We start from the raw sequence: 72,089 nt of genomic DNA, 5'->3' as shown, positions 1-72,089 counted from the left end.
TTAAGAGTCGAAAGCCTAATAAGGCAAAGAAGAGATACATGATCCAAGAAAAGGAGATGACCACTGTGGTGCATTGCTTGCGCACATGGAGGCATTATTTACTGGGTTCCAGGTTGTGGTCCTTACCGATAACGTTGCCAATAGTTATATTCTAACCTAGAAAAAGTTGCCTCCCAAACAGGCTCGTTGGCAGGTTTTCCTAGCTAAGTTTGATTTCACGATGGAGTATAAGCCCGGGAGTGCCAACATTGTGGCTGATGCACTTAGCTGAAAGATGGAATTTGCAGCAATCCGCCAACCCGATGGTTCCTTATTGGAGCGTATTCGAGAGGGATTTTCCCATGATCCCACAGTAACAAGCTTGATTAAGCTTGCCAAGGAAGGGAAGGAAGGGAAAACGAGGAGATTTTGGCTTGATGGGGAATTGCTATACACTCATGGGCACCACCTCTATGTATTATGGGAAATTACGCAAGGAAGTCATGAAGGAATGTCATGACTCGAGATGGCTGGGCCATCCAGGAATGCACCGTACCTTGGGCCTTTTGGAGGATCGTTACTATTGGCCTCACATGGGTGATGATGTGGGGACCTATGTGAAAACTTGTCTAGTATGCGAACAAGACAAGGTTGAGTTAAAGACTCTGACCAGTTTGCTACAACCCTTGCCCATTCCATAAAAACCATGGGAAAGTGTATCTATAGATTTTATTGTTGGTTTGCCTAAGTCTGATGGATTTGAAAGTATTATTGTTGTGGTGAACAGGTTTTCAAAGTATGCAGCATTTATTCCAGCAACCAAGGACTGCCCTGCTGAGGAAGTAGCCCGTTTATTCCTTAGACATGTGGTGAAATATTGGGGAGTGCCACTGTCTATTATTAGTGATTGAGATGGGCGATTCACGGGCTGGTTCTGTACAAAGTTGTTAAAGCCAATGGGATCAGACTTGAACTTTTCCACGAGCATGCATTCACAAAATGATGGGCAAACCGAACGAGTGAATGCATTGTTGGAAACATATCTTTGGCACTCTGTAATTGCCACACAAAGGGATTGGCCAAAGTTGTTAAATGTGGCCCAATTTTCATACAACTTGCAGAGAAGTGGGGCTACGAAACAAAGTTCGTTCGAGGTAGTGATGAGCCAATAGCCACTCACACCCAATGCTATTATGACCCGTTATATAGGACCAAATCTGACAGCTTATCAATTTACGAAGGATTGGAAAGAGAAGAATGATTTGGCTAGAGCTTGTTTACACAAGGCAAGTAAGCGTAACAAGAAATGGGCCAATCAGAATCAATGAGATGTGTAATTTCAGGTGGGTGACTCAGTCCTTGCCAAACTACACTTGATTTTGCGATATACGGGTTAGCACAAAGGGCTTGTACGAGGGTATGAGGGGCCGTTTAGAGTTGTAAAGAGAGTAGGCAATGTGGCATACAAGCTTGAGTTGCCAGCAAAGCTCAAAGTCCACCCAATGTTTCATGTAAGCATGCTTAAGCCATTCTATGGGGATCAAGAATATTCGAATCGAAACAAGTCCGAACGAGCACAAATGGGGGTAAAGGTCTCTTACGACCGTGAAGTTGAAAACATTAGGGCAGATCGTGTGATTAGATGAAAGTACCATCAGCCGCGGCATGAATACTTAGTTCGATGGAAGGGATTTCCCGACAGTGAAGTAAGTTGGGAACCTACCGAGACATTATGGCAGTTCCAAGAAAAGATAGACCAGTTTCATGAGGAGGACGCGATGAGGGCGTCGCTAGAACAAGTGGGGGAGAATGTCATAGGTTGCGCATGGGAGCCCACAACCATGATGACCATGATGAACTTGTACGATCCATCATATTCGAAGGAGGTTATTTGGCCCAATCGGACTAGTTCGTTGCTTGGAGAGATTGAAAGCCCATCTCCGAAGCTTGGCAAATATGGAAGGTGATCTTCAAAGATATGTGATCCTAGACATTAAATGTAATCTTTAGAAGATACGATTTTGTAATCTTAGATATTTGATATCTAGAGAGCTTTTAATCTTAGCCATTGATGTACTTTGATCTATACCATTGATTTTGGAGAGGCTTAACTATAAATAGAGGCCTCTCCCCCTCATTGTAATTCATTCAGTTATTAATAGAATTTTGAGAGTATTCACTCAAACTTTTCTCTCAAGTGCTCTTACTTTTCTGTGGCTTTTGTTTAGCTTTTGAGTTCATTCTTATTCCGTTCTTCTACTGTTCTTCGTGGGTGCCTTAGAGGAATTCTGTTGAATCCTCAATTGTCTCAAGTTAGGCTGACTTAGGCATTTTTTAGCAAAGGAACTATCTAAGGTCGCACGGATTACATGGGAAAAATCTAAGTCCATGATACAAGAGCGTGGCTTAATGCTTTTCTATTGGGAATAGTGGCATCATGGAATGACTTGTGCCAGAGGATTTTGCTATGGTATAATCCTACAAACATGAATTCCAAGCTTAGAAATGACATCACATCTTTACAGAAATCAAAGGATGAAACGCTTTACGAAGCCTGGGAAAGATTTAAGGAATTACTTAGAAAATATCCTATGCATGGTTTCCAGCACTAGACTCAGACGAAGATGTTTAATAATGGTTTGAATGCACATACAAAGATGGTAGTCGATGCCTCTACTAATGGTACTTTGTTGGATAAATCCTATAATGAAGCATATAAGATTTTGGAACAGATTGTAAACAATGATTATCAATATCCTATCATGCGAGTTGGGACTGACAAGAGAGCTGTTGGCATCATTGAGCTTGATGCAATCACTTGATTGACAACCCAGGTATCATCTTTAGCTAATATGATCAAGACAATGAAGAGACCAACTGTAGTCTAGGAGATGAAATCAATCAAGCTATCTTCTGTTTATTGTGGTGAAAACCTTGTGTTTGATGAATGCCCATCAAACCCAGCATCTGTGTACTACATGGGTAATTTCAATCAGAATAACAATCCTTATTCTAACACCTACAATCCAGAGTGGAAGCAACATCCAAACTTTGCTTGGAATAATCAAGGTGCTAGGAATTCAAACAATGTTGTTCGACAGAATGCCAAGAGGGCACCACCTTATTATAATCAACCCATGCCATGGCAAAACATCCAAATAAGGTCAAGCATTAGTTTCACCATCATCATCTATTGAATCTTTTTTGAAAGAATATATGGCCAAGAATGATGTCATGATACAAAGTCAAGCTGCATCCCTTTGAGCTCTTGAGAATCAAGTGGGACAAATCGCAAATGCTTTGAATTTGAGACCACAAGGAGCTCTGCTACGTGATGCTGAGAATCTAAGATCACAAGGGAAAGAGCATTACAAGGCAATCACTCTAAGAAATGGGACTCAACTGAATGACATTTTTAAATATGCAACTGCAAAAGAGGAAAAATATGATTTCAACCATGGAAAGAATTCAAAACAATCTAAACAACACACTGCAATTGAAAAGGCTAAACAGAATACTATTGCAGCTGAATCAAATAATAAACCCAAGAAATCCTTAACAAAACTTCAAAGTTACTTTAGAAAGCTTCTAATTTGATTAAAAATAATTAAAAAACACTTTAAAACCAAGTTTTTATCCATAAACTTGAAATTCACCATTAAAGACCCGATTTTTGGCTTTTACCTAAAACATGCATTTTAATGGCTAAAAATTCAGTTTAAAGAACTAAATAGCTTTTAAATCTAACAGAGAAGCGATTGGTTACCTAGAATGCAAGAAAATTTAGCTTTGACTCAAACCTAGAAAAACTCACGTTTTGGAGAAGATGATGAAGATGGTGGAATTCTTGGGTGATTTTTTTGCTTTTATTGGAGATTTGAGGCTCAAGGGTGATAGGATTCAAAGAGAATTAGGAGTTGAAGATCAAAAGCAAGTGGGAGGGATTTGGGAAAGCAAGAAATGACACAAGCAAATGAGAAGAAAAGCTTCTATGAAATAAAAGTGGGAATGGGGGTTTATTAGGTTGATTTTGAAAAATTGGTTTAATTACTTCATAAAGACTCACAAATTTGACCCTTTTTACAAATTAATCCCTTTTCTAAAATTAATGACATTTAAAACTCGTTTACAAAAATTGACTTATGAAAACCATTGTCGAAAACATTATCAAGTATCAACCTTACGAAATTTCGAGCTCATATCAGCCAAAATTCCTAAAATACCCTAAAACTCTCAGGCCCCATTTTAGGGTGTGACAACTCTCCCCCATTAAAAAGAATTTTGTCCTTAAAATTTACCTGAGCTAAACAAATAGGGATACTGATGTCTCATCACTTTCTCGATTTCCCAAGTAGCCTCTTCCACTTTGTGGTTGCGCCATAAAATTTTCACCATGGTAATCTCTCTTTTTGCAACACTTTCACTTCATGGTCTAAAATCTCTATTGGTTCCTAATCAAAAGTGAGATGAGGTTGAATCTCCTCTATTGGCACAATATGTGACGGATCTGAATAATACCTTCGAAGCATAGACATATGGAAAACATCAAGGATTTGCTCAAGTTCTGGCGGTAACTTGTGTCGATACACTACCGGTCCAACCTTCTCGACAACCTGATATGGTCCAACATACCTTGGACTTAACTTGCCCTTCCTACAGAATCTGAAAACCTTTTTCCATGGGGAAACTTTCAAGAACACCTTATTGCCAAACTCGAAACTCTATATCTCGACATTTCAAATTTGCATAAGATTTCTGTCTATCTGATGCTGCTTTCAAATGATCACATATCAACTTCATCTTCTCTTCAGTCTCACGAACTAAATCTGGTCCAATGACCCTCTTTTCATCCATTTCCATCCAACACAAAGGAGTTCTACACTTTCTACCATACAATGCCTCAAACATTGCCATGCGAGTACTTGCTTGAAAACTGTTATTGTAAGAAAAATCTGCTAAGGGAAAATATTGCTCCCAACTACCACTGAACTCAACCACACAGCTTCGCAACATATCTTCTAACACTTGAATAACCCTCTCAGATTGGCCATCCATTTGGGGGTGATAAGCTGTACTGAAAGTAAGTTTCGACCCCAAAACCTCTTGAAAACTCTTCCAAAATACCATGAAGACATGCAATCTCCGCAAATGTATAACTCTGCCAACTTCTGTAACGAATAATTAGTACGCATCGCTAAGAAATACGTACTCTTCAAAAATAAATATACTATAACCCAAACTGAATCCTTCTTCAATGGCTTCAACAGCAAACTCGAAACAAAATCCATAGTAATCCTTTCCAACTTCCGTTCAGGAATCGCAATCAATTGCATCAAACCTGAAGGGAATTGATGTTTAGCATTCACCTTTTGACAAACTAAGCATTGAGCCACAAAATTCGTAACATCACACTTCAACCTAGGCCATTAATAAGTCCCACGAAAATCATGATACATCTTTCCACTACCAGGATGCATAGCATAAGGGCTACTATGTGCCTTGGTAAGGATCGCATGCCTTAAATCAACATCTTGCGGCACACACAACCTACCTCAGAAATTCAAGATACCATCACCGTCTACATGGAAATCCCCCTTAATTCCTTGCTCAACCTGTCAAATCCTCTTTAGCAAATCCCCATCTAACAGTTGTTTTTCCTTAATCTGTTGCTACAAAGTTGGCCTCACTTGAAGTTCAGTACACAAACCACCATCACTAGATAAACTCAAGCGCGCAAGCATAGCTCTCAACTCTATCATTGACTTCCTACTCAAAGCATCAGCAACAACATTCGCCTTGTCAGGATGATACTCAATCACACAGTCATAGTCCTTTAAAAGCTCAATCCAACACCTTTGCCTTGAATTCAACTCTTTTTGGGAGAAGAGATACTTAATGCTCTTATGATTAGTGCAAATCACACATTCTCTCTATAAAGATAACGACGCCAAATCTTAAGCGCAAACACCATAGCAGCTAACTCCAAATCATGAGTTGGGTAATTGCGCTCATGCGTCTTTAACTGCCTCAAAGCATAAGCCAAAACTTTCCCCTCTTGCATCAAAACACAACCAAGACCCGAATACGAAATGTCACTATAAACCAAAAAATCTTTACCAGGTTCCAGTTGAATCAACACAGGTGCCTTTGTCAACATTGTTTAAAGCTGATCAAAACTCTTCTGCCTTTCATCAATCTATTCGAACACCACAATTTTTTGAAGTAGTTTTGTTAAGGGTGCAGCAATGAGGGAGAACCCTTCAACGAATCTATGATAGTAACTAGCTAAGCCTAAGAAACTCTAAACTTCAGTAACACTCCTAGGAGGCTTCCATTCTACAATCACCTCAATCTTCTTAGGATCCACTCGAATCCCTTCTGCCGAAACCACATATCCCAAAACTGCCACTTCCTTAAGCCAAAAGTCACACTTACTTAACTTTGCATATAATTGCTTATCCTTTAAAATTTGCAAGACAACCCTTAGATGCTCGTCGTGATCCTCCTCAGAATGAGAATACACCAAAATATCATCTATGAAGACGACTACAAACTGATCCAAGTACGAATGAAGTACTCAATTTATCAAATCCATGAATGCAGCAGAGATATTAGCTAAACCAAATAGCATCACCAAAAACTCATAATGCCCATATTGGGTCCTGAAAGCAGTTTTCAACACATTAGGCTCCTTCACCTTTAACTAATAATACCCAAATCTTAAATCAATCTTCGAAAACACCAATGTACCTCGAAATTGATTAAATAAGTCATCAATCTGAGGCATAGGATACTTATTCTTAATAGTCATCTTATTTAACTGTCTATGATCAATATAGATCCACATCGTACCATCCTTCTTATTCATACATAAAATCAGTACACCCCACGAAGATACACTCGGCTTAATGAACCCTCTATTCAACAACTCTTGCAACTTAATCTTTAACTCCTTGAGCTATTTTGGTGCAATGCGATAGGGTGCAACGAACACTGGTGCAGTACCAGAATAAAGCTTAATTCCAGACTCCACTTCTCTTTCTGACGGTAAGCCAGGCAACTCTTCAGGAAACACGTCAGGAAAATCCCTAACGATTGGAATATCCTGAACTCTCAACTCCTTACTAATCGAATTCATCATATACAATCTTTACCCATCAACTTCTCAGCCTTTATAGCCAAAACCACATTAGACATAAAACCCAGTCTTTCGCCAACAACAATTTCCAACCCATCACTATTACTCAAAGTAATTCGCTTAGTCTCAAAATCTACCTTAGCCTTATGCTCAGTTAACTAGTCCATGCCCAAAATGACATCAAATCCATAAAATGGTACTTCTATTAGATCAACAGAGAAAACGTGCCCTTGTATCATAAAAAACACCTATGATAAACCTTATTCGCAACAACACTATCACCAAATGAACTAATTACAGTCATTCCCAAATCAATAGTCTATATAGGAATCCCTAACCTACAAGCTAATTCACTATAAATATATGAATGTGTAGAACCAGAATCAACCAAAGAAAATAATGGGATAGATTGTAGAGTGAAAGTACCTGCAAGAACATCGATTGGATCTTGACCTGTGACAGCCCAAAATTGACCCTAGTCGGGAAGTGGTTTCGGGACCACAAAATCGAGTCATAAAAATAATTGATTTCCATATTCTATGCTTATTATGTGTGTACATGAGTATGTGGAAGTTTCATTCTCCAATTTTGCCAATTGCATGAGAAATTATTAAATAGGGATCGATATGAGACATGGTGAAAATATGATAGGCTAATTTAAAATGGTCTATTAATGCATGTTGTGAAAATGATGGGTTTGCATGTCAAATTACCCAAAATTTGAGCTAGTGGTTGGCCATGCTATGGGTGGAAACATGTTGGGAACATGTTGGCCTAGTGAGGTATGTAGGAAAAAAATAAAATAAGGGGCATGGGCATAAAATAATGAAAAGGAGTATGATGAATACAAAAAAAAAATGTGTGTAGTTGTTTCCCCCCCCCCATTGCCGTGAGCTAAAGAAAAGAAAGGAGAAAATTTTTGTTCATCCTTTCTCATCTTCATTTAGCCGAAACTAGAAAGAAAAAAAAACAAAGAAAAAAAATGCTCATCCTTTGGTTCATCCTTGGCCAAAAATTTTAAAGAGGAAGGAAGAAGAAAGGTTGAAGAGGTTCGGCCATGCATGTAGCTAGGCTAAGGTATGTTTGATGATGTTCCATGAGATGCATGCATGTTTTAGTTGTTAGCTTGAGTTCTACCTAGCCCATGGTCTAAATCTTGCTATGTGATGGAAATGACACTCGGCCATGGATGCATCATTCTTGGTTGATGTTTGATGTTGTGGTGATGAGGCATGAGGATGAGTTAAGATTCGGCCTAGGTGGAGTTTGTGTTAATGCCATTGCATGCTAAATATGAAGCTTGTTAATGATGCATGTGATGGTGGCTTGATGATTCTTGAACCTCCTTTTTAGCATTTTTGAGTGAGCACATATGTGCATTGGTTGCTAAATAGAGAAGAATCGGCTAGCAAGTTGTGTGCTAAGGCCGAATATAACTTTTGCATGTTAATGAGCAATGCATGTGTTAAATTGATGGAAAGGGAGAGGATGCTTTACTAGTGTGTATATGTGTGTATTAGCCAAGTTTTGAACTTGAAACAAAAGGGTGTTTAGTCAATACAAGTGACCATACTTGTAGAATGTATTAAGTGTTGAAATCGGCCCCAAAATAGACATGCATATTCGGCCAAGGGGGAAAAATTAGCTAAAATGTTGAGTTTGATTCATGATTCCGTACATATGTGAGTTTAATGTCTAATGTATAAATATGGGCTAAGTGCCTTGTGTTCCTCTTTTCGATGCTCAAATGATTAAATCAATTTATTTGTTTAATTAAGCTCAAGAGCAAAGGGGAACTAAATCCGATAAAGGGAAGGAAAAAGTGGTCGAATAGCTATCGGAATCGTTCGACAACACCCGAGGTAAGTTCTTGAGTAAGAGAGCTTAAATTAAGATTTGATTACATCATGTTTTAAGCAAATCAAAATCATGCTCTTTGTGTGTGGCTATTGAGCCGAAATTACAAGAATGATAAGTGTCTTGTGTTCGAGTTTTGCTAACGAAAATGAAATACGAATGTGCCATGATTTATTGTTAAATGTGCATGGTTATTTGAATGATGTCCGGGCTAAGTCCCGAAGGCTTTGTGCTAAGTGACCATATCCGGACTAAGATCCGAAGGCATTTGTACGAGATACTAAATCCGGACTAAGATCCGAAGGCATTTGTGCGAGATACTAATTCCGGGCTAAGCCCGAAGGCATTTGTGCGAGTTACTAAATCCGGGTTAAGTCCCGAAGGCATTTGTGCGAATTACTATAACCGGGCTATGTCCCGAAGGCATTTGAACGAGGAGCTATATCCGGTTAAATTCCGAAGGTACGTGATTTGGGAATGAATGAACTTGCTGTAAAATTCCAGTTAATACTCTCGAAACATCCCAACATTGAGGTATGTTTCGTATGTGCTTGAATTTAGTTGAGCCCTTACAAATAAGTATTCGCTCAGTTGATAAACGAGCTACCGGCCTTTGGCTGAGTTGATCTTTTGTGTATGTACATAAGGGTTGATAATGTGAAGCAAGTACGATATCGTAAATTTGTGCATATGAAATTACCCGTTTAGCTATATGAATGCTATACTTTTGTTGTGCTGGAATTCCTTGCTCAAAACTTACTAAGCATAAATTGCTTACTCCGTTTCATTGCTCCTCTGTTTTATAGATTTGGTTCTCCAGCTATCGGACTCGGGATCTTGAGGTCAAAGTCGCCCACACTATCAAAGCCCCCTTTTGGTACAATTTTGGTTGAACTTCGAAATGGCATGTATAGGACTACCCGTTTGTTGTGGGTCGTGGACCCTTTGGACTTGTATAAATTTTGGATAGCCATGCGAAAATGGCTTATATGTGTTTGAGTATATTGTTATAATCATTTGGTGTGGATATGCTTGACAAGGATTGGCCATGGGGATGGTTAATCACTTTCATAAATTGTGCTATTTATGCAAAAAGGGCTAGTTGAATCATGGAAACCATGAAATAGGTAAAGTCTACCTTAAAGGCAGATGCTGACAGCAGCAGTGATGTAGATTTGGAAAATCACTAAAAATAGTAGGAATGGAATTAAATAGTGAATAAATTATTTAAACAAACCTTGATGAATGTACTTTCATAGGAAAGTAACGAAACAATCATACAGACAGTATGTTAAGAGATATTCAGGTTCTCGTGAGACAGGGCCAGAACGGTTTCTGGATTCCCTGTTCCGACTTTGGAAATTCATTATAAATTAACCAGAGATAATTAGGAGTCATACCATATATGTATAGATTCCTCTCTGAGTCTAGTTTCTATAGAAACAAACGACATCAGTATTGAAGCTCTGTGCAGGGAGATATCCAGGTCGTAATGCCCAAAGGTCAGTGTAGTCGATCCCTGTAACATGGGAGACTTTTACTAATAAACTGTACTAATTGGCCCGACCAAAAATTCTACAAAAAAATACGTAGATGGGCATATGAGTCTAGTTTCAGGGAAAAATCACGAAACTGATTTTCGAGTTGTGAAACTCAAGATATTATTTTTAAAGCAACTAGTACGCAGATTGGCAGTGTCTGGGAAATTTTTTATAAGGGGTTTAAAGTCTGTTAACACCTCGTGTTCGACTCCGGTGTCGGTCTCGGGTTCGGGGTGTTACATGACCCTCAGGTTCTCTAACACCATAAACCTGGGCTAGACCTCCATACTCAATCTATAAGGCTACAGTATGAGCAATAATCCACTGCCCAACTAGCCTCCCATTACCTCTGCCATGACCGTGACCCCTAGCAAGCGCAATAGTAGGTGTCAAACTTTGCGTCTGTGATACCTCTATTCTATTCGGACCACACTTATAACATCTACCTGTCAACTTACGACACTCTCCAGGATGCCTATGATCACAATGAGCACAACGAAGCCATCCAGAACCACCAGTGTTAATCACAACATTAGTTTGTTGTTTAGATCGCGATTGAGACCCACGTCTCACACCCCTACCAAAGTTGTAATTATCACACCCCCGCTTGAACGGACATCCGGAGGCACCATCGGAAGCCCTCTTACCAGACTTAGACACTATAGAATAAGCTACCTTAGCCAAAGTTACTCCACAGCCTTGGCTTTTTCCACAAGCTCATCAAATAACTGTGTATTTTAGGCCACTAAATAAATCGAATCTCTCGATTGAGCTTGAAACAGAACCTCTTACAATGATCCTTCTCAATTAACACCATCTTAGAAGCATACTGACTGAGGCACACATATTTCTGCCTCATAGTCAGCCACATACAACCCACCTTGCACAAGATCAAAAAATTCCCACTTACGAGCTTTCATATACTGCTCGGCTAAACTTCTTCCTAAACACCTCTAACAAATAATCCCAAGTTAAGCGATTAGTGGTTGTACCTCTCTTAACAGTATTCCACCAACGATGCTCCTCCCCATCAAGTAGGGACATAATACAATCCAATTTCTCCTCATCAGAACAAGAAATCTACTCGAGGATCCTTTTGACTTCTTCCAACCAGTACTCAACTATGGTCAAATCAGTCCCTTTAACTCTAAAAAATTCTTTACCACCCAACGACGAAGATGTTCAAGCAGTAACCCACAATTCATAGGTGGAGGAGTAGGGTTAGCACCGGCAATCCACTGAAACCCTCTAATTATTGCTTCCATTAGAGGGCCTACACTCTCATCGGGTATGTTCACTCTATGCGGAGGCACAAGAGGTACAGAGGATGTACCATTCTCTTGAGCACTAACTCTCACTTAGTGTTTAGGAGGCATATCTAGTAATCTACCATACACAAACACATAAACAAATAACAAACGGTGTAAGTGGTAGGGAAATGATCGGAGTCTCATTCCTGCAAGCAAACTACAAAATTAAAGGTAATGTGTTCCCATTCCTACCCCACATATATTAAAATCAAGAGATATCACATGAATTTCAAGTAGCTAAAATAATTTAATCTTTCGAGTCTCGCAACCCCACTACACACAATATTTTCCTAAGTCTAAGTGTTATTAAACCTAGGCTCTGATACCACCAAATGTAACACCCCATACCCAGCCTGGATGCCAAGCCGAATATCAAGATGCCACACTACCGTCTCACTACTTGTTCATCTAAAACGACATGTTATATCTCATACATATATTTTTATCAATAATAACATAGCATTGTCATGAAATACAAACCATACATTCACTTTTTGTTGATAAACCAAACCAAGAATTCATAAAATAGCATAACATAGGTATTAATAATGCATTAGGACCACTTATCAAATTTTCCCAAAAATATTACGTAGGTATCAGTACCACCTCTATGGTATCGATATTTCCTTTAAGTGGTAACGATACCACCTAGAAAATCGATACAAAACTAGCATTCTGATTCTCACCAAATTTTAAAATATCATAAAATATTGGTACCTTTCGTAAGATATCGATAATTATACCTTGAGGATCGATACTCGGGATAAAGTATCGATACCAAATTGGTATTCTGACTCTCTACACTTTTGAAAATACAGAGGTATCATTTATAAAGCCATAATATCAATACACTGGCTTCAGGTTACAAAAATTCAGCATACAAGAACATTTAAATCATTCAAACCTAGTCCCTAAATATCATGATTCATTCACCTAGTCACATAAGCACCAAAATGTCTATACAATAAACCAAACACCATGTCCAAGTTCACAAGCTTCCAAATATACTCAATATGCAAACAATCCCAAATACATCTTAACAAAATCGATATAAATGTCTACCTCATTGCCCTTTTATTCCCTAAAGCTAGAATAAGCAAAACACATACTATAATGAATAAACAATGGCTCGGATCAATCCCTCGACGACCACACCGCTTACACCGGGAACACATCTACTCTGCAAAGGATAAAATGGAATGGGTGAGCTTAACAAGCTTAGTGAATACCTAGAATAACCTCTACACAAACAATTCATCATGCATCAACCAAAAAACATACAACATATATCCAAAATGTCAATAACTTAGTGTCATAATTCACATATCTAGTCATATTCCATGCATTCTTTTAACATTACTTATACGAACATTTAGGCATATATATAATCTAACATGTATTACTCATATGTAAGCGTATATAATCACATATAATCATAATGTATGATAATTTAGCTCTCGAGATTATAAAACATAAATTGGACTCTATCATAACTCATCGAATACACGGATCTCCAACACACCACACATAGACTCGTAGAGTCAAACGTATCCCATAAGCGAAGCATATAGCTAACGCTCTCCAGCACACCATACATATCCCAGTGAATGGAGCTTGGCTCACATTCTCTTATCTCTCCAAAACTGTCCCTAGTCCTTAGCGCCCCATATATCACAACACATATAAGTGAGTGCTCACAATCCTATGGCATGCCAACTATTTCCAACGGTCTTATTAAGTGACAAGGCCAAAATATGCATGTAATATCACATATTTACTTATTGATTTTCCGTACATATTCACTACATTTTCACATTATTAACACAGTGTTATCTCTGACATATGGCATGAGAACATACTCTCATATTTATTGTCACACGGCTTGAATAACATACTCTCATATTCACTTTCACAACAGTTAACATAAGCTCATAGCATATATCATATCATATCATATCATATCATATATATTTATGATTTCACAAAGTTTCAAATTCACAAACATATTTCATATTTAATCATAGGTGCGAGAACACTTACACTCAAAATTTAGAGTAGAGGTGTAACAGCCCGTTTTAAGTGAAATCAAAACAGTGGTTTTGGGATAAGAAATTTGATGTGATAATATTTATTTTATTATCATTTTAATGTCTAAGTATGTTAGCAAGGTCGTATAAAAATTTCATTAAGAAATTTTGATGTTTGCATGTTTAATTTGGTGAAAAGGACTAAATCGTTAAAGGTGCAAAATTAGAGTTCTATAAGTTAAAGGTACTAAATGACTATGAAATTAATTAGTTAAGGGATTTATGTGGTAATAAGACCATTTTTATAATGATTGGACATTTATGGACATTATATGTGTGTTTTCAAAGGTTAATTAATAAGGTTAAAATTGTAAATTAACAAATAAAATATAGTAAAATATAGAAAACAAAAGAATCACCTTGTTTGTTCATCTTTTCTATCAAAAATAAGGGTGTAAAACTCCATTGAAGGAGCTTTAACTTTCAACTACACTAATCTCTTTCATGTAAGTACAATTTCATCTCGTTTTTAAAGATTTTTATGCTTTTGAAGTTGTAGCTTAATCTAGCTAGTCCAGGGACTAATTTGCAAAATTTTTAAAAATTTAGGGTTTTTCCATGAGTATATTCATGTGGTTTTTTATGTTTGATGGAAGAAAATGAATCTTTGTTGATAGATAAATAACTTTTTTAAAGTGAATTTTGTTGGAAATGTCAAATAGGGATTTAATTATAAAATGTGTAAAATACATGGTGAAAATTGAAAAATAATGAATTGTATGAGTTGATATGGACCTATATGAAATTCTGCTAGTTTGGGTAGGGATGAAATTGCATGAATTTTAAATTACGAGCTCAAGGACTAAATTATAATGAAATCAAAACAATAGGGGCAAAAGCATATAAAAATATGAATTCAGATTCAATTGAATAGAATGGTTATTAAATAGACTGAATTTATTTATTTAGATCAAGATAGACCTCGTACGGCTTTAGATCAAGGTAAAGATAAAGTTTTAGATTAGTTGATTCTATTTCTATGCCTTTATCGTCGAGGTAAGTTCGTGTAATTGCATAATGTTTTAATCTCATCTTTTGAGCTATATGTAAGTTGTGGATTGTTATGTAAATGATTGATACAAATCCAACATTGTTTCAACAACTATTGAGCCCTATTTGAACCTTAGGAATTCGTAGGATACAAATGACATGTCATCAGGGTTTCCATGTTTCGGGTGCTGGTCTTGAATGTCCTACCGATGGCTAAGGTCTGGCATGTGTTGTAGATACTCCACAGCTCGTGTGGCTTATATCCCGACCCACACCTCATGTGAGCAGGCACATTTTACAGCTCATGTGAGCAGATCCATTTCACAGCTCGTGTGAGCAACGATGTAAGAGAAAGGAAAGGCTATGATTATATGTTTAGCACACTTCGTGTGAGCTATCCTACGTATCCAATGATATTCTAAAAAGTTCAGAGGGCAGGAATTTAAAAGGATATGGTAAGTGTTCAATATGAACCAAAACATGTATGTATGAAATACATTGAAATGATGAGTTACAAGGAAAACATGTTATGTTATGATGGATGGTAAATCCAATTGAATTATGCTCAAGTATAATGGTTATCCATGTTAAATTCATATGAATTATGTTCAAGCATGCTAACATGTTTGTGTTGGTGCTTAGGCTTGTGCCAAGCTAAAGGTTGGATTATGCCATGTTAAATTCAAGTGTTATGAAATGAAATGGTAAGTTGTGTTTTATGTTATAAGAACTTACTAAGCATTTTATGCTTACATAGTCTCATTTCCCATGTTTTATTTGTGTTTTATGTTATAAGAACTTACTAAGCATTTTATGCTTACATAGTCTCATTTCCCATGTTTTATAGATAATCGAAAGCTCGTTCAGTTTGGAAGCTCGTCGGAGACCTATCACACTATCTAGTGGCTATATCGGTAGCTTTTGATGTGTTGGTTATGGTTATAATAGCATGTATAGGTGGACTTGTATTAATGATCTAGTGGTTAAGCTTGGCATGTATATATGTGGTAATATGGTTGTTAGACTTTTGGCATTTTGGTGCTTAAATGGTTGGTGTTGAAATACTCAAGTAAAAGTATATGTTGGATGATAAATTTGGTATGTTTGGTTGTGTTTTTGATACGAACCCGGTTACGGATGTGTCGAGCCGCACGTATTGCCCGATCGTGAATGGGAGTAAAGGATAAAGAAAAACGAATAAAATGGATAGTTAATTTTTGCGGTAATTTGTGGGAATGGAGAAAATGGACTTAACTCCAGAAATGATTCAACACTAGAGAGTATCACCCCGATTTCTATTTGGTTAAGGTGGATTTGCGGAAGTATAGAATGGAACCTTGACCCACTATCAAGTATGATAGGAACCTCGGTATAACTTGAACGCCACACTTTGGGTGCAAAGTGATAAGTTCGGATAAGAAGAATGGGTTGACGCTACAAGGGTTACTTGATAAGTCAAACGAGTTTTTGGAGAACAATGAGAGTTGTAAACAATCTCACAAAATGTAAAAACATTAATTCAAGGTTCTTAATCCTTTACAATGAAATTTAACACATATTTATAGGCAAAACAAAAGGGTAGCCGAATGGGCAAAATTGGAAGCCAAATTCGGCCATGGTGCTTCCTCAATTTGTTCCATAAATTATGCATGATGTTGGCCAAATGCTTCCTTAAATTCTTCCATGAATTATGCATGATGTTGGTCAAATGCTTCCTCAAATTCTTCCATGAATTATGCATGATGTTGGTCAAATGCCTCCTCAAATTTTTCCATGAATTATGCATGATGTTGGTCAAATGCTTCCTCAAATTCTCCCATGAATTATGCATGATGTTGGTCAAATGCTTCCTTAATTTCATGCCGTTCACCTCCACATCAATTCGGCTTTTATGCATGTTGCAGTCCACCTCTTCTTTGCCGTCCATGTACGTTGTCCTAGCAAATTCAACAAATTTACTTAGCTTAAATCTCACACATTAATTCGGCTGAACCAAGAAATATTTAACTAAGACTCAAATTAAACTCAAAAGCAACTAAGACAATTAATTATTTCAAAAAAAAATGAATAAGCTAAAAATGAGCTTGTTAAAAATTAAGCTAGAAGAGCTTGAAGTAAAGTGCACGGTTTGCTCATCTTGCTGGTCCATGAGTTTTCAAGTAGACTGGCCACGGATTCACCCCAAACCCGATCAACCAAAGCTGAAATTGTGTCTTTAAACTTCTTAGCCCTAGCTTTGGTAATAGGTCCTTTAGGCAACTCGAGGGAAACATCGTTCGCACTTGATAACTCATGGGGCTCGATTGCATTAGTTTTGGTACATGATAAATTATGCTATGACATGGTATGGAAATAGGTAGTTGTGTGTGGATGATTTATGCCAAATGTGTTTATGTTTTGGTTGATTTGATAATTTGTGATTGAGGAATCTTTTGGCATATTGGTTGTATGGATAGATACCATATTGAATTAGTCCTATCATGCATGTATTAGGTATGTTTTGAAGCTTGATTTTATGTGCAAATGACTTGTAGGTGTGAGCTTGATTTGGGTGAAAGAAATGGCTTGAAAATGGCCTATTTCTTGTCCACACAGCCTAAGACACGGGTGTGTGTCTCAGCTATATGTGACACACGACCGTGTGTCCCCTGTAGGTTTCAAAGGGTTACAAGTCAAGCAATTACATAGGCTAGGACATGACCGTGTGTCCCTACTTCAAATGTCCACACAGCCTGAGACATAGGAGTGTGTCTCAGCCGTATGAGTCACATGGCTTGGCCACACGGCCGTGTGACCCCTGCAAGATGAATTTTTCTATCTTTTTCCATGAAGTTCTAAATGTTTCTCATTTAGTCTCAAATCATTTCTAAAGTGTTTATAAGGCCTCGAGGGCTTGTATAAGGGACGATATGCATGTGTTTGAATGAATTTTGTATTGATTTATGAATTGTTTGGTAATTGAATGTTTTAAGCTACACTTTTTCGGTAATGTTCTGTAACCCTATTCCGGTAACGAATACGATTTTGGGGTGTTACAAGAGGTTTAGGCTACCTCTAAATTCCCAAATACACAATGAATCATCTATGAGTAGCGATTCTAAAACACTCACCGAAATATTCGCTATTGTCGAAAAACCGAAAGCTTAGACAAGCTTCCCTTTGCCCTTATATCTCTACTCGTTGAAGGTCCTATCGACTCTGACACTTCAACAAGACAAACCACACATATATTTAGTCAACAATCAGTCAATAAGTCACCTCAAACAACCACAAACACAAGCCTAAGCTACACTCTTTTCTAACCAAAACCTTTAGCACGACAAACTTAAAATTCAAATAACTCGATCTACGCTTAATCTTTTTGCACGAAATGACTTCTATTCATCTATATATTCATCTATGATTAATTCCCAACCTTTAAACTAATGATGATGGTGTTAAGGTTGAACAACCTTGTACTCGTGGAAATAATTCTAGGCGTGCCCCTCATGCAAATGATGAAACTTTGGTTAATAATGACTATGGGCAACCTTCTTTGGCTAAACCAAAGTTCTTAAACGAAAAATTGAACTTATGTTTCGTTACTATTAATGCCCAAAAGAGGAAAAAGTCCCATTGGAGATCCTTAACTTTTTGGATTATGCATTGAGTTGGTGGACTCAACTTGGAATTAATCATCAAAGAAACTACGAAAGGGAAATTGAAACATAGGACAAGTTGAAGCAAGTAATGCGAAAGCATTTCGTTCCTTCTCAGTACTATAGAGAGGTCAAAATGAAACTTTGACGCCATGTTCAAGTTAACCGATCAGCTGGTGAGTACTTCAAAAAGAGATGGCCAAATGAAAGGAGGAGTACAACTGATCTCTCAAAAGATCATGAGAGAAGACAGTAAGTATAACTTTGTCCCTTTTGTTGTAAAATATTATTGGTGTAGTTCAAAAGATCATGAGGGTTTCTGATGTCCAATTAAATATCCAACTAGAGAAGACAGTAAGTATGACTTTGTGCCTTCTGTTGACTCTTACTTTAGTGGAAAAAGATTTGGGATGGTGAACTTTGTGAACCAGAAAAGAATGATAATGAGAATTTTTTCCTTGAATCTATGGAGTTAGATGAGATAGATACGTCATGTTCTCCTACTGAAATACATGGTATTAAATTGAATATTCATAATACTTGTAAGGGGGATATGGGAAGTGAGGAAAAATCATATGAAAAGATCGAGAGAAAAGAGACCTTGAGTGATAAAAGTCTACTTAATGGTCCACTTTTGGTGAGTGAAAATACATATGAGGTAAAATTGGAGAGTTCTTGGGTGGAAAAAGAAAATGAAAAGCAAGAAAATACCCATACAAAAGTGATGAATGCTTATGTTTTAATTAACCATAACTCAAATTTGTTTAGTGGTGTTTCTTTGTTACAGGATTTCAAGGATCCATTGACGAGCTTCCAATTACATTACTCTACCATTGATAGAAGATTTTACTTGTAGGAGAGAGGTAAGTTACATTACTCTACCATTGATAGAAGATTTTACTTGTAGGAGAGAGGTAAGTTGAACATTTAAAATTCTTCACAAATGATAAAAGGTAAGAAAAGTAAAGACACATTGGACATTGCAATATGTAGGCATACCTTGAATGTTTTTTATAAGTATGCTACTGATTGTATTTTTCCTTACGACGTGCTTTCTCGTTGGTCAAGTTTCATTAAACCTTGGTTTAGAAGTTCAATTGATTTTATGTGTTTATCTAGGTTTGTAAAGTGTACTTTTGTTGCATTCAATAGGTTTATTACAAAATCTTACGCATTTGATCTTGCAACAACATTTTCTACCTTAGACTTTAACGATGAATTTTTACATAATAATCTTAACCTTCTTGACTTTTATTATTATGTGAAATTCTTGAATCATCGTTGAAAATTCTTATGGATGATCATGCATATTCAAAGAAAGTTACAGGTTATTTTTTACTTGAACACTCATGTGCCTAACATTTATTGTTTAGTGTTGGTCGTTTGTTTTTGAAGGATTTGGGGGATCATGTCTTTGATCCTTAAGATAGTTTTGGTGCACAAGAAAGCTTAGGTAAATATTTGTTTTCTTTTTCTATAGCTAAAGATCCGAGAACAAATCTTCTTAAGGAATGGGGGAATGATGCGAGTCTCAAATCCCAATTTTAGGCCCATGGATGTGATGGGCTTACACTACCTCAAGGCCCAACAACAAGGTCAAAGGCCAAGCAAATCAAATCAAGATTTGATCAAATACAATATTTGAGGATGAATCTTTTTTAGGAAACAAGGAATGATACGTGCACGGAATGGGTGAAAATTATTAAAATCAATTCAACCAAGCTGTCAATTTTCAAACTAAAAAAGATTAGTCAACTTGCGACGAATTTTTGGATGGAATCCAAACATTTATGGACCTAGATATCTACATAATGTTTGAAGATCTATCTCTTAGCTTCGAAACTCATTTTGAATCACTCAATTATGAGTTTGGGAGCTCAAGCTATAATCTTTTTAGTGAAGATCGCGTGAGCAAAATTTCTAAACGGGATTATTACAGAAACTACGAGTTTTGGGCTTTTTATTCGAGTTTAAATCATATTGGGTTCAAGTTTCAAGCATAATTTTTATGATATACAAGCCCAATATTTTATTTACTAAGTTTTATTATTTTATTATTTATTTATTCCAAATTTTGGATAATTTTTAATTATTTTAAGTTATTTAGGAGTTTTATGTCAATAAGAAAGTTTAGTTTAAAATTACTTCATGTTTAGGGTAATTAAAGTTTCAATGTACTTAACTTTTTATCTAGATGTACTTAGCTCGCCTATATAAAGGTCTCTTCATTGTACATAAATAAATTAATTATTATTCAACAACTTCTATTTTGAGTTAATAAATTCTCTTTGAGTTTTTCTGTTCAAGAATTTTTCTTGAGTTTTCTTTTAGAAGAGTTTTAACAATCTTTTTAGATTGTGGGGATCATCTTCAAACTTTTTCTTGCCAAGTTTTCTTTCTTAGAGAGAAAATTAGAGTCATTTGAAGGGGGTTATAGATTATTCTTGTTTCTAAGGCTCCTTAGGACTTTTACATGTCATGTTCCATCTTTTCCATCTTTTTCATCTATCTTCTTTGTTTTCTTCTTTATTTTCTTCTTTACTATTCTAATCTTTGATTTATTTTTATGTTTTATTTATCTTATTTATTTTAATTGCTTTATTTATTTCTTTTATCTGACTTAGATTTATTTGTGTTTCAAGTTGTGTATTTTAAGTTTATTTCCGATTGTCTAGAGCACTAAGTCAAATCTACAACTAGGACAAAATTACGATCCTGCTCCGCACTCATCCCTATCATTACTATTTATTAATTAGGATTAAAATAAATAATTAGGTAGGGTTTTTTTCTAGAAATATTGGTATATTTTATTTAATTGATTAATGCTTGATTGATTTGGTAAAACATGATAAAATGTCTTCATTGTAAAATATTTAACTTAATAGAAATAAATTATTTATTTTAGGGGAATAATTTGCTTATTTGATTAGTACTAATTTTGATAATTTACTTAGATTACTTAACTGGCTTGTAAATCTTGTAAAATAATTTGTATAAAGTGTAATATTTGCTAATTTGTAGTAGAGTCATTAAAATAAAGTCTCACTAGATTAGTTTTTTTAATGGCTATTTTTTTGCCCAAGTCTTAATATATATCTCTTAAGTACCTAACTTGACTTTACAGACTATATTTAATGTGCGAAACCAATACTTTTAACAACTGAAAATCCCCTTCAACTGCTCCAAACTGATTAGAGGGTATAAATGCAAGTTAAAAACACGTAAAGACTCTAGAGAGATGCATCCAAACATTGAAATTAAGAGAATTCACTAATCTTCTTTTTCTGATTTCCTCCCGTACATAGTCTTTTAAGTGCTTATTGTAATATTGCTTTTATCATTCTCATTTTCATTCTTTAAATGAGATAACACTTGTAAAAAAAAACACGTTCACATTTTTTCCCTTTATAATTAAAGAGTATACTTAAGGTCTTTTACTAGAAAGCCTTTAAGGGAATTGTATATAGTTTCTAGTTAAGACACAAAGAATAAAAAGTTTTAGCTTAATCATAAAAACTAGAAAGAATGTTTTATTTTAGCCTTTGTAAAAAAAAATAGAAATTGTAAAAGTTATAGTTTATCCTTAAAATTATCAGTTCAATACAGTGAATTGAAAAAATTTATTGATTGAAATATACCACTTAGTGAAAGTAGGTAATTGGGAAAAAACTATTGTACGATTTTTTCTCTCTGAATCAAACCTACTGATCCGATGTGCAATTTAGATCTTGGAATTGCTATTCCAATTTAGATCTCAAGCCCATAGCAATTCCGATGAGATTAGGACCCAAGCTCGCTGATTCGAACCTACTGATCTTTCTTGAATTAGAAAGTAAATAATTAATTTTCCCGGGGCAAAGCTAAAGCCCATTTGATTGGAATCTTGGTTACGCGAGGCTAGTTTCTTCCGCATAATTAAGGTTTTGTACATTCGCCTCATTATCACATATTGTCCTTGTTGTAAGGCTTGATTAAAATGGGCCTAAAGAAAGATAAGTCCCTTTGAAGTAGAGGAATTTTGAAAAATATATAGCTGGGTGTTTTTATACAAAATAATGCCATGTATGACAGAGATATTGTTTTCTTTTTCCTAATTTTTGAATTTGGAAATTAATAGCACTAATCACCAACTTCTCCCGTACACAGGATACTATCCCCAACAGTGGAGGTTTTGCCAAATTGGGCAACTGATTTCGGACGACCACAAATTCAGGAGTCCTAAAAATTGTGAGTATTTCCTTCCCTCAATGGTAAGCAAAAGTTCCTGAGCTCAAGGTGCCTACAGTGGCAGCAAACATCCTTGGAAGATCACTCTTACTAATGGGATTGTGACACCCTAAACCAGTCATCATAAGCAGCTTGACCCCCTTATCCCCTCATAGTACATGCCCAATTTGGCCACATGTATGACGAACGTTAGGCAACTTTTCCTACTTCACCATCCTCTGCAATGGTCGAAAAATGTACGAAGGAAGTTGCCCCATCCAATATGCACTGTGACACGATGATTCAATCATCCATTTTAGTGGCAATCCTATATATCCGAATCCAAAACGCAACCCACTTGAGAGCATAATCGGAAGTTTTAAGATGACCATCATAATCTTTCAATATAAGATTACTTGAATTTTAAACCACTGGGTCACATCTATAATCTTCGTCTCCAAACATAAATTAAATTAAATCATCATTCAGAATCAGAGTTTCCAAATGTTACGCTACTCTCATTCTGAATGACTCGTACAAGCAACTTATGCTTTCAGAATGGAAATATATTTCTGCTCACCAATACTTTATTGTTATTATTATTATTATTATTATTATTCATTGACAAATATGCATAATTAAAATCCAATTAAATATCTGATAATTTTACACACGTAACATTAATAAAAAACCAAATCAAAATAATAGAAACTATACAACACATTTAAATACGATTAACACAATAAAAATTAAATTTTTGGCACAATTAGTAGTCCGTGTTATGTTCATGTTTAATATACAAGTAAAACCATTAAACATGACATTTTAATTTAAGAAATTTAGCAACTTCAACAGAGAAACCAACAGAACAGCAAACTTCATAGGGAAATGTTGAAAACTAAAACCTTTAATAATGTCTGTGACTGTCATTGAAGCAAAGCACTGACAACCAGAGTAATACATTCAGCATTTTATTCAGTTGAATATAAGCATGGGTTTTGTCTGTAAATTCAAAAATAAAATAAAACATCTACAAAAGACGAGACAATGGTCACCAGGAAGTCGAAACAGAAATAACTGTTGTATCACATTTCAAGATCAGCCAAACCAAACGTTCTTTCAACAGCTTTGCACCAAGAATCCACCTTCTTCTTCCTCCATTCTACACTTGATTTTGGGGAGAATATGGATGCGGTTTTGATAATTTGTCCCGAAGCAAAAAGCTCCTCTTCTTTCCACACTCCTACAGCTATTCCAGCAGCATATGCAGCTCCGAGAGCGGTTGTTTCTATGTCAGCTGGTCTGACCACAGAACTTCCCAGCAAGTCCGCCTGTGATCAGCCCCGGAAAGGACAAAATTTTATCATCAGATGAGCGACTACGAATGGTTTAGACAAGATCTCAACAAGGAATAACAATCATTCAGCAGAAACATGAAAGGTGAAAATAAGGCACTAAACAAGCAGTCTCTTTGATTATATATATCACATGGCAGCTGAGACTGTAAGAAAAACATTTTTAATCGCAAAACAGACCCGACTCTTCATTTTTCATCAAGTAACCATGTCCAACACATTTGCAAACATAGGTACAGGATTATGCAAATGTAGGACACATACTTATATCGGATGCTAATATCTGAATTCGGGTAACGTTGATCAGGTTTTACCAACAATTATACCCATGGAAATTATCTTCTATATGATTCACTATTTCTCTCTATCCATACATAAAAAGAGAAACAGTCCTATTTTACAAAGAATCCATTGCGCCAAATAAAGAAAGATTGGATAAACGTTCATATGGCAAGTTATTGAGCCAAAATAATATAAGTCATCAAGAACTCTTACCGTCAGGGCTATTTACACGCCAAACTGGAATGCTTATAAATTCGTTGACATCAAGAAAAAAAAAGTGAGAAAACAGTTGATACCAATTAGAGCCTAACCTGAATTTGCATTAGGAGGTTGTTGACAGTGGCACCCCATCCACCCTAAGCAAAAACTCTTCCTTTTCATTCTTGACCTCACCTTTCTCGCCTGCATCTTTGTGCATTGAATCCAATACATCTTTAACTTGAAAACACATGCTTTCAAGAACCGCACGAGCAATGTGAGACTTGCTTGTAAACCTTGTGATTCCAATGCAAATTCCACGAGCATCATCTCGCCACCATGGAGCGAACAAACCATTAAAGGCAGGAACAAAGTAAACCCCACCTGTGCAATCAACCTTTGATGCCAGGCTTTCTATCTCACTTGCAGAGGAAATTATCCCAAGACTGTCTCTTAGCCACTGAACTGCAGCTCCAGCAATAGCAATAGAGCCCTCTAAAGCATAGTTTGTCTGTGCTTTTGGACCAAGCTTGAATGCAAGCGTGGTTAGGAGGCCGTGGGTTGACTTAATGGGTGCAGTACCCGTGTTGAGCAGGATAAAGGCACCAGTTCCATAAGTGCATTTGGCCTCACCCCTACGGCAAGCTTGACCAACCATTGCAGCATGTTGATCACCAAGACATCCTGCAATCGGGACACCAAAAAGAGGCCACCCTTTGGCGATTTTACCAATGACCTCAGCATTACTTACAATTTTTGGCAGAATTTCAGCTGGTATTCCAAGAGTTTTCAACGTCGCTTTATCCCAATCGAGAGTTTGGAGATTCATGAGCATCGTCCGTGATGCATTAGAGACATCAGTGACATGTATCCCACCATTTACACCGCCAGTTAAGTTCCAGATTAACCATGTGTCTATAGTTCCAAACAAGGCATCCCCTTTTTAATAGCAGCTCTAACCTCTTCCTTGTTCTCCATCAACCATAGCAGCTTCACTGCACTAAAATAAGTGCTTAAAGGCAAACCACATGATTCCACGAAGTGTGTTCTCCCTCCTGGCAGTTCTTTCTCCAATTTCCTAATATAAAGATCAACTCAAACTTCAAATATATGGAATTCAGACAATCAGTACACAGCAGTAAATGAAACTTCAAACAATCTTTGGTTCGACTCTTCAATTTTCTTTTAAGTGTATGTATTCAACACTGATATCTGACTCATACGATAGCTGGTACATGATATGATCCTCCAAGGAGTATCGAAATACATGGGAATCTTGGAAAAAGTTGAGCACATAAAGATGTTGAACACTCAACTGAGTCCTAATCAGAGTAATATAGAACTCAAACCAGGTTATGGAACGAAAACTAGAGGAATTTATTATTACAGAAACGAAGAAATATACATCAACCCAATTCCGAGTATGAAAAATGTTCCGTGCTCATGATTGGAACTCTTCAAAAATCAAGACCTTTGACACCCAATTCAAAAGAAAAAAAATCAAACAAAAAACTGAGCAACATTAAGGATGAGAAAATCGAGATGAAAATAAAACCATTATGTTTATTTATCCGGAAAAAGAAAAGAACGAGCAAACAAGTAACAAACAGGAAAAACAAAGGAAATGATTACCTGCAAATAGAGCTGGTACGAACATCCATCCAAACGATGGCGTTATAGAGAGGAGAACCAGTAGATTTGCTCCAAACAACAACTGTTTCTCTTTGATTTGTTAATCCAATTGCTTTCAGTCCACTGTCAACATTGTATCCATCAGCAGTAGCCTTGTCTAGTGCCTTCGTCATGCAAGATCTCACACTCTCCAATATCTCCATTGGATCATGTTCCACCCACCTAACAACCCCCAAAATTCCCGGAAAAATTTTGAAAAAGAAAAAGATAAGTCAATAATTAAATACCTCAAAATTTTCAATCTTCATGTCATATAAAATCATACCCAGATTTTATATTGGTGAAAAAAAATAAAAGCAACGTGAAAGTTTGATTTGGAAAATTTTCGAAAGGAGTACCCGGCTTCAGGGTAGAACTGAGTGAACTCGACATGGTGGGAACCGATGATTCGAGCAGATTTGTCATAGATGAAGAACCGGGTGCTGGTGGTGCCTTGGTCGATTGAGGCTATGAAAGTTTGCTCCTTGGACATTTTCTTCTTCTCTGGGTTGTTGGTCTTCGATGAAGATATTAAACAGGGTAAAACCAAAATGAAGCGAGTAAGAGGGTATGACTTCAATATATAGTGAAGGTCGTCGTTTCTTACTTTTTGTAGGATATCATTTCCTGTTTTCTCGGGAATCTCGCCAAAAGTTTATACAATATTTTTTTATAAATGTGTAAATTAAAATAATAAAAGGAATCCAATGTAATTTATAATGTTTTTACAATCTCAATGACAAGTATGGGGCAAAATTAGTAAAATATGCTGATTTTATTTTTAAATTAGGATTTTGGGTTTTTGTTTACTTAGTTAAGAAAATAGGTCGATTTTAGAAAAGAGAAATGAAGAGTGTAGCAAGTTGGATGTGTTTTCCATCACAACAACTTTTTGAACATTATTGCACCAAGGGTAAAAAAGTTAATACCCTAGTGGTATATTTTTATTTACCCTATGAATATCCTCAAGTTCTATTTCTTTCATTCACATCATTCGCTCAACTCTCTTGTTTTAAATTTTTTAATATTTCCATTTAAAAATATTTTTTTAATTATTTCGTTCCAAATCGACTTTTCACGAATGGATGTCTTTCTAATTCACTTCGATGACAATCATATTTCCACTGCCTAAGCAATAATGGTAAGATAAAATTTTAAATTATGTTAAATTTAAATATTTTTTAATTTGAATTTTTTTATTATGTAAATAAGCGAATGATCGTGTTCCGAAGGGTCCATTCATAATATGGGAAAGCCTACGATCCTTGAAATTGTGGCCACTTGCAACAAGCTAGATTCTTGCATACGTCTCGCATGACTGAAGGGTTGCAAACTCGATTTTACACTAATTAGCGTATTGGTGGAAAGATTGAGGCCTAAAACACACACTTTCCACCTTCTATGCGTCGAGTGTACAATCACACTAGAGGACGTATCGCTACAACTCAGTCTGCCAGTGGATGGGCCAGTTATCATGGGATCAGCAGTCGTTTCGGGTATAGTGGATCTCTTTAGAGCACCACTGGGGAAGGTCCTGGACAAGTGTGAAGGTGGTCAGAAATCGGCCAACTGGTTGGAGATAAATTTCGACGAGCTCCCTTAAGACCAAACGAAGGAGGTCATAGAGCTATTCGCCCGAGCATTCATCATGAGGTTAATCAGGGGTATTTTAATGCCCGAAAAATCTTGAAATTTGGTACACGTAAGGTAACTACTACATCTAGTAAATTCAATGAATGCGGAAAGCTAAGTTGGGGATTGGTCATCTTTTCCACGTTATACCGGGAGATGTGTTGGGCCACGGTACCAAATAAGATGTTGATCGGTGGTTGTCTGCTCCTGCTGCAATCATAGGCTTGGTGGCAACTATCGTTTCTACATCCTAAAGTGATCGACCCATACATGTTCCCGTTGGTAATGAGGTAAACATAATTTAATAATAAATACATAGTTTGTACAGTAAATTTTATTTATTTATTATGCGTTTCGACTAACATATCGCTTGTACAAGTGGAACCGTAGGCCTAGTTACGTGGGACTACCCGAAGAGCAGGAAGATTTTAGGTTGCTATTAGACCAATGCTCGGAATCCAAGGTCAGTTACTTTTTCTTTCGTATCTATATTAATTACATAATAATTCGTAAAGAAAAAATCGTACATAACAATATTGACAATTTTGCTTTTCAGTTTGAAAATATGTCATACGCCGACACCGATGTCATTTCTTGCATCCTTCTGAAAGTGTTGGAAAATCGAGAGATGTGGGACGCCAAGGTATTGTTGGTAGTGTATCCGACGATGGAAATGGATGAATCAGATCGGGTGTTGCGGCAGTTCGGGTGGAGGCAACAAATTTCGTCGCCACCGCAAGACCTGAAGGAGTTGCATATGTGGACATACGGGGAAAGAATGATGATAATTGAGCGCAGCGACATAGGGAGCACATCAAGGCTTGGGAGCGTGCTCGTCCACAAACTATTTTTCTCAGTAGACACGGTGACAGATGCCGAGTACATGCCATGGTTCAAACTCACCGACAAGTCGTATTTGCTATCGTTGGAAGAAAGGAGAAGGGAAATTTAGTGCAAGAGGCAATGATGATAGTAATATCTCTAAACCGGTTCTAGTAATTTCGGGTATATTTTTTCGGGTTTCAAGTGCGAAACTAAGAATTTATAAGGTTTTTAGTAATTTTAATTTAATTTAGGAGGTTAATTTCATCTAAAATCGATTAAACAATAATCTGGAAAATTAAAAAATATATTTTTGAAAAATTAATTTTAAAGATTTTAAATAATTATTAGTGAAAATAATCAATTTGGGTGGAAAAGGAATTTTAAAATAATTTTTATTGGAGGTAATTTGAGTAAATTTTAAATATTAATTAAATAGGATTTTATTGTAAAACAAGGGAAAATTTAGAGTATTTATATGAAAAATAAACCTTAAAATTCAAAATTTTGGAGGGAACTAATTATATGGTAAAGTAAGGGAAATGTGGGAGTGGCCATTAGACAAATTTCCCAATTTTTTTAAATTTCTGGTGGGTGGTTTCAGTATGTATCTAGCCCACTTTTCACACATTTTACATCAGATTAGAGAGCTTTAAAATTCATTTTATTTGCATGATTTTAAAGATTTATCATCAGAGAATAGATCCAATCAATTTCCTTCTCAAAATACTCTTTCAATTCACCTGAAATTATTCTCAAAAGTAGCCAAAAATATTCTGAAATTTCTCAAATTTCTTAAATCAAGATTTTCAATCAAAAATTTTAGAGCGAATCAAAGGTAATATTCAATCCTAACTTTTTTTTATATGATTAGAAACATTTTTACATGATTTGAGAGTCAATTAAAAGATTTTTGTCAATGTTATCTTTTTCTAAGAACACATGGTTCTTTAATGGTGGATTTTGAATTTTGAGAGGAAATCCACAAATTAATGGATGTTCTAACTCAAAATAGATCAATTAAAAGGTTTTTTTATCTTATTTATCAAGATTAAATATGATTTGTGAGGTGATTTAAAGAAATTCAAAATCCATCATCTTCATGAACCGATTTTTTAGAATTTTGTGAAATTGATTTAAAGAGGTGGTGGTGTTGCCAACTATTGGTGGTGGAAAGGTGGAAGAAAGATGGAGAAAAAGAGGTGTTTTAAGGCTAAAAATGAAAGAAAAAGATGATAAATGGAGGATCAAGGAGGAAGAATGACCAAAAGGGGAGGAGGAGAAAAGAAAATGAAAGAAAAAAGTGAATAGTAGTTACTTTTGGTGGGATGGATGGTTCAAGCTACAAAATTGAGAGGAAATGGAAGTTTTAGGGGACAAAGGCTTGAAAAGTGGATCATAAGGGACATATGCAGTGAAAATGGGGTTAAAGATGGAAGGTTTATTCTCAAAAGGAGGAAAGAAATCTTTTCCTATATGGGACCATAGGGGATAACGTCATATGGAGAGTTGACCAAAGTTTTATAATCCAAATTAAAAAAAAAGTGTGGGGAATTGAACATAGGACCTTAGGTAACTAATCAAGCTCTTAACCACTATGCTACTTCACTTAACTATTTAAAATATAATAGAAATTAAATATAAAATATGAGGCGTGACAACTCTAACCTCTTTAAAAGAAATTTCGTCCTTAAAATTTACCTTACCAAAAAGATGGGGATATTGTCATCACATCGAGTCTTTGGGTTCCCATGTAGTTTCCTTAGTTCCTTTATTTCCCCATAAGACTTTCACTAGTGGAATCTCATTTTGCCTTAACACCTTAAACTTACCTCAATCTCTTTAATAGGAACCACATGAGATGGGTTAGATCGATATTACCTCAGCATAGAAACATGAAAACGTCGAGGATACAGTCTAATTCTAGAGGTAATTCCAATGTATAGGCCACTGGTCTAATCCTCTTAAGGATCTTGAAAAGTCCAATAAATCTCGGGCTTAACTTGCCCTTACGATCAAATCTTAGTACCTTCTTCCACGGTGACATCTTAAGAAATACCTGGTCCTCAACACTGAACACTATATCTTTCCTCCTCAAATCAACATAAGATTTTTGTCGATCTGTTACTGCTCTCAAAAGATCCTAAATTAGCTTAACAGTGTTCTCGGACTCCTGTACTAAATCTAGGCCTAATACCTTCTTTTCCCCCAAGTCTATCCAACATAGACGTGTTCAACATTTGCGACCATACAATGCTTCATAGGGAGCCATTTGAATGCTCCACTGAAAATTGTTGCTATACACAAACTCTACTAGTGGAAAGTGCTCTTCCTAGCTACCTCAAAAGTCGATTGCACAACCCCTCAACATGTCTTAAAGATTCTTAATAACTCACTTTGACTACCCATCAAATTGTGGATGAAAAGTCGTGCTAAAATTCAACCGAGTACCTAGAGCCTAATGTAATTTTTTCAAAAACCAAGATGTAAATCGAGGATCCTGATAAAAAATTATAGATACCGGTACTCCATGACGTGTCACTATCTCAGAGATGTACAACTTTGCTAACTTCTACAATGAATAATTTGTATGGACAAGCAGAAAATGAGCTGACTTAGTTAGTTTATCCACAATCACCCAGACTGAATCCTTTTCAATAGGTGTCAAACCCAACCCACTAATGAAGTCCATAGTCACACGTTCCCACTTCCACTGAGGAATCTGAATAGGTTGCAATCAGACAGAAGGAAACTGATGCTCAACCTTAACTTGTTGTCACGTCAAACACTTTACCACAAACTTGGTTACCTCACGCTTAAGACCCAACCACCAATATCTCAAATCTCTATCATTAGGAACACAATATCTCCCATGATAACACAAGACCCTTTTGGAATGAAACCCAAAGTCTATAGTCTTACCCTTATCAATCTGTCTAAATCGAGGCATAAGAGACGCATCAAGAGGTTGCTTCAACTTAACCTCATCCACTAAGGTAGGCCTCTCTTGCAACTCTGCAAGCAACCCTCCATCTCAAGGTAAACTCAACTTAGCGAATAATGCTCTCAAATCGGTCATCGACCTCCTACTCAATGCATCAGCAATGATATTCGCTTTTCACAGATGGTACTCAATGGTACAATCATAATCCTTAAGCAACTTTATGCATCTCTGTTGCCTTAAGTTTAACTCTTTTTGGGTAAGGAGATACTATAAACTCTAAAATAAATAGATTTTTATAGCTATTTATATCATATTTTTACTTCAAATTTATGCTAATCTTGAGTATTTGATATTAAATTGGATGGTTTCTATTCATATTGAGACAATGGGCATAATTTTAGTAAAGTATGCAATTTTATAATTTTTTGTATTAATTTTGCATAGTTTCATTACTTTATTTTACATATTAATTTATGTGTTTTATTTGTTGCAGGGGGACCATTGAATTAATAAGTAGGGAAGCTTATTCAATTGGATATTAGTTGAAATCCACCTCATTTGGACGATAAAGATAACAAATTGAGCATTCAATTTGATCCAATTGGAGTTGTCTTGATAAAGAAGAGCAAGCCTGATTAATTAGATCACAAAATCATCCAAGTAAGGGGAGAAGAGCCCAAATTCAGCTAAGGCATGAAGAGTAACCCATAATTAGCTTTGGGATAATTAATTTGGAGGTCCTTGCACTTGTAAACAAATCAGAAATCAACTCTCAAATTTTACCCAAAAAACTATCCACCTCCTTAAATGATTCATGCATGAAATCAAGCATGAATCAAGCAACCATCAACTCCTTCCTCCACAATTTATGGCTGGCTAAGCAAAGGAGAAACCCAAGGGATATTCAAGCTATTTTTAGTAAACTCCTTAGCCATCCCTTTACTATAAATACCACCCCTTACTTTGCATTTATGCATCATTCTCAATAAATAAATCATTCTTCATTCTTCACTTGTTCATTTCCTCTCATCATTTACGCATAAATCTATTCATTCTCCCCATTCCCTTGCTAGCAATTCCTTTAGAAAATTCTCTCTTGGCCAGTCACCTTGAAAAGCACTTTGCAAAGGAGGGAACACAAAGATCGAAGGATGCCTCTACGATGGATTTTCGGAGGACTGTGAAAATCATTCAGATTTTATTCTTTCTTATCTTTAATTTGTTCTTAATTATTCAACATGTTCGCAAATTGTTTTACTATTTTTTCATTAACAATGATAGCTTAATTTTGTTTTAGCTTAAATGCTTACATTAATTTGACAAAGTTCATTTGATTCATGTTTATGATGTTTGTGCCTCAATTGTTCATGCTTTCAATTAGACTCATGCATGTATTTCATTCATTAAAATGTGATTGAATGCATTAGAATTAGTTGGTCAATCCTAGCCAAATGACGATTAATGGACACAATAATTGAAAGGTGCATGCTTAATTTAAATCCTAACCCGATTAAATTAAAGGTTCGTAATAACTTGTGAGGGCTCTATTACCTTGCATAACTCAGACTTTTGTGATTAAATTATTTCAAACCTAATATGTTATTGTTACTTCACATAAACTTTAAGAAATCTAATCTTAATTATTCATCACACTTAGGTTAATTTGCATTTAGGATAATTTTGCATCAAGTTATTTATTTTTACCAATCACTCAAAATTATTTTGTTTTTCTCACCAATTTGTAAAATTTTAATTTTGCAAAATATTTATTAACATATACAGTCCTTGTGGAGACAATAACTCTTATACTTACTTATTACTTGATAATGACTGTGTACACTTGCATGAACCCCAGTGTTACAAGTTTTTGGTGTCGTTGTCAGAAACTATTAATTTAATCATTATTTGTGAAATTATTTGTTGCAATTTGTTATTTATTTTTATTTTTAATTAATTTTTTATTTTTTATTTTTTATTCTTTATTTTTTGTGATTTTCTTTTTAGGTCTTCATGAGCATAGATCAAATCATCGGTTTACTCCCTATAGACCTTGAAATCGATCAGGCATTTAGACAAAGAAGACGAGAAAGATTTTCCCAAAGACAAGCCATAGAAATGAACCTTGAGAATCAAAATGATGTTCAAGGGAATGGAGTCGCTAATGTTTGTAATCCAATCCTTATTACCGATGATAGGGATTGTGCTATAAGGTAGTACGTTGTGCCACTTTTTAATGAGTTAAATATGGGAATTAGGAGACCGGAGATCGAGACACCGTAGTTTGAATCGAAGCCTGTGATGTTTTAGATGCTTCAAACAATAGGCCAATTTAGTGGAATGCCCAGAGAAGATCCACATCTTCACCTTCGATTATTTATGGAGGTGAGCGATTGTTGCTTGTAAATAACTAATGCAATTGTGCAAGTGTACATGTCATTCAAGTAATAAAATGATAAGTAAGTATCATCTCCACAGGGATCGAAAATTGGTAATAAATTGATTAAGTTATTATAATCCTATTAACTATACTAAATAGCAGGAAATACTTTTAAACTGAATAAGAAGTTGATATAATGAATTAATGTAATTTAATGCTAAAAATAGAAAATTGATATGGCAAATAAAATGTAGTGGCAAATTACAGAGAAAAGTAAGAGTAATTTTATTGTTGAATGAACAAGTCTGGAATTATTTAGGTGAAATGCTCATATCAAAATAATGTCATGGCAAAATATTGTCTAATCAACTGCTTAGAGAATTACTACAGTAACTTGCCTCTTTTGATAGCTAGATTTAAGCTAGAAATCTAAGTTATTGTATGTCTACAGAACTCTGGATTAATAACTACAATGAACGATCTTCTCTGAACAATTTGCAACATCTATGTTTAGAGTGCTACGAGTATTCTGTTGAATATTCGCTTGCATCACATGATTCTAGATCCAGTATATTTCACCTTTTCAAAAATAAAAATACAGTTCTAAACATAACATACAATCAGCTATGTTTAGAGCTTGCATGCATGTATTAAAAATAGACATAAATTGAAAAAAAATGTCATTGACATCTAAGACCAGAAATGCAACTACGCTCCCACTAATTTTCTTCTAAACACAAGGTTCATATTCATTTTTGATAAATCCAAACTCTTTGACTGATTTATCAAAATGAAGATTCCAACTCCGTGAAGCCTGCTTCAAACCATAAATGGATCGTTGAAGTTTGCATACTTTACCAAAATTCTCTAGTTGTACAAAACCCTCTAGTTGCATGTACACATCCTCAAGTAAGTTTTCATTAAGAAACGTAGTTGATAGTACTAGAAAGAACATATGTTTTCTCCTTACTTATTGGTTAATTTGTCCCCATTTAGTTATCTTTAGTACATATTTTAGCATTTTCAGTTTAGTAAATTGCATTTTATAACTCAATGGATCTTAACATATTTATCATTAATTTCATCATGTTTTGGTACTGATGTCACTACATAAGTATTTCCATATTGTGCCCAGAATTGTCGCCACACCTGACAATTGTCCGGATAAGAACAAAAAGGTGTGAGTTGGCCAGTTTGGTACAACCAACTTGTACATACAAAGGCAGCATGATTTTGATGAAAGGAAACTTGTGCTATTTGGATAAATATGAATATTCATGTAAAAAAAATGAGAGAGGTTTTTTTAGGGAAATTATCTTCTTCAACCTATCTTTTAAAGTTTTTCGGCTATGGCAGCTTAAGCCTCCTATGGGTGAACCCACGTGAAAGGGATACAGATTAGCTCTTAATGATAAGCCCTGAGTGCGACACAAGAGGGAGTTGAGAGATCAAGTCGAAATTTTCTAGGAATAGTACTTTCTACTTGTTTCTTTTATAATTCTTTTCTAAACACTGGTGATTACTTTCTATTTCATGTTTGTAAGGAAGTATACATGAAATCTAGATTAAATGTTATTTTATTAAATCTTTCTTCTACTATTTAATCTTTGGGTTTGAATGTTTTTAGCATGGAACTTTCTATTGCGGTCACTGACACTAGAAAGTGTAGTGACAGTTCAAGCTAACAAACATGACAATGGAAGTTGCTTGAGGATTAAAGGAATTTAATCCACTTGTTTTTAATAGTGTTCCATTGCCATCACCGAAAGCTGTGGCTAATGTGCATGTTTAAGTCTTAGTTTAAATATAGAAGTTAAGCTTGGTAAGATATTCATTACAATTTAATGCATCGACAATCAACTATCTTGTAATACCTTGTGAGTACTTAGTATTCTGTTGAATATTCTCGTTGGGGATCCCAACTTATCATTATCTTGTTTTATCTTATTGTTTTTAAGTTAGTGCTTCGACAACTACTCTCATAATTTATCTCGTTTCTATCTATTTATTGCACTAACATTAATAGACAAAAGACAACCATCCTCGTGGGATCGATATCTGACAGACTCATATCTGTCTACTATACTTACATCCATAGTGTACGCTTCCACATTATTGATGTGACGTTAAATAGCTGATCAAGTTTTGACGTTGTTGTTAGGGATGGCTTTTGTTTGATGTTTTTTTTATTTTATAATATTTAGTTATTACTAACTTGTTTTCTTTTTGTCGCTATTTTCACATTTTATTTTAGGTGTTGTATGACCCGAAGAAATTCGAAGTTTATTTCTGATTTTGATCTAGAAATTGAAAGAACCATTTGGAGGAGACTTCAAGAACAAAGGAATATGGCTTTACCAAGAAACTATGAAGTCATACCCCCGATGCAGCACCAAAATGCTAATGACCCACCATTGCTGCAAGATGCTCAAATACAAAACAGGACTATACGAGATTTTGTAGTACCTGTCTAGGATGACTTACAACCAGGAGTTGTTAGGCCAGTAATCTAAGCTAGAAATTTTGAACTCTAGCCAGTAATGTTTCAAATGTTGAATTCTAATGGGCAATATGTTGGACTGGCACATGAAGATGCACGAGAACATCTTGAATCATTTTTATTGATTTGTGCTTCCTTTAGTCAATAAGGCATTTCTGATGACACTTTGAAGATGCAATTATTTCCTTATTCCTTGCAAGGAAGAGCTCGTGCTTGGTTCCTTGGGCTACCTGCCAGATGAGTTACTTCTTGGAATGCACTAGCAACACATTTTGTTTTGCAATTTAACCCGTCGACAATGAATGCTCATCTCTGAAATGATATTACAGCTTATCATCAGCTGGATGATGAGAATCTTCACACCGCATGGGAATATTATAAATATTTGCTTCGACGTTATCCCATGCACGATATTCAACAGGAAACACAAATTGAGATTTTCTATAATGGGCTGAATTCACACACAAGGAATCTTGTCGAAGCATCAGCCATTGGTCATTTGCTGGATTGTACATATAATGATGCTATTGGAATTCTTGAGAGAATTGCTCAGAATGATTATCAATATCCTATCTCTAGAGCTACACAAGTAAAAGATACTCTGGGAGTTATTGAATTTGACACAATATCTGCACTTAGTGCTTAATTTTTTTCTCTTGCGAATATGATAAAAATATATGCAAGGGACTAGTGTCGTTGCACCTATACAAGTTGCTCAACAAGCTGATGTTCCTACCTTTTGTTGTGAGATTTGCAGTGACAACCACAACTATGAAGATTGTCTACAACATACAGAGAATGCGTTTTATGTTAGTAACATCCGCAACAATTCTTATGGCACCTCTTATAATAATCCTGCACGCAATCAACAGTCTTGGGGAACTCAGAATACTGGACAAAATACTACAAAATTATGATATGAGAATATATCTACTTAAGGCAATTATAATTCAAGACAAGGGAATGACAATCGACAACATCAGAACTATAATCAGCGTACTTAGATGCATCCACAACAAAGCCAAATGCATCCACACCAAAATCAAACACAGCCACAACACTCTTCAATGCCAAATCAGCATGTTCTAGAACATCAACGACAATAGTACATGTAAGCTTCTCATTTTGACCTGTTAGCAGCTCTTGAGGCTTTAATGCGAGAGTATACGAATACCACAGAAGCTATTATGCAAGAGAATTCATCTTCTATTCGGATGTTGGGGGCACAATTAGGACAAATTACTTTGAATCTGAATACTCAACCACCGGGCACACTACCTAATGACACAAAAAATCCAAATCCGAAGGGAAAAGAACACTGCATAGCTATCACTCTCAAGAGTGGTAAACAAATTGGTGAGCCGACTACAGGCTTTACTGTAGCACCTCAAGATACTGGTGAAATGGTCCCTAGGTAGAAGGTTGAATCTGAAGAGCTTGTCGATGTACCAGACAAAGAATTTCCACAAATTGTCACTCATATGCCTAATGCCCGACCCTCAAAACTATCGATGCAATTAGATGTATCTCCACATTTATTTTTTCCACAAAGATTCAAGGAGAATGAGCAAGATCAGTAGTACCAATAGTTCCTGAACATATTGAAGCAACTTCAGGTTAATATTCCTTTAATAGACTCTCTTGTGCAAATTCTGAATTATGGGAAATTTATGAATGAGCTCTTGTCAAAAAAGAAGAAGCTCAGTGATAGAGAAACTATTGCACTAACAGAAGGCTGTAGTGCTATTTTGACAAATAAGTTTCCCCCCAAAATGAAAGATCCTAGGAGCTTTACTATCCTATGTTCAATTGACAACCATTATTTAGGCAAGGCTTTATGAGACTTGGGAGCTAACATCAACCTAATGCCAGTATCTACTTTTAAAAAGTTGGGAATCGATCACATGAAACCTACTGCAGTGACATTGCAACTAGCTGATCAATCATTGGCTCAACCTGAAGGGAGAATCAAAGATATCTTAGTTCGTGGGGATAAATTCATTTTTCTAGCTGATTTTATCATACTTGACTTCAAGGCAGACAAGGAGGTTCCCAAAATCTTAGGACGACCATTTTTATCCACATGACGAACTCTTATTGATGTTTACAAAGGTGAACTGATCATACAACTTAATGATGAGCATGTTACCTTCAGTGTTTTTGAATCTATTCAATGTAAGGATAAAGAAGAATGCCATATTGTCGATGTGTTAGATGATCTAATTGAGTAAGAATTCAATCACCAAAGCACAATACTTTCTGAGGAGTTTGCAATGACATCTAATGATGAATTCTTAGATAATTGTGAGAGCATGGTTGAAGCTAATAGTATTAAACTCAGGCATGGATGGCAGATTGAATCCTTAGACTTAGCTAACAGAACAGCTCCAATTTACAACCCATCTATTAACAAAGCTCCTACTCTAGAATTGAAACCACTACCTACTCATTTTAAATAAGTCTTCCTTGGTGCTAACAATACTCTCCTAGTTATTGTCTCCGCAACTCTAGATGTAACTCAGGAAGAGAAATTGGTCCATATTCTTAAGCAACATAAACGAGCTATTGCTTGGAGTATTGTTGATATTTGATGCATTAGTCCATCTTTTTGCATGCACAAGATCAGTTGGAAGATGAAGGCAAGCAATCGATTAAGCAATAAAGAAGATTAAACGAGAGGATGAAGGAAGTTGTTAAGATAGAAATTATAAAATGGCTTGATGTTGGAATTATTTACCGTATTTCTGATAGCAATTGGGTGAGTCCAGTGCAATGTGTTCCTAAAAGAGTGGCATCACTGTGATTAGCAACGACAAAGATGAATTAATTCCTACACACATTCCTACGGGATGGCGAGTCTGTATGGATTATCGCAAACTTAATGCTGCCATAAAGAAGACCACTTCCTACCTCATTTCATTGACCAAATGTTGGGCAGGCTTGCTGGAAGAGCCTTTTACTGCTTCTTTGATGGCTATTTGGGGTACAATCAAATTGCTATTGCACTAGAGTATTAAGAGAAAACAACTTTCAAATGTCCCTTTGGTACTTTTGCTTTTCGCCGTATACCTTTCAGTCTTTGCAACGCACCAGCCATATTTCAAAGGTGCATGATGGCAATATTTTTAGATATGATTAAAGATTCTTTAGAGGTTTTTATGAATGATTTCTCAGTCTATAGGAATGATTTTGATCATTGCGCTGATAATTTGGATAAAGTATTGCAACTATGTGAAGACACACATCTTGTTCTAAATTGGGGAAAATGACATTTCATGGAAACTGAAGGCATTGTGTTAGGCCATTGCATCTCTAGTCAAGGCATTGAAGTAGACAAAGATAAAGTGGAAATCATTGAGAAATTACCTTCACTAAAAAATGTGAAAGGTATTCGCAGTTTTCTTGGGCATGCTGGGTTTTACCGAAGATTTATTAGAGATTTCTTGAAAATTGCAAAGCCCTTATGCTCATTACTAGAATAGAATAAAAAATTCCTCTTTGACGATTCATGTCTGAATGCATTCATTCAATTAAAGACGCAGCTAGTAAATTCACCAGATTGGTCTCAACCTTTTGAAGTTATGTGCGATGCAAGCGACTTTGCTACTGGTACTGTTCTAGGACAATGCAAGGGAAAAATATTTCACACAATATATTATGCTAGCAAAACTCTTACAGAGGCTTAAGTCAATTATACCACTACAAAAAAAGAATTGTTCGCTATAGTTTTTGCTTTCAACAAGTTTTGTTCTTATCTTGTCAGAGCAAAGGTTACCATATTTACTGATTACTCGATGTTGAGATATCTTTTTGCGAAAAAGGATTCAAAACCAAGACTGGTACATTGGATCTTACTGTTGTAAGAATTTGACATCGAGATAAAAGACCGCAAGGGTTCAGAGAATCAAGTTGTAGACCATCTGTCTTGATTGGACGTTGGCAGCAAAGATGGAAACATACTTCAAATTGTCGACACATTCCCAGATGAGAAGTTATTTGCTGTAGATGCAACCCCTTGGTATACAGATTTGGTTAATTATTTAGTGTGTGGAAAACTCCCATTGGGTGTCACAGGCCATAAAAAAGAAAGATTTCTTCGTGAAGTAGTGAAATATCATTGGAATAAGCCATATTTATTCAAGGTATGCAAAGACAACATTATTCGACGTTGTGCTCCAGAAGAGGAGATGCTTTCAATCTTGAAGCACTATCATGATGCTCCTTATAGAGGTCAATCCGGTGGCATACGAACTACTAATAAGGTTCTCCAATCAGGATTCTACTAGCCTTCATTATTCAAAGACACCTACCATTTTGTGAATCAATGCGATAGGTGTCAGCGTACTTGTTTTATATCCTAATGCACAATGAAATGTTGTAGCAGCCAATTATAGAGGTTGAATTGTTCGATGTTTAGGGTATGGATTTTATGGGACCATTTCCAAGTTCATTTGGAAATCTTTATATATTAGTAGTGTTGACTACGTCTTGAAGTGGGTTGAAGCTGTTGTAGTCCCAAAGGATAATGCAAAGACAGTGCTTAAATTTTTCACAAGCATATACTCACCCACTTTGGCACACCAAAGGCATTGATTAGTGATCAGGTTACACACTTTCATTGCAACCAAGTGACAGTTGAACTGAAGAGATATGGAGTTAATCATAGAATGCCTACTACTTATCATCCACAAACTGATGTACAAGCTGAAGTATCGAATCGAAAAATTAAAAATATTCCTGAGAAGGTTGTGAACCCTTCGATGAAAGATTGGTCTTCCAAAATTTATGACGCTTTATGGGCATTGCAGACAGCATACAAAACTCTATTAGGGATGTCGCCGTATCAATCGGTTTTTGGGAAAGCATGTCACTTGCCAGTTGAATTGAAGCACAAAAAAATGTGGGCAATTAAGGAGGTAAACATAGACTATGAAGCTGTTGGAAAAAAAAGGCTATTGAATATCACTAAACTAGAAGAGATTAGGCGAAATGCCTATGACAACTCTGCAATTTACAAGGAAAAGACCAAACGATGGCATGACAGAATTATTTTGCAGCGATAATTTATCGCGGGTCAACAAGTTTTATTATTCAATTCTAGACTAAAATTACACCCGGGTAAATTGCGCTCACATTGGTCTGGACCTTTCGAAGTTGTCGAAGTATTTCCCCATGGTGCAGTCACAATTAGAGATTTACATGATGGAATCCAGTTCAAAGTGAATGGACAGCGGTTGAAACACTATTTTGGGAATATTAATCAAAAGTAGGCAAAGACCATTAAATTAGTCGAAAATTTTTAATTTTTATTGAATTTATCATTATGTGATTTTATTTTATTTGTTTTTGTTCAAGTTTGTTTTACTTTTTTTATTTTTGCAGAATAATTAGGTATCATTGTCGAAGCACTTGGGCTCTATTGTCAACACAGTTCGTACTATTGTACTGTCACGTGTGACTTACCACGAATGAAGGGCAGATCAGAATTTTTAGATCTCACCGTTTGATCAAAAGTGACCTAGTCATCTGATTTGTCTGAATGGGCGCAATTCCTATTGGACACATTTATTCCCACTAGCTTTATATCTTTTCACGTAAAAAAATCATACATTTCCATCTTTTTCTTTCACTCACTATAAACCCCCTTTACTATTCCGACTATAACACATACAAAGAAGCCATTTTTATTCACTTTCTCTTCCCCAAGCTCGTACCTTTACAACTTTAAACCATCTTCACTCCACAAAACAAACAAAATATGACAAGAACGAGAGGATCAATCAAGAAAGCCACCAAGCCTATTGAAGAACACTTATCTTCTTCAACTATTGTTCGTGAATCAGAATCCTCCATACCAACGGAGAAAAAGGAGCCGGTGATCTTTTTAACGAAAGCGGCCAAGGACCGATTTCAAGACAACTTTTGAAGCAAAACTTCCACCTAGAATAGGGCATTCTCATTTCACAACAGCAAGACTTGGGCAAGTAAGTCTACAAAACCATCTCTAAGTTGAAGTGGAAGACTTTCAACATTCATCCTGGAAGCTATTCTCCTTCTTTGGTACGTGAGTTTTACACTAAACTTTATTATCATGAGTTAGAGTTTATCTTTGTTCGAGAAGGCTTAATCCAATGGGATGCTAAAAAAATCAATGAGCTGTAGAACACTAAAGTAGATGTAGATGAACACTCCGAGTTTATTGAGGATATCACAGACGATGAAAGGGACCTATTGGTGAAGGATTTATGTGTCGAATGAGCATTGTGGATGGGTTCACATCAAAAGAATTATACAATGCATCGCCGCTTCCTGACACTATAAAGCAAAATCTGGTTTCATTTGTCAACTACAGGCTACTGCCCTCTACTCACAGCACCACATTCAACCTCTATAGAATATGCCTGATACATTCAATTGTCAAGGGAAATACTCCACCAGGAAATTACTGACTGCCCCGCAAGGCAAACTGGAAATTTGGTTTTCCCATTGTTGGTGATGCTACAGTGCCAGTAGAAAGGGATCATGCCCCGTGATGATGAAGAGGTCCTAGAGAATAAGTGCCTGATAAATGAAGTCTCTATTGAAAGAATGACTCGTGGCAAAGATACACTGACAATGAAGGAGGCAAAGACCAGCAAAACAAGGAAGGACAAAACCAAGGCAGAAAGTAAGGGAATAAACCTGACTGCAAAGACATCATTGTTGCACAAAATACAGGATATCAAAAAGTTGGCCAATTCCATCAACAATAAGCAAATCAAGCTTGTCGCTACAATAGAGGATATGCACAGATCACAAAATTTGCTCTACACTTAAACCAAGGCCTGTAACAAATCTATTGTAGCCACATTAAGTTAGTTAAACCCGGCCCTGCTCTCAGAATTTCTAATGTTCCCACAGATCATCTGAGATTACGAACCCTCATCCGAGGAAGATGACTTAGGAGACTAAGACGGATCGGTGGAATACCCTCCCATTGTGCACATCTCTGATGATGAGAAAGATTGATAGCCTGGTCAAGGGTGAATTCATTGCTGGTCAAGAGGCGCCTGCTGTAGATGAGGAAGTTGATATGGGAGAGGAGGAAGTCTGTGTTGCAGTTGTGAACGAGAAGTCTGAGGAAAAAATACTGAGAAAGAATCTGTTGAGAACATTGTCAATACATCCGAGTTTGTGGATACAACTACTGATAATCTGGAGTGATATGGAGCTAGACCGGCGGAAGCTGTAGAGGTAGCCAGTGAGAAGCACCATAACTCATTGGTGATAGTGGTCTATACCGAACCACTCAAGGTGACCCCTTCTACACAAGAAGTAGCCGATGATACCGAGAAAACTCCAAAAACATAGGAGAAATCTGAGGACCGTGCGAAGCCCAAATAAAAGAAGAGAAAGCACTCCAAAGAAAAAACCGTAAGAATGAGGAGAAAAAGAAGAGGAAGAAGAAACATCGTGCAGCCACATTGATGGCCGAGGAAAACTGAGTTAGTTTATTTTAAGTTTTAGCTGTAGTATTCATGCATTGCATGTAGCTGTAATTTTTATTTTGTTAGTGCACATTGTCGTTATATTTTTATTGTCATTGCATTTTAATGTTAGTACATTGGGGACAATGCAAATTTTAAGTTTGGGGGAATGCATATGGGGTTTGGATATACACCCACATTTTAAAAAAAATTTGAGTTTAATGAAGCATGTAAGGTTTATTTGTGGTTAATGCAAATGTGTTTAAAATTTTTTGTTACATTCGATACTTAATTCTTAAATCATGTGAATTATCAATGAATGAGTTAGATAAACTTGACTGAATGTTGTATCTTTAATTCTTTGATGAATGGTTTAGGTTGCATTAGTAATGGATGACTAGTAGTATTCCTTGAATCTTGAATGAATCTGTTTTTTACAGCTACTTATATTGTCGTTGCATGAGTGTGTGTCTGCGCAATTATGTATTCCCTAAGGGTTTGTTGCACTCCATCGTTACTCCTCAGGAACAAGGGTACAGTAATGCAACAATATCCCTTATTCATAAAACAAATGAGAGACATATATTGTACAATAAATGTTGTATTGGTAGATAGAATTTAGGATTTAAAGCATGAAGTTGGTTTTGATAAAGTTGCAATCTTATCCATTCATACTTATGTATTGTCGATACAATATTCTATCATGATGTGACTCGTTCATTGGGGTTTTAGGTGATTCAAGTTGCTAGAATGATCATTTGCCTTAGTGAATTCTTATGTAGCCTTGCTAGGGGTGTGATAGTACTAGAAAGAACATATGTTTTCTCCCTACTTATTGGTTAATTTGTCCCCATTTAGTTATCTTTAGCACATATTTTAGCATTTTCAGTTTAGTAAATTGTATTTTACAACTCAGTGGATCTTAACCTATTTATCCTTAATTTTTTCATGTTTTGGTACTAATGTCGCTGCATGAGTATTGCTAGATTGCACCCAGAATTGTCGCAGCACCTAACAGCTGTCCCGATAAGAACAGAAAAGTGTAAGCTGGGCAGCCTAGTACAACTAACTTGTACGTATAGAGACGGCATGATTCTGATGAAAGGACATCTGTGCTATTTGGAAAAATAAGAATATTCACGTGAAAAGAAAAGGGGAGAGGTTTTTTTGGGGGGAGATTATCTTCTTCAACCTATCTTTTGAAGTTTTTCAGCTATGGCGGCTTAAGCCTCCTACAGATGAACCGACGTGAAAGGGATGCAAATTAGCTCTTGACGAAGAGCTCTGAGTGTGACACAATAGGGAATTGAGAGATCAAGTTGAGATTTTCTAGGAATAGTACTCTTTACTTGTTTCTTTTATATTTATTTTCTAAACACTGGTGATTACTTTCTATTTCATGTTTGCACGGAAGTATACATGATTTTTGGGTTAAATGTTATTTTATTCAATCTTGCTTCTACTGTTTAATCTTTAGGTTTGAATTTTTTTAGCATGGAAGTGTTATTGTGGTCACTGATACTAGAAAGTGAAGCGACAGTTCAAGCTAACAAGCATGACAACGGAAGTTGCTTAAGGATTAGAGGAATTTAATCCACTTGTTCTTAATAGTGTTCCATTTCCATCATCAGAAGGTGTGGCTAATATGCATGTTTAAGTCTTAGATTAAATATAGAAGTTAAGCTTCGTAAGATATTTATTGCAATTTAATGCATCAATAATCACCTATCTTGTTATCCTTGTGAGCACTTAGTATTCTATTGAATATTCACGTTAGGGATCTCAATTTATCATTATCATATTTTACCTTATTGTTTTCAAGTTAGTGCTTCGACAACTACTCTCACAATTTATCTCGTTTCTATCTATTTATTGCACTGACATTGATAGACAAAAGACAATCATCCTCATGGGATCGATATCCGACAAACTCATATTTGTCTACTATACTTGCATCGACAATGTACGCTTGCACTTTATTCCTGTGACGTTAAACAGCCGATAGTAGTTTTGACATCCATTTGTCAAATCTCATAGTCATAATATGCAGCAATGGCAATGAGGATTCTGATGGACTTAAGCATGGCTACAGGTGAAAAATTTTCATCATAGTCTATACCATGAGTTTGTTTCAAACCTTTTGCAACTAACCTTGCTTTGTAAGCATGCACTTTGCAATCCATGTCAGTTTTCTTTTTGAAAACTCATTTTCACCCAATGGCCTTTGTACCTTCAGGTGGATCAATCAAGGTCCATACCTGATTATCATACATAGATTGCATTTCAGACTTCATGACCTCCAACCATTTCTTAGAGTCCAGATCTGACATAGCCTCTTGATAGGTAGTGGGTTCACCTTGATCATCTAACATTATGTCATGGTTATCATTCACAAGAAATCCATATCTCTTGGGCTCATGACATGTCCTATCAAATCTACGTAATACTTGTGTTACTGGAGAAGTGTCAACAATGGTTTGTTGACTCTGAGTATCCAAAGGCGGTTCAATGTAATTTTGTGGTTGTCAAACTTTTTCAAGTTGTATCTTACTCCCATTGGCTCCTTTAGTAATAAATTCCTTTTCTAGGAAAACACCATTCCAAGTGACAAACACTTTGTTCTCGGTGGGATTGTAAAAGTGGTATCCCTTAGTTTCTTTAGGATACCACACAAAAATACATTTTTCTAATTTAGGCTCCGGCTTATTAGAAACTAGACATTTTACATAAGCCTCACAACCCCAAATCTTAAGAAAAGACAAGCTGGGCTTCTTACTAGTACACATCTCATATGGTGTCTTTTCAAGTACTTTGGAAGGAACTTGATTTAGTGTGAATGCAACTATTTTAAGTGTATAACCCCAAAAGGTAAGTGAAAGATCTGTTAGACTCGTCATAGATCGAACCATATCTAATAAGGTTCGATTCCTCCTTTTTGACATACTATTCCATTATGTTGTTCCAGGGGGAGTTAATTGTGAAATAATTCCACAATTTTTAAAATGGTCATCAAACTCTTGGCTCAAATATTCTCTACTTCGATCAAATTAAAGGGCTTTTATTATCTTGCCAAGTTGATTTTATGTTGCATTTTTAAAGGATTTGAATACTTCAAATGATTCAGATTTATGTCTCATCAGGTAGACGTAACCATATCTACTAAAGTCATCAATAAATGTAATGAAGTACTTGTAACCTCCTCTAGCTATTGAACTTAATGGTAGACATACATATGTATGCATTAGGCCCAATAATTCATTGGCCCTTTCATTTTATCCAGTAAAGGAATTCTTTATCATCTTACCTAAAAACAAGATTCACAAGTATCATATAATTCAAAATCAAATGAATTTAAAATTCCATCTTGATGGAGTTTTGCAATATTTTTCTCATTTATATGGCCAAGGCAACAAAGCAAAAGATAGGTTGGATTTAAATCATTAGACTTAAATCTCTTAGTTTTTATGTTATGGATCGAAGAATTGTTGGATTTTTGAAGATTCAAAATATAAAGACCATCTTGTAAATCGACATTAGCATAGAATATGTCTTTATAATAAATGAAGCAATTATTATTCTTAATAATAAAAGAAAAACCATCATTATCCAAACAAGAAACTGAAATGATATTCCTACTTATACTAGGAACATAAAGGCAATTGTTCAAATGTAACAAAAGCCTACTGGGAAAGTAAGTTCATAACTTCCTACAGCTAAAGCAGCAACTCTTGCTCCATTGCCAACTCGTAGGTCAACTTTGCCTTTCTTCAGTTGTCTACTCCTTGTGAGTCCCTGCACATTTGTACAAATTTGATATCCACATCTGGTATCTAATACCCAAGAACATGAAGGAGAAAAATTAACATGTATAACATAAATACCTGAAGAGCCAATCTCACCAGTCTTCTTTTTCTTTAGATCCTCCAAATATAGTTTGCAGTTTCTTTTCCAATGACCAGGTTCATTTCAAAAGAAACAAACACCCTCCTTAAGGCGTTTAGCCTTAGGTTCAAGTTTGGGCTTGGGGTAAGCATTGGACTTTCTAGCTTTTCTCTTTCCCTTGCCAATTCATTTTCCTCTTTTCTTGAAGCCCTTTCCCTTTTGAACCATTAGAATGTGATTAGGCTTGGACTTGATATTCTACTCAGTAGTTTTAAGCATTGTGAGCAGCTGAGGAATTGATTTTTTCATCTCATTCATGATGTAGTTCATGACAAACTAGCCATAACTTTTAGGCAGTGAATTCAAGATCAAATCAGTTGCCAACTTTTGGCTTAATGGAAATCCAAGTCTATCAAGGTGATCAATATAGCCTTTCATCTTTAGGACATGAGCACTAACTAAAACACCCTCAGTCATCTTACAAGAATGCAATGCCTTAGTACTGTCATACCTTTCTTGCCTTGCTTGTTGCTGGAACATTTCCTTAATATTGTAAATCATATCATAAGCATCCATGTGTTGAAGATCCTTTAGAAGTTCAGAACTCATGGTAGCTAGCATCAGGCATGCAACATCAATAGAGTCATTTTTATGCTTCTCATAAGCATTCTTTTCAGCTCTAGTAGCATTCTCAGCTAGTACCTCAGGGTAAGGTTCATCCAGGACATAAAGCTTCCTTTCTTTTTTGAGAACAATTCTCAAATTTTGATACCAGTCAAGGAAGTTAATCCCAGTAAGTTTGTCCTTCTCAAGGACCGATCATAGTGACATAGTAGAATTATTATTATTGGTCATCTACAATACAATGCAAAGTTTGATAAGAATTTTGATAAATGAAAAACTTCTACTAAATCAATAACCTTCAAGAATAATCATATCAATTTACTGAACCTAAGATCCATATTTCACTCAACTTTAATTCAACTTTGGCATGACATTAAAATTAAGTTATATAGGTAGGTAACTCTTACCAATTACATTTCATGTAACTCCTAGAAATCTATGAGATTTTTGACTTCACATGTCCCAGCATGTTTAAATCTCATCTTATGCCTTTAAGCCCAAAACTATTTTGATAGCCTAATTAAGTTAAACCACTTTAAACATATGAGCAGCACCAGTACCTATCTTGTCTCACTAATATAACCTAATGTACTCCCACTTTGGTAGAACCCACATTAAAGTGATAAAAGCCTTAACAAGTATTCTAAAATGGATGGCATATAAACTTAAAATTTTATGTGAGGGATCTTTGTTGATTTTAATATTTAGTATATATGTCTTAACAAAATATGAGTATCACATACTAATAGATATCATCTAAGGCATTCCATACTCATAGTATCATATATATGCATTAAAATAAATGTGACATAGTATGGCCTTAATCTAAATTAATCTTTATAAAAAATATGAAAATCAAAAGTTAACCCAAGGTAATAAGCATCTTCATGGCATCACCTTAGACCACCAACTTGTGTATAGTCATCTAGCTCCTCCATCATCATGGTCAGATGGCATGACTCCAAAGGGGCTTACAATGTCTTCTCGTCATATTACAATAAAATTTACTTCTACTAGAGAAATAAAATTACAATAAAACAAAACAACACATAGGTCTTATTTAAAAATTACAACCCCTTGTAAAATAATAAAAAATAATATGTCATTCACATAAACCTAAAAGGCCATACTATGCACCATGCAATAGGCAACACTACATAAACAACATCATGCGATTCAAACATAGTGCAAGCACAATAAGTACGTAAAACAAGATGCTTTTATACCACTGTTTGGATACAGGATAGAGTTCGAATATCATACGACCATAACACGGTGGAAAATAAAATGGATATCCCATCAACTACTAAGGATCTCATGCAATACGTACAAATCAAAAAGGGAATAAAGAAAATTACTTTGTTTCGTTAAACTTCTAGATACTAACGCTTGATTTGAATCAGATCTCCAAAAGTGCTGGCTTGTTGGAAAACAACCACCCTCTACAAGTATTCACACTCGAACGAACGACAAACGGTCGAATGAAATGCTAGTTCCAACTTCATTTTCTCAAAACATTTATTATTTACTCAAATGGCTGATAGCTAAAAACTTGTGTTACAGGAGAAGTGTACATATATCACATATATATAAGGTTACGTAAAATTGGATTTGAGGTTGTATATATATTTAAAACTCTTATAAATAATTTAAAATCTCTTTCCTTATTTGATAAGGAATATCAGATTTTATCTTGAATTTTAAAAACTCTTTTAAATAATAATTTAAATTCTATTTAGTTATCTTTTATTTAAAACTCTTTCAAATAATAATTAAATTATGTTTTATTTATTATTTATCTAAAACTCTTTTAAATAACAACTAAATTATATTCCTTATTTGATAAGAAATATATCAAATCCTTTTGATTTTGAATTTTAATTATTATTTATCTAAAACTCTTTTAAATAATAATTAAATTCTATTTTCTTATCTGATAAGAAATATATCAAATCCTCTTTTTATCTCGTTTATTATTATTTTCGAATTTAACAAGAAATAGTAACAAAATTACTATTTGTTATCATTTTGACTACGAATTTAAATTTCTAAAATTAAATTCGAATAAAAATAATAGCTGATTATTACTCGTAATTTAAAATAATCTTATCATTTTAAATTACTTAAAGGGAGAGATAAACTTAACTATTCTTATTCATTCTTAATTTGCGTCCCTATAGGTTCAATTAATGTTGGCAGTAAGCCCAAATCATATTTTGTCCTACAAGTCATAAGTGGTCTAGCAAGACATTAGGATTACCCAAGTTAAATGAAAGCTCATGATCCGAGACAACCTAAATATAACTCATGACATAATCCTTTTGTCTCACGATATTTAGATAGAGTATAAGGCATGCATAAAGTCAACCTTATATCGTTCTATCTTTAATTTCTCGATGCTCAATTAGACTGACAAAATGAATGACATTGATTTCCATCAATTTATTCAAGCATGGCCATACATTTTTCAGTCTCAATCGTCTAGGGACCTAGAGATATCTCTCTTATAATAAGAAGGACAAATTCCACCTTAATCGCTCACATCTCACTATATGATTCTAATTATGTTCAAGCATAACTTTTATAGTTGTCTGATTAAAGACAAAGTTTGATTATGTTAAAACATAAATTTCCTCATGTTGAGAACTATAGTGATTTTAGGTATTAGGATTTAATGACACAACTGTTTAGAGATTTAATTTACAGCTTTGATCCATGTATTAACCTCAAAACGGGTTGGTCCAATATTCATTCTCAAAAAATACATATGAATATGATTTGTTTCTCAAACACATATTCATCACATGAATATCTATCATATTTCATACTAATATGAATTCGTTGTTGTGGGAACAACAACGACTGATTAGGGACATTTAGAATAAATTTATTCAAGGATATTATTATATATTAAACATGCAAATAATAATAATAAATTCATGTAATCAAAATAAAGCATCAATACAATAGGCCTAGGGCACTATTACTAACATTTTTAACAATCTTTTTAGATTATGGAAATCATTTTGAAGCTTATTCTTTCCAATGATTCATTCTTGGAGGGGAAACTAGAGCCACTTGAAGGAGTTGTGGATTCATCTTGTTTCCACGGCTCCTTAGAACTTCTACATGCCATCTTCATCGTCTTTCATCTTTCATCTTTCTTTTCTTTAATTTTCCATTTAGTTCATGTTGTTTTTATTCTAATCTATGTTTGATTTATTTCTATGTCTTAATTAGCAAATAAAAGACATTTTCCCATCATTATACATCAAGAAAGATTCAAATATAGGAGTTCTTTTATTTTCTTGTTGATTTGAGTTCTTTAGTTATAAAACAATTTTTATTTTACTAAATTCTCCATTCTACCAACTATTTTGTTGTTGTTGTTTTAGATCTAATTGGAGACATTCTTTTGGTTCAAGAACATTTTTTCTCTCCCAAGAAATCCTATTATACTTATTCTTGGCCACCCATTTCTTCCTTTGTTGTTTGATTTTCTTTTCATTCAATTTAAACAAAAACTAATATGTTTTGTTTCTTTTGTTCAAATCTAAATTCCACAACCTCTTTTCAACCAAGATCTGTCCAAAACACTCTCTTTTGCTTGGATCTTCCTCATTCTTTGATGGTTGAATCTTTTATGTTTACTATATTGTGTTTTCATTTAGTTCTTTTTTTTTATTGTTCATATTTGTTCATAATTCTTTGTTTTCTCATATTGGAAGCTCTAATTCGGTTAGAACTCAACAAAAACAAGTCTTTACATAGCCAAATTAGACTCCCTCTCAAGAACCCTAATTTGATTCGAATTTCTTATTCTTTTTCTATCTTAATTACTTGTTTTAGTTGTTGTCATTTTAATTATTTTATCTAATTTGGATTGTTTGCGTTTCCAGATTGTGTCAAACGCCAATTTCTCTTCTATTCATCTAGAGCTTTAGGCCAATTCCGTGACTTGGTCAAACTTGCAATACTATTCCACATGCATCATTATCAATATGTAATAAAATATTAATATTATTTTATTTTATTTAAAACAAGTTCTATTAATATACATTTATTAAAGAACACAATTTGTAAATTAAATGTAAGAATTTATTCAATTAAACTTTCATAATATATTTTAATATTTTTACACATATATGATATCTTCCTATCTTGAATATCTATTTAAACATTATATTATAAATGTTACGTCTTTTAATGTGTTAAAATAAAAGATGAAATATATAAAAATTAAAATCATAAAATTTGAAAAAGATTGTGCTTTTTTGAAGTTTTAGAATATTTTATTCCTAGTTTAAAATATATCAATCGATAACAATTACTTAATTTCATTCACATAGTTAGTATTATAAATATTATATTTATTGTACTTATACATTTTAACTTATACAAAAATTAAAATATCAATTAAATTTTTATTTATAAAATACAATTAAATTCATACATCTCCAGCTAAAAAATTTATACATTAATATAGTAACCTCAATCTTTCATCCATATGTTGAAATTTTAAGTATTATTGAATACAACATTCCACTTTTACATCAATCCTCTAAAATGTTTCTTGACTATTTTATTAAAAAGGCCTATTTTTTACTTTATTTACTTTATTTATTGGAATGGGCCAAAAAATAAAAAACGCTTCCACGTAGGCGCATTTTAAGGAGAAATTTCAGAAAAGCGCGTCCCTAGGGGAGCGCTTTTGCCATGTCAGCATAAAACATGGATGCGCTTTGTTGATATAGCAAAAGCGCTCCCCAGGAATGCGCTTTAGCCCGTGTTTTTTCAAGGGTTTAGGGTTATTTGCATGTTTAGAGCTTAGAGTTTAGGATTTTAGGGTTAAGGTTTTTATTAAAATAAATTAGGGTTTTATTTATTTATGGTTTATAGTTTTGGAGAAAATAAATTAAGGTTTAGGGATTCAAAAAACAAATTAGGGTTTATGGTTTTTAAAAAATAAATTAAATTAGGGTTTAATATTTTTAAAAAATAAATTAGGGTTTAGGGATTTTTAAAAATAAATTTGTGTTTAGGGTTTTAGGTTTTTGTAATAGTTTTAGGGATGAGTTTTGAAAAAAAAATTTGACGAGATGGATTTTGTTTGTTTGTTTTTTTGTTCAGTTAGCAAAAGTACTGAAAAAAGTTCCCAATTGAACGCTATTTTTCTACACTAGTTTCTGAAAAACTAATTTTGAGAAGATGGTTCTGATAAAATAGGGTAAAAAAGGCTTCAAATGCACTATCAGCAAAAGTACTGAAAAAGGCTCCTAGCTGAACGTATTTTTCTACTGTAGTTTTTGAAAAGATGGTTCTGAAAAAATAGGGTAAAAAATGTTTCAATTAGGATGCACTGTCAACAAAAGTACTAAAAAAAGCTCCCACCTAGACACTCTTTTTCTACAGTAGTTTCTGAAAAATAATTTTGAGAAGATGGTTCTGAAAAAATAGTGTAAAAAACGCTTCAACCAGGATGCATTGTCAGCAAAAGTACTAAAAAAGCTCCCACTTGGACGCTCTTTTTTATAGTAGTTTCTAAAAAATAATTTTGAGAAGATGATTCTAAAAAGATAGGGTCAAAAACACTTCAAACAGGATGCACTGTCAACAAAATTACTAAAAAAACTCCCACTGGACACTCTTTTTCTATAGTAGTTTCTAAAAAAATAATTTTGAGAAGCTGGTTCTGAAAAGATACAGTCAAAAACACTTCAAGTCGGATGCACTGTCAGCAAAAGTATTGAAAAAAACACTCACCTAGACACTTTTTTTCTACAGTACATCCTGCTTGATTTTAGGCTATGAATGAGCCAAATTTCATTCTCATGTTGCATAAGTTATAGTAAAAGAAATTAGAGAAGTTCAGAAGAATAGAAATTGAAAAAGTTAAGGAGATTATAAATTAAAGAAGTTGAGAAGGTAGAAGTTAATTTATCGTATTAATATTTATACGAATCATTATATTTTTGCATAATATTTTTTGTTTTGAATTTCTTTCGATAGATCATTTGGTTGAAATGAGTGAACATATTAGTGCTATTATTTACTACGATGGTGAGGTCCGTGACACCGAGAATGGTGTTATTTTTTTATCAGAGAAGACAGCGTGACTGATTTTTAACCAAAATATAGATTTGACAGAACTTTGTAAAAGAATTAGGTTCAAAATCTTCAGAACGACACCAATGAGAGTTTTGTCTATTAAGTATCAATTTTGTTCTTCGGTTGATCTTGTGACATATGACTCATTTGATATCAAAGGTGGTCGTAGCTTGAAGGCGATGGTGAAAACTCATCTCGTTAGTGATTACCTTATCTTGAGTTATATGTATAATTTTTATCACCAAATGAAGCCCTTGTGATTTCAACATCTACTGCTATTCGAGAGGAATACACGACCCCTACTTTACACTCCGTTAGTGGGAGGCAGAACACGGAAGCGTCCGTATTTGGTGGTAGTATGGAATACACGACCCTTGTATGACACTCCATTAGTTGATGAGACATGCACCTCGGTGAGTCGATGTTCGATGCTGGAAATACGTACTAGGGAATGACATCAACTTCTAGTGGTTGGAAATCCACATCTAATTGGAGATGTTATGAAATGTTTACGAGAAGGGATGATGTAATCCCTACGATGTCCACCGGCGAGGGGACCTCGTACGTTGCAGATGATGGTGAGTTGGGTGATGAGTCTGATGTGGATCCACCTCGAGAGCCCAACTCCGATAGTGTAGAAGTTGTATTATTTTTTGAACTGAAGTCTGTTCCCACCGAACCTAAAGACGATAAAGGGGGTTCGGATGAAGAAGAAGAAGAAGAAGAAGATCCGCGATTCACAGCGTACTCGCCTCCAACCCACATGCATAATGTTGATCTATCAGTAGATGATGCATTGGAGTTTCTAGATCTACCATACAGAAGGCGTGATCATACAAGTTCGTCGTTGAATTCAGGTGAATTGGAAGTTGGTAAGGATTTTTCCAGTAAAGATAGTTTTCTCGGTGCATTGAAACAATATAGCATCATGAACGAGGTTAAATACCACGTAGTTAAATCCAAATCCGAGAAGTTTGAGGCCAAGTGTGCAGTGTGAGACGATATATGTTCATGGAAAATCATGGCTTCGGTTAATTAAAGGATAGGGTTGTGGAAGATAAAGAAGTTCAAAGTCCACATACGTGTGTTGCCAGTACAGTATCACTGGGTGGTTAGGGTTTACTGTTATTATTAAATGTTGTATTATTTAACGTACTCATGGGTTGACAAGTGTTTCAAAAGATCATCCCAAGATGGATTCAAATATGATAACGGGCTTAATACTACCGATGGTGAAGACAGATCCCAAGACTTCTGTATCAGTCTTAATTATCAATATTCGTAACCAATTCAAGTACACGCCTTATTATCGTAATGCCTGGATAGCTAAGTAGCAAGCGTTGGATAATATGCACAGTGGGTGGGACTCTTCATATAATGAGGTGTGGCAGTGGTGTTAGGTGCTAGAGAGGTACATCCCAGGTTACGTAATAGACCTTGAAACTGGCCCTGTGTACTGTAACGATCATTTGCTCCGTGGATGCCAAGTGTTCAAATGTCTGTTTTGTAGCTTTAAGCCGGGACGCATTTGTGTACTGCAAGCCATTGGTACAAATTGACGGTACCTTTATGTATGGTAGATATAACCATCAACTATTGCTAGCTGTGACATAGGATAGTGGTGGAAGAATCCTTCCAATTGTGTTTACAATAACACTGGGGGAGACAGGTGACGACTCGGATTTCTTTCTTTCTAGGTTGAGGAGGCATGTTTGCCCCCAACCTAATATTTGCGTTTTATTGGATCAAGGCACTAGAATACTAGCTGTAATTGAGTGACAGGGAAGCTTATGGGATCGCACACACCATTGGTATTGTCTAAGGTACGTTACGTCTAACTACTATGAGCAATATCAGTATACCACTAAATGACGACAAGTGACCAACATGGGTATTTAATTGCCACTAATATTATTTTGTTTGTAATATTCAATTTGTTCTGAATGGAAGAGTGGTATGTAATTATCGCTATCCACTTATATTGACAAGGTATGAGGTTAATAAAGACCGTTTTCATGAGATGTTGACAATTTTGCGGTCAATTAACGATTAATGCGCAAACTACCTCTGTAACATACCTTTCAATCAGTGGACACAAGCATAGGACGGTGGCCTATGATATAGTAATATGACCTCAAACTTGGCTGAATGTATAAATTCTATTTTTAAAAAAACATGTCATCTGATGATAACCACCATTGTGCTGAAGACATACTTCTATTTGGCGGCATTGTTTCTAAAGTGAGCAGTGAGTTATAAAAGCCAAATGCAAGGAGGTCATGTATGGTGCCGAAAGGTAGTGTAAGAAATTAACAAGGCAAAGACGCGGGCTAAGACCATGCACAAAGTGTGTCACGGTCGCGACAACCTATGGTTTTGTGTAACAAAGTTCGACAGATAGAACCAAGGTATGAATGACGAGCAATATTGTGTACACCTGAGTAATAGGACTTGCAACTGTGGGAGGTTTGACGCACTTTGTTATCCATGCGCTCATATAATTGTAACTTGTCAGAATCTCCTTTTGGATCCCATGAGTTATGTCGATGAAGTGTGCAAATTAGAATACATGTACAACATGTGGAGACACGTATTCCCACTGGTCCCAGATGAATGTAAGTGGTCGTCTATATCGCTTGCTCTGTTTAAATTGTTAACGGGTAGAGAATTACATCACAAACCAAAAGGTTGACCTTGCTCGATTAAAATATGTGATAATATGGATATTCTGGAAAGAACAAACCAACAGAAGTTGTGCGGATAGTGTAAGAACCCAGGTCATACAATTCGAATATGTCCAAATCGAAATAGTTCATAATTGATTAAATGAAACTATGTTGCATTATTTCTATTGCCTTATTCAAAAGAACTTCTATTTTATTAAATAGGACAAAATATAAAAATAATTTGTACAAATATATTAAAAACAACTTATATTTTATTAAATGAAACAATATAAAAACAATTTGTACAAATATATTAAAAAAATCAATACATGTACCAATCGGAATCAGTGCCACATGGGGGTGGTTGACAGTTACGCGCTAGATTCCTTCTTGTTTCAGCTTTCGGTGGGGGTTGTGGTTGTTCTGGTTGTGGGTGTTGGGAGGATGACCCACCTTGATAGAACAAAGACTACGAAGGTGTTTGCATCACCCACGGCGGAGGTGTTTGAATCCCGTAAGGCAATGAGGATTGAAAATGAGATGAGCTCCCCGACGGTGCATCGTGCGGTCCCTCTTATGACGATGGCCTATATATCATCGGTTAAGTTGAAGTCGTCGGAAAAGGAGATGCACCAGGCCATACATTCCAACTTGGCATAGAACTGGGAAAATGAAACATATAAGGGTTAGGATATGCACTTGGCATAATCTGAAGGGACTGTGGTGTGGGCGTCGTCGCTTGATGTGTGGGCATTGGGCCTTGTGATTGCATGGGCGCTACTGATGAGCCTGCCCCGTCAGCCCTTCTCCTTAGATTTAAAGGGTCTCGTCGTTCCCTTTTGACACGGATTTGTCGATGCCTCTACTCTTTCGAAAGTAAATATGGCTTGCCATGGATCCTAAACCATGACATGTAATCCGGCTCGTATGCTAACTCTGGAACGATGATCGGTTCGTAAGTAGGTATATGATCATACTAATTTTCCCACATTTTGATATAATCCAAGAAGAAGATCGGCCAATGCGTATTCGGTCACCGTAAGACGATTTTGTGCTCTTTATCAAGCACCTCAGGTGCCACGGGAATCGATTTTCCGAATCCAAATTGCCACAACACTCTATCTGTCTGGTGCATCTCAATAGTAGCGCAGTTGATCAATGGGACCCTAACATGCCAGATGTTCAGATTCTACAGGAATTCATCCGGAATTACTGCCCAAATTACCAGATCCTTATATGGTATCCATTGAAACTATATGAACGTGATAAAAATATTAGTTATATACGTAATACTAAATACTAAATACTAAATACTAAATACTAAATACGAAACAACTATGTTATGTATATATATTTCATTTATATATATACTTACATGTGCTTCCAACCGTTGGTTTAATAGAAGCCGTATATCTTTAAGAGCGGCGGTAGGTATTCCAACATAATTTACCGAATGGTTCCACCTAATAAAATAAAATTTTAGCATAAAATTATGTTTTAAATCTATGTAATAATTGTAAAATCTAATATAAATTTTACCTCATTAAGAGTGAGAATGTATACCGGTGGTTCACTTGAGGACGTAAAAATAGAAAGCTAAACCGATGCTATGATTGTAGTAGTGATAGGCAACCTCTGATTTTGACTTTACTTGGTTGTGAATCTTGGCACATCTCCTAGTACAATGTCGACAACACAACAGACCCCCAACTGAGTTCGCAAGCTGCTCTAAAATCGACGAGTTTCAGCAGTCACCTCAGATGTACGAGGTTTTGTTACAAGTCTGGCATCAGATAACCTCCAATGATCTCAATGATGTATGCCCGAACGTATCATAGTCTTTCTACTTCAGTTGAATCATCCCTTGGCTCCGAGAATGTGTCTCTTAACCAGCCCATCTCGATCTGACCTTCATAAATATTATCTGGAATCACACCCAAAAATCGTAGCATACGGCTCTTCAATTAGCAGATTGAGCGGGCTCGGTGAGTACGAGCCCATCTACTGGCAACCCCAATTGTAACTGCATGTCCTCCAAAGTGATGGTACACTCCTCGTATGGAAGATGAAATGTGTGCGTCTAGGGTCTCACCTCTCTATGAACGCGCTAATGAGTTTCGGGTCCAATTTGCACCCCCGACCTATATTGGCCACATGCCTAAAATTCGCATCCCTCAAGTAATTTTCTATCAACGGTGATGGAGGACCAGACATATTACGAATATAACATTGTAACACTTGATCTACCGACTGTTATAAAAAAATCATAAATAAATATTAATTAAAATTACATAAATGAAAAAAATTAAATAATATTAAAAAATTGAAATTAACCCTTACCATTTTCATTTGCTCGACGGAGATATGTTTATAATCGAGACAAATTAATTCCCCGACCATTGCTAACATGATCAAATATCTTAGAAATTATAAAAAAATAATATTGATTTAGAAAAAAAATTAAAGGAAATTGTGATTTAAAGAGAGCTTTGAGAAATTTAAAGAGAAATTTGAGAGCTTTTTTGAGAAATTTAGAGAGAAATTTAAATGACCATTTGGGCAAAAAACACTGGCTAAAGCGCATCCCTGGGGAACGTTTTTGCTATGTCAGCAAAACGCGTTCACGTTAGTGCGTTTTATGCTAACATGGCAAAAACGCTCCCCTAAGGACGTACTTTTCTAAAAATTTCCTTTAAAACACACTTACGTGGACGTATTTTTAATTTTTTAACCTATTTCGGTAAATAAAATTTAAAGTGACCTATTTTCATAAATAAATTTGGAAATGATTTTTTTTAGTAAAATAGTCATGTTTTGTCATGAAAGTTCCATTTGATAGAGGGGGAAAAATCCCAAGCTATTAAGAAATATACAAAACGCAAATAAAACCTCCACAGCCCACGTCCGAAGATAAGCCTCCTTTCTTGCTCTTCCGTTTCATCCTTCTCCCCCCAAACCGGAATCCCAGCAATAACCAACTCGAATACAAAAAAAATGGCGACGCTATCAATGGACATCGCCACAACGTTCATCAACTTTACCACTCGTTGTCGCCGCCGCTCCGGAATAAAAACCACGGTTCTCCCTCTTTTCTTCAAATCCTCCACCATCAATACCCGCTCCCTTTCTTCCAAACCGTTGCCTTCTTCATCTCTCACCGTTTTATCCACCTCCAATTTCTCCAAATTTAACCGCTGCCGCCGGTTCTCAGTAGCTGCCACCGCCACTACTACTCCACAGAGCGAGGATTCCGACGTTTCTACTAAAATTCCTCCTGATACTCGCATTCCCGCCACCATAATCACCGGCTTTTTGGGATCTGGCAAGGTAACAACTGCTTTACCAAAGGTTGAAATCGTCTTTGAAGTTTCTTTATTGAAAGTAAATGGTCTTTAAAGTTAAATATATTGAGTATCGGTTTAGCCTGGTTCTGTTTATTTTCTGGGATTTTAGGTTGGTTCATAGTTTTTACGAATTCATCGGATTTTGGCTTTGGATTTTGTAGCTATAGCTGTAAACTGCAGAAAAAGATTGTTGCCTTTTGTGGAAAATATGTTTGAAATGATTGCTAAGTTTGTCCTTTGTAGCTTAAAGGATATTATTAACTCCGCCCAACTTTAGAAATTCTGTATATTTTGTAATAGCTGCTAAATTAACTTGTGAAAACTATCCTTTTGCATTAAACTTCAAATTTATTGACTAAAATATAGTTTAAATGTCAATAAACAACTGTAAATGTTGTTACTGTACACCTATTTGTCTCTTTTCTTATCACAAACACATTTGGCAATCAAACTTTGCGTTTCTTCTTCTGATAGGATTTCAACATTTTTTATTGAAAGAGTTGGCTGGTTGACGTATTAATCTTTTTGAACTTTTGTGTGTTGTGGAACAGACAACATTACTCAATCACATCTTGACTGCAGATCACGGGAAGCGTATAGCAGTGATAGAGAATGAGGTATCTGAGTTTAATTCTGCTTTAACATTCATTGCTTGATATGATGGCAATAAAGGGTCCACAATAGTTGATCTTTTGTAAGATCATTAGAGTAGGTGAGCTATTAATGAGTAAGTTATTGTTTAATTTCTTATTATCTTAATTCTTTTTTCCAATTTGAACATTTCAGTATGGTGAAGTAGACATCGATGGCTCTCTTGTTGCTGCTAAAGCTGCTGGGGCTGAGGACATAGTCATGCTTAACAATGGCTGTCTCTGCTGTACTGTAAGGGGTGATCTTGTGAGGATGATTGCAGAGCTAGTCAGTAAGAAGAAAGGGAAATTTGACCACATTGTAATCGAGACTACAGGTTGGAAATTATCTCAAAGCACCTGTAAAAATTTATAGAAAGAGTAATAACTTTTTGTTTGTGTTGTTGCATTTGGTGTATATCTGAGTTTTCCTCTTTGCTTGAGCATGATAAGTTATTATGTTTGCTTCTTTTGCATTCCACATCCACCTTACCAGGGTTGGCAAATCCTGCACCAATAATTCAGACATTTTATGCTGAGGATCAGGTTTTCAATGATGTCAAGTTAGATGGTGTTGTTACTCTAGTTGATGCAAAACATGCTGGCTTTCATTTGGATGAGGTCAAACCAAAGGGAGTGGTCAATGAGGCAGTAGAGCAAATTGCTTATGCTGACCGCATAATTGTAAACAAGGTACTTATGATGACCACATAATTGGAAGTGCAAAGCATTCAGTTAGTTATTAATCAATACCCAAACAAAAACATTATTGAACTTGTTTTATTCTCTTGAACTTTGACTCAAACCATTGCCTAATATTTGGTTGCGGCCAGCCACGTATCTCTTCTTTTCATTGCCATTTTGAATTTATACATTATCTCAACAAAAAGAGCTTTCTTCATTTTTCTGATTCTATGGTTCTTTAGATCCACCTCAACTAGATATTACTCATAGAACTCTTATAGGACATGTTCAAAGACTTCCATCTGTTATATTGAATTTCTTTTCTAATGGCTAGCTGATATATTATTGTTTGTTTTGATAGACTGATCTTGTTGGTGAGCCAGAAATTACGTCCCTGGTTAAGCGGATAAGGGTTTGTTTTCTGCTGCTTTTTTCTTATTATTAAATAGTTTTATTGCAACTTAGGATGCTATTTGTTACTTCTTTATTTTTCATGGTTCTGATCAAAGATGACATTGCCTGCTTGCAGAGCATTAATGGTATGGCTCATCTCAAGCACACAGAGTTTGGAAAAGTTGACTTGGAGTATGTTCTTGGGATAGGAGGCTTTGATTTGGAGAGGTTGTTTTCTGCTCTGATTTAGTACCTCCATTTTCAGTAAAGGAAATCATTAAAGTAGTTATTACAAGTATTGTCATTTTTTCCATTTTATCATCATGTTCTATTTTTGTTAAGCAGAAAGTCTTCTGTCTCTCTTTGATTTGGTCTTGGAACTGCCTCTTGAGCTTCATTTCCATTTTGAGAAATTATTTGTTGAACACTGCCTGTTTGGAATCATTTTAGTAATACACAGCCATCATGGATGGTAAAATTAATGTTTTGATTTAACTCATCGTTGTTGTATTTTTATCTATTCTCTTTCCCTTTTCTTTGAAAAGAGAAGGGAGAGGGGCAGGTTGAGACATTCAAAATGTTTCTTTAATGCTTCTTATTCCCCCTTATCTTACTGGAAAATAGTTTGACAGACATTTTTAAATTTATTTATAATAAGATAATTTTGATTCGGAATGGGTTTATTGACCCTTGTGTTGAGATTAATTCTCTGGAATCTGAAGAAGATTTCAGTAGAGCCTTTCATGTGCATATTGGTTAATGTATGACTTGTTTTCCTGAGAGAGTGAAGGCTGTCCGACAGCCTAATTTTCTGATTCTTAGAGGAATTATTGTGCTGCTGAGTGCTGACATCTTTTACAAAATAGCATATGTTGCTTTCTTCTGCTTAACATTGCAGCTTCTTGTGCTCCGGTTTTCATGGATTGACATTGATTGCCCCCCCCCCCCCCAGGGCACACACACTTCTCTTCTAGTGGAACCTTTGCAATTGTTTTTTTAGGTCAATATAGATTTATATAGATAACTTGCCTTGGTTTTCTCAAGAGGGATAAGGAAGAAATTTAACATGATTTGAGGTTACACTTTTGAAATCCAATGTCTTCTTAAAACAGGAGGGCTGAGAATGGGAATTGAGGATGATAGGACTGAAAGCATCTCAGTCGAATAAAGTAAATTAGAATGGATTAAGTTGCCAAAGGTTTCAGGTTTTCTACTGTAAGTTTGCTTCTATAGTGGCTGATCAGCTTTTGAACTTCACCTATGCTATCAAGTATTTCACAATTGCTGGTAGAGTTGTCTTTTGTTGTCGAGTCATTTTTTGGAGCTCTTTCTAGGTAGTACCGCTCATTATTCAGAAAAGAGTGCTGGATTTTATGATCAATATCATTGTTTTTTATGAACTGAGAACATGAAAGAAGAGCATACGACACAGGAGAATAGTTACCTATATCAAATCTCTTTGTTACATGGGTTTACATTCTTATATTTGGTTCAGGTTATTGCTTTTGTAGATTGTCTTATATCATTTGTTGAGTGATTAGATTGGCAACATCTTGGTGCCTGCAATTTATGCCCTCACCCATAAAAAAACCAGCCATGACTTGAGCTGTGATTTTTCAAAAGTATAAAAGAACTTCTACACTGAGTCTTCCTTGGATTGGGTTATTCATGCTTATGTTTCCTGTGGGCTATATGTAGTTGCATCCATAACATTGGTATTATGAGCATTTCTTTTATGATTATCTATGAAGCATCGACATGGAGCTAACACAGCCAAATAAGTACTGGACATGCCCTGATATGAAGTTCTCAAATCAGACAGAGTCAAGACATGTGTCACAAAAGGGATACTGCTGGACTTGGCCTGAAAGTACCTTTGGGAAACCAAAAAAGAAACAAAAGCCAGAATGGGAAGAGTAAAGACAATGAGGGAGGGAGGAAAGATGATGGGGAAGAAAGAAGGCAAAATGTCAGGAAATGGGTATGGGAATTAGGAAACGTGGAAATGGGTATTTGGATTTGTGAGATTGAAAATGAGTTTGAGAAGTAAAAAGTTAAATATTTGTGGGAGTCATTTATTTATTATTATGAAAAATTTTAATTAAACAAATGTTACTATAAGGATATATTTGTGTAGTTAAATTTACTTATTTGATAAAAAAATATTAATATTTTATTTAAAATGAACACTATAATGTTAAAATATTTATTTTTCATTGCTGTGTCCTGCTGCACCCGAATCTTGAGAAATTTTAGAATTGTTGTCTCTTTGTTCAGATTGTATCTATATTACATGGCGGTGTCCATGCTTCATAGAATCATCCATTTACTTGGAATTTTTTGTTCATCAACCCCTGAATTTTGGTTGTTGACTGACTTTTGTGCTTAAATCTTGCCAGGATTGAGAGTTCCGTCAATGATGGTACTAAAGAAGATCATGCTCACCATCATGATCATGATCATCACCATCATCATCATCATGAACATGAGCATAAACATGGTAACTGTACTTGTCATGATACCAAATAGTCATTTTGCATGTGTTTTTAAAAGGTTTCTCTTTATTTATTTCATGTTTGTCTTTATTAGCAATAGTATATGTTCACTGTTCTTGAAGAGTGGTATTTGGTTTACTTTTGTTTCTAATAGTCCAATGGGTTGCTTTCTTGTTGTAGTCCACTATATGCTTTGCTGTTTACATTTTTTCTTTTCTGAGATATGTCGAATTGTAATTTCTGTTTTTCATGTGGTCAGACACCTTTGTGCTTTAATGACAATAATAAATCAGTCCAGTTAGTAATGGTGAATAATGTCTAATTTGTGAAACGAAATGTTTCGTGATAAGTTGTGAATTATGGCATTGCCTGTTGACTTGCGTCTAAATAGGTATTTGTCACCAAATTGATTTATTTGGTGGAACATGTTAGGAGCAAGAATGAATTTGAACTTAAGCTGAGTTGTTAAAAATTTAAAAGCATAATCAGCTATAAAGAATCCTCAAGCTAGTTGCTACTTTCATTTTCAACCTAAAATGTCACTCTTTGAAGTGGTTACAAGGTTTCCATAGAGGGTGAGCTAATTGTCATCAGACTGCAGATATGCATGAATATCTTTTCCAATCTGACCACCTGAGCCCTGAACATGTTAAATTCTTGTTTGATGTAGATTTGGCACTTCAGCAATGTTCATATTAATGCTTTTGGCTAAGATATAAATCTGATTTGTAGTTTGAAAGAAATATGTGGATTTTAGAAGATTGAGAAGAAGTCAGACTAGCTTATTATGTGGCACATATTCATTTCTATAATGATTCACTCTGAAGCCTTCTTCCATGCTATTGGTTTCTGATAGTGCCAAGCTTTATCGTGGAAACTAGAGCTCACAAAAATCAAATATTGTATCTTTCTGAACTACACAAACACGTATAATCTGGATAACAATCTAAATTTCACTTGCGAGGAATCTTATACCTCACTAATGCCATCTCTACCCAAAGTCTGTCACTAGTTTCTTCTAGGCTTAAGCTACTGATTTAGGCCCTCGTATTTTTTATTTCTTTGGCAAGGCAATTTGGATGCGGTCATGCTTACTTGCAAATTGTACAATTATCTTGTCGACGTGCTGAAGCTTTACTCTTCTACTGAAGCTAAAACCTTGTACTTTGACATGCAGACCATCATCATGATCATACTCATGACCCAGGAGTTTCCTCTGTCAGCATAGTTTGTGAAGGGAGCTTAGATCTAGAGAAGGTTGGTTTTAAAGCATAATCTTCCTCCAGCTCTAGATTAGATTATGATCCTAAAATACAGGCATATGAGCGGGGGCCTATTAGTTAATGGGGTTTCTTCCGTCTGCATAGGTTCTTCAGAATTTGTTTCATTATCGTGATAAGTTATTGTTTTGGTCAGAAAGTATTAAAACCTTCATTTTACGGTTTTATTTACTTCATCTTGCAGGCTAACATATGGCTTGGTACATTGTTGTTGGAACGTAGCGATGACATTTACCGGATGAAAGGTCTTCTTTCTGTTCAGGGTATGGATGAGAGGTTCGTCTTTCAGGTGAGGAGCGTGACGTTTGATTGGTCCGTTTGTCTATCCACTGTGCGCTTGTATCTATGATCTTATTGCTATGAAAATAAAATAAAATACGGTTATTTGAGCATCGGATGGGAGAGTGCTGATTGAGTTTTATAATGAAATGAACAGGGAGTTCATGACATATTTCAAGGATCACCAGACCGGTTATGGGGAGCAGATGAACCGAGAATAAACAAGATTGTATTCATCGGCAAGAACTTGAATGCAGAGGAATTGGAGAAGGGTTTTAAAGCTTGTTTACTATGATAACATTGACTGAATAGGACCAGACCATTGCATTTTGACTTGATAGAATATGGAATTGCCCCTCTTTTGCCTTTATGCTTGCAAGGGGAAAAAGGGCCGAGGTGGTTGCCGGGCTTGATTTATCATGTAAACAGTGGTGTTATTATTATTATTATTATGTTTGCTGTTAAAGAATCTATAGAAATGTTTAAAACACAAAAAATGGTTCAACTGTACAAGTTACATGTATTTTAGGTTGACTTAATATTAAGAGTCCAGCCATACAAATTCAATAAGAATAATTATAAAATATAAATTAAATTATGATATCAAAAAATAAAATAAAGGTGTTCTTGACTCTTTTTTTTTATTGTTAAGTCATTTTTAAATAAAATTTTGAAACTTCCAGTATCATTGTTTTTCTTAACTTATTTTGTTAAGGAAAAGAACTAGTCGCCTGATATAAATTTTTTATTATATTTACTTAGATGATAATTATGTTTAAAATGAGAATCAAAATGATATTAATCATCAATCAAAATGAATGGTTTTATGTTTTAGATTTTAGATTTTATGTTTATCTTAATTTATTGAAATAAAAGTAACAAAATACAATCCTTTTCTTTTTTTAAAGTCTCAAAGGTGAAAGAAATGGATGATATTTAACTTTTAGATTTAATTTTTTGAGAAAAATATAGCAAGAGGTTAGGGTTATTAAGATTAATTAATTTGTGTATTGATTTTTTTAGAACGAAATGGACGACCAATCTTTTCAATCAAGAAAAATAAATGCGTAATACCCAAATTGATAAATCTTAATAACATGAATCTCTTGCTTTCCATTACATTTTTTTTTTCAAAAATAGAATTCTAAAAGTAAAGATTATTAAAAAAAATTCACCCTAAGACTTTAATTACATGGTGAAAAGAAAAAAAGAAAGAAAATATTGACTGTTGCTAGTTTTGCTTTAATACGGTAAGATAAGTATAAAATCTAAGGCTTAGAACTATTTATTTTGATTCAATGGCTAAGATCATTTTGATTCTCTCATGGTTCTTATTTTAAAAGTTCTCACTATGGTTGCTACCATTTACTCAACAACTTAAATTGATATCGGTTTATTATTTCAAATTTAATAGATTAAAATTAATTATAAAATTTACATAATTAACAAAAAAGATAAATTTATTTTACTTATATTTTGGTCCTTGAATGAAAGAAATGAACTTATGTTTTAGAAAATGAAAATAAGATTGTCGAGTTAAATTTCAATAGCTTGTAAGGTGGCTCAAAGCCTATTTTGAGGAGTAGATTAAGTAAAGAAGACCACACCTTGCTTAAAACTCAAGGAAGAATCACATATATCCACGACCTTCCAATTCCAAAAGGTCAAGCTCAAACTTTAAAAGTTCTCTTCACCACATGTAGTTTCTCTGCTACTCGAAATTATGGGTAAAGAGGTTTCAAGTCCTTCACCCTTAAAAAGTTCGAGGAGTCTACATAGCACATCCTATTTGTCTCTCTTGTATTTACAAGGTCTACCTCCATCAGATACTACAAGAACCAACATTTCTCTCACCAAGTATGAGGAGTTTGAAACATTCGTAATCCCCCTTAGGGTCCTCACTTAGCCCCTTTGGCGCCTAAAATGACTATCCTTAGATCTCTATTGCTTCTTCAACTCATTCTAGATTTTCTATCTCTCAAGGAGTCAGAGGGGTTCACAAAGTTGACTCTAGGGCCTCCCCACTTATAAAACTTCAAATTATCTTCCTTTTTCCATTACTAACTCTTTTTGTCACATAATCTCACCAAGCTATCATTGCTAGTTGTTATTAAATATAAATGCTCTCCCTATTTTAATTCTCAATTTTTTTTTGTTCGCAACATCTTGTGCTTTAATTGAGAGTCGAACTCAAGTCATCATGCCTTCAAAGAAAGTAGCAAAGACTACCCCTCAATGTGATCCTTCAACATGTCATAGGAGGCCACCAAAAGCTCTATTAAGGATGGCTTGCACTAACGACAACCAAGTTCTTAGAACTCCTCAACCTATGGAAGTAGAAAGTGCTGCCTTCACCATTCAAAACGAAAACGAAAATGAGATTACACAATTATATAATTAGGTCTGAAATCTCACCCAGATAGTCAAGGAACTAGCTTTAGAAAACCAAATTGGAGCTAGTAGTAGCTCACATCCCAAAGAGGAAGACAACACTTGGACTCTCAAGAATACCACTCCTATAGATACGTCTCTTAATGTTTTCTTTGTACACATCGACAAATTTTAGTTCGCTTAGTTAGTAAATGCAAAATCCATCAAGTATCCCAATCTTGAGTAACTATTTCGAGTCAAAAGTGAAACTCAGGGAAAAACTCCGATAGCAATGTAGACTGACAAACTTGGACAAGAAATAGGAATCCATACAATCCAAGGTGAAAGCCATGGAAAGGAAAATATTCTCCAACCAAATTTCCTTGACGAAGTGTTGGAGTAATCCCCTTTCACTCATGAGGTAGAAGCTACTACACCACCTAAAGGCTATTAGAAAAATCGATTTAGAGAACAATGTTTTTAGGAACAACGAAAGTTTAAATTTCATTCTTAAAAACTGGCCCTTGTGATATTTATATTAATAAAATTTTAACCAAAATTATACTTGTACTTTGTACGAAGGCAGTCTAGGTCGCTTCTCGATTTTCAACTAATCTATCTTCTTCACTATCCTCAAACCCTAAATTACTTTGAGTGCAGGCTCAAACAAATTGAATCAAGTGCACAAAATGAAAAATTTTCTTAACTGTCAATGGAAAAGTTAGTGTCGCGTGTGAATATGCTAAGTGAATTGTGCAAGTGTACACGTTGGATCAAGTAATAAAGTGATAAGTGAGATCGTCTCTACAGGGATCGGTTAGGTATAAATTGGTCAAATTATTATGAAAGAGTACGTTTAATGCTATGGAAAAAAAAAAGAATGCAAAGATAATTAAGGAATACTGATGTGTGTAATATGTGAATTCTAACAAATAAATGCAAATGCTATGACAAGACAAGAGTAAGTATGCAATAACAATTACAAGAATAATTACGTGAATAATATGTAAACAAGTAATAACTAAGGATGTGAAAATAGAGATGCTACAACAAAGGTTAAATGATATATGATGTTGAATCATAAGGCTGGGATTACCAAGTATCTACCCTCATTAACCAATAATGCCTCGACAAGTTCAGTCTTATTCTACTACTCAGAATAGTTTTACTATGGTCTGCTTCTTTCGAGAGCTAGGCCTTGAGTTACCTCATCTAGGGCACTATATGTCTATAGGCTTTGAGTTTGGTTCCTACTACTGTTCTTCTCTTTTCCGTACAGAACGCTGCTATATGTCTAGATTCTGCTACAAGTATTCTTTCAAGTACCTGCTCATATCATTCAATTTTGGTCTAACTAACCTAACCTTGTCAGAATTAGATTAATTTTATAAACATGCTATATATTCACCTATGTCTAGAGATTACTCGCATGCTATTCATAAATACCATTGAATGAAACAGTAAATTAAAACTAATCTAAGCCGTGGCCAATAATGGAATTAAAAGTTTCATCATGGATTGGTGAATAGAATCCATATTCAAAATAGTAATCAACATTGTCTCCTTAAATCAGATTACAGAACCGAAATAAAGAATTAAAGGTAGAACTTAAGAAGATAGCTTTCGCTTGTCCAGCCCACAACTCTAGCTACGATGTCTTCCGGTGACTAGGAGGGACTGCCTTCGTGTTCCCCTTTGTATCTTCATCCTTGTTGCAACTGCTGCCTTCTATTTTCATCTAAGGGATTTCTCCTTCCAAAAATGACTCTCTAACTGTCTGCCCCTCTTTTTTAGTTTTTATTTTTTGGTTTTATATCTCCTCCTTTAGGGTAGACCCATTATCCTATGATCTTTTTCCTCTTTTTTAGGCTAATTTTTCTAGTATATGTACAACAGGGCTGATAACAGTTAAGTGTTGACTGGGTCGCTTCCTAGCATTGCCACGACATTCGTGTTGGCAAACTGTCCAACCTTTTTCCACGACAAACCTTTAGTTCTTTATTTCTTTTCCTCATTCTGCACTTGCCACTTAATAAACAAATCCTTCCCGCAAACAATTAGAAGTAACATGTAATAACATTTAAGCACAGTCCAAGATTTTTAATGCAATTTCCTAAAAACACTAATGGAAAATCCTAAAATGCAACTAAACTTACATAAGTACAGGCAATTAACCAAGTCTAAAGGCACAAAATATAACTCTTTTCAAGAGTTATCACACCCCCAAACCTGAGTTATTGCTTGTCTTCAAGCAAGATATGCACGAATGCATATATTCAAGAATTTGCCATTGCACATAACCACCTCGAACTGCAGTCTACTCAAATAACACTATATACATTAGTTCTCAGCAATCTTTTTTCTCTAACAACTTGTTCAAGTGTCATAGGTTTGCTCAACAAAGGTAGTGTAGAAAATTTCATCCTAAACAAAAATTTCTAAGTGCTCATGTGTGCTTTTTGGCCATAGCATGCATCTTTTAACTCACTTAGTTAATTTTTTACCTAAACTCAAGTTGTTCTAAGCCTACTCAAAATGTATATATATCATTCATATTTTTTCTTTTTCTTTTTCAAATTAATGTAGGGGATTTAACATGTCACAAAATTCCTTGACTCGATAATCACAATGGAGCAAATACTGAATTACCGAGTACTCAATCATATTACAATTTAAATAAAAATCACTCTTGAAGCTAAGGCTTTTAACTTAGAAGATGGATGGAGCAAACAACTACCTCCTTAGCTACTCAGCCTGTTACTATAGTGGAGTGCCCCTTATTTTTTTATTTTTCTTTGTTCTTTTTTTTTTACACATTCTTACTCAAACTCACCTTGCTAGTCAACATCATGATGGAGCAAATAAAGTAATGTTGACTTACTTGGCAATTCTAAGCTTTGAAGTGCCTATTGTCCTTTATTTAAGTAATGCTTTGGCAATTTGACTGAGTTTGGCTTCAAAAGTGCCTAAGTTCAGTAAAAGACACTCGTTATAGTCCAAAACTAACTAAGTTTAGGACATCTCATGTTTAAGAGTTAATTTTCAAGCAATTTTCCTAAGCTAAATTCACCTAATCCACTGCCACATGTTCTAGGTGTATTGAAGAATTTAAGTTCATAATCGAACATAAAAAGTAAAGATTGTACTCACCACAGGTAAAACAAACCATGACAATTATGTGTGCCATGTCAAAATGAATGACAAGTGAACCAAAAATTAAAACATGTTGAACTAACTATTTAATGCAATACTAAATTCTCAACACACCCTCAAACCTAAGGGAGGCATTGTCCTCAATGCATGTACGGATATACAACAGAAAATGTCATGGCAAAATAAATG

General features: G+C 35.2%; 2 protein-coding genes and 1 non-coding gene across 4 annotated transcripts; 1 reads left to right on the top strand and 2 right to left on the bottom strand.

Moving 5' to 3' along the window:
* Window positions 1-2,474: 2,474 nt before the first annotated feature.
* LOC121218865 (small nucleolar RNA R71) lies at window positions 2,475-2,581 on the bottom strand. The gene has a single exon (XR_005915344.1). It is a non-coding gene; the product is annotated as a small nucleolar RNA R71 (small nucleolar RNA).
* Window positions 2,582-23,637: 21,056 nt separating this feature from the next.
* LOC107937084 (glycerol kinase) lies at window positions 23,638-26,876 on the bottom strand. Its single transcript, XM_016869897.2, is given in 6 exon segments — window positions 23,638-24,077; window positions 24,695-24,732; window positions 24,735-25,526; window positions 25,529-25,659; window positions 26,214-26,435; window positions 26,612-26,876. Coding segments are annotated over 6 exon segments (1,563 nt in total). The 5' UTR covers window positions 26,746-26,876; the 3' UTR covers window positions 23,638-23,831.
* Window positions 26,877-60,073: 33,197 nt separating this feature from the next.
* LOC107937085 (COBW domain-containing protein 1) lies at window positions 60,074-66,848 on the top strand. Of its 2 annotated transcripts, none has more exons than XM_016869898.2 (10): window positions 60,074-60,600; window positions 61,169-61,234; window positions 61,404-61,584; window positions 61,743-61,939; window positions 62,292-62,342; window positions 62,460-62,551; window positions 64,723-64,823; window positions 65,996-66,075; window positions 66,283-66,387; window positions 66,535-66,848. In XM_016869898.2, exons 1-10 carry the CDS (start codon window positions 60,268-60,270, stop codon window positions 66,670-66,672), a joined length of 1,344 nt encoding a protein of 447 aa, XP_016725387.1. In that variant the 5' UTR covers window positions 60,074-60,267; the 3' UTR covers window positions 66,673-66,848. The 2 variants fall into 2 exon arrangements, with proteins under 2 accessions (XP_016725387.1, XP_016725388.1); XM_016869899.2 differs by having other exon boundaries at window positions 60,109-60,600; window positions 66,283-66,410.
* Window positions 66,849-72,089: the final 5,241 nt, after the last annotated feature.

This window comes from Gossypium hirsutum, chromosome D06 (assembly GCF_007990345.1).
Source record: "Gossypium hirsutum isolate 1008001.06 chromosome D06, Gossypium_hirsutum_v2.1, whole genome shotgun sequence".
Taxonomy (NCBI): Eukaryota; Viridiplantae; Streptophyta; class Magnoliopsida; order Malvales; family Malvaceae; genus Gossypium; species Gossypium hirsutum.
This window is presented reverse-complemented; position numbering and strand designations above follow the sequence as displayed.

Excerpts from the sequence above, each read along its gene's own strand:
- LOC107937085 (XM_016869898.2), top strand. The coding sequence starts at position 60,268 with ATGGCGACGCTATCAATGGACATCGCCACAACGTTCATCAACTTTACC. Across the intron at positions 61,235-61,403 it reads TAGCAGTGATAGAGAATGAG|TATGGTGAAGTAGACATCGA; the intron begins GTATCTGAGTTT and ends TGAACATTTCAG. Across the intron at positions 66,076-66,282 it reads GGAGCTTAGATCTAGAGAAG|GCTAACATATGGCTTGGTAC; the intron begins GTTGGTTTTAAA and ends TTCATCTTGCAG.